The 72,089-nt window shown below is 37.6% G+C and overlaps 1 protein-coding gene and 1 pseudogene across 3 annotated transcripts; one reads left to right on the top strand and one right to left on the bottom strand.

Annotated features, from left to right (window-relative positions):
* Positions 1-28,583: 28,583 nt before the first annotated feature.
* PAPOLG (poly(A) polymerase gamma) lies at positions 28,584-62,924 on the bottom strand. Of its 3 annotated transcripts, none has more exons than XM_077134298.1 (22): positions 62,685-62,924; positions 59,595-59,756; positions 56,949-57,015; positions 54,147-54,228; positions 53,796-53,905; positions 52,659-52,712; positions 50,758-50,869; positions 48,531-48,620; positions 45,525-45,663; positions 44,830-44,902; positions 43,971-44,091; positions 43,530-43,614; positions 43,074-43,127; positions 41,180-41,299; positions 40,525-40,634; positions 38,431-38,552; positions 38,014-38,189; positions 37,480-37,577; positions 36,413-36,633; positions 35,802-35,867; positions 34,495-34,551; positions 28,584-32,606 (listed from the first exon to the last, which is right to left on the bottom strand). In XM_077134298.1, exons 1-22 carry the CDS (start codon positions 62,699-62,701, stop codon positions 32,508-32,510), a joined length of 2,235 nt encoding a protein of 744 aa, XP_076990413.1. In that variant the 5' UTR covers positions 62,702-62,924; the 3' UTR covers positions 28,584-32,507. The 3 variants fall into 3 exon arrangements, with proteins under 3 accessions (XP_076990413.1, XP_076990414.1, XP_076990415.1); XM_077134299.1 differs by having other exon boundaries at positions 37,480-37,565; XM_077134300.1 differs by lacking the exons at positions 56,949-57,015; positions 59,595-59,756; positions 62,685-62,924 and adding an exon at positions 55,551-56,249.
* On the top strand, positions 47,044-47,647 carry LOC143661669 (rRNA-processing protein FCF1 homolog pseudogene; annotated as a pseudogene).
* Positions 62,925-72,089: the final 9,165 nt, after the last annotated feature.

The raw sequence follows: 72,089 nt of genomic DNA, 5'->3' as shown, positions 1-72,089 counted from the left end.
GGAAATCCCCAGGCCGCGGAGAATGGTGACGGGTGGGGGAGGCCCCTTCCAAACCCGTGACTCCCCGGGAACGTGCACTCTCCCGGGCGGGCCGCTGCTGCTGGCGCCCTCCCGCCACGCTTGTCGCCCGGGTGACTAGGAAATTCGGACGGGCGCTTTCCCGGGCTGCGGCGGCCAGCAACCCTCCCCGCATTCGGACCCCGGGCCGGCTCGAACCCTTCCAAGCTGCTTCGGCTAGCGAACCTCCCGGACGGCGAGAGTTTTCCAAAGTTAAAGGTCCCACAGCACCTTTTACTGGTGGGACCCGCAGACAAACGTGTGCCACGAGCGCCACCTACTGGGCAGGATAAGAAAAACAGAACCCAGAGATTTCACAGAAAAATCTTCCAAACTTTTGGATCCAATACCCAGGGAAATCTGTCTAAACGCGCAGATGCCAACAGAAGATAACGGATCACGCTCAAATAATTGAAAATATGGCCCAGTCAAAGGAACAAACCAATAGTTCAAATGAGATACAGGAGCTGAGACAACTAATGCTGAATATACGAACAGAAATGGAAAACCTCTTCAAAAACGAAATCAATAAATTGAGGGAGGACATGAAGAAGACATGGGCTGAACATAAAGAAGAAATAGAAAAACTGAAAAAACAAATCACAGAACTTATGGAAGTGAAGGACAAAGTAGAAAAGATAGAAAAAACAATGGATACCTACAATGATAGATTCAAAGAGACAGAAGATAGAATTAGTGATTTGGAGGATGGAGCATCTGAATTCCAAAAACAAACAGAAACTATCGGGAAAAGAATGGAAAAATTTGAACAGGGTATCAGGGAACTCAAGGACAATATGAACCGCACAAATATACGTGTTGTGGGTGTCCCAGAAGGAGAAGAGAAGGGAAAAGGAGGAGAAAAACTAATGGAAGAAATTTTCACTGAAAATTTCCCAACTCTTATGAAAGACCTAAAATTACAGATCCAAGAAGTGCAGCGCACCCCAAAGAGATTAGACCCAAATAGGCGTTCTCCAGACACTTACTAGTTAGAATGTCAGAGGTCAAAGAGAAAGAGAGGATCTTGAAAGCAGCAAGAGAAAAACAATCCATCACATACAAGGGAAACCCAATAAGACTATGTGTAGATTTCTCAGCAGAAACCATGGAGGCTAGAAGACAGTGGGATGATATATTTAAATTTCTAAAAAGAAAAACTGCCAACCAAGACTCCTATATCCAGCAAAACTGTCCTTCAAAAATGAGGGAGAAATTAAAACATTCTCAGACAAAAAGTCACTGAGAGAATTTGTGACCAAGAGACCAGCTCTGCAAGAAATACTAAAGGGAGCACTAGAGTCAGAACCGAAAAGACAGAAGAGAGAGGTATGGAGAAGAGTGTAGAAAGAAGGAAAGTCAGATATGATATATATAATACAAAAGGCAAAATGGCAGAGGAAAATATTATCCAAACAGTAATAACACTAAATGTTAATGGACTGAATTCCCCAATCAAAAGACATAGAATGGCAGAATGGATTAAAAAACAGGATCCTTCTATATGCTGTCTACAGGAAACACATCTTAGACCCAAAGATAAACATAGGTTGAAAGTGAAAGGTTGGGAAAAGATATTTCATGCAAATAACAACCAGAAAATAGCAGGAGTGGCTATACTAATATCCAACAAGTTAGACTTCAAATGTAAAACAGTTAAAAGAGACAAAGAAGGACACTATATACTAATAAAAGGAACAATTAAACAAGAAGACATAACAATCATAAATATTTACGCACCGAACCAGAATGCCCCAAAATACGTGAGGAATACACTGCAAACACTGAAAAAGGAAATAGACACAAATACCATAATAGTTGGAGACTTCAATTCACCACTCTCATCAATGGACAGAACATCTAGACAGAGGATCAATAAAGAAATAGAGAATCTGAATATTACTATAAAGGAGCTAGACTTAACAGACATTTATAGGACATTAAATCCCACAACAGCAGGATACACCTTTTTCTCAAGTGCTCATGGATCATTCTCAAAGATAGACCATATGCTGGGTCACAAAGCAAGTCTTAACAAATTTAAAAAGATTGAAATCATACACAACACTTTCTCGGATCATAAAGGAATGAAGTTGGAAATCAATAATAGGTGGAATGCCAGAAAATTTACAAATACATGGAGGCTCAACAACACACTCTTAAACAACGAGTGGGTCAAAGAAGAAATTGCAAGATAAATTAGTAAATACCTCGAGGCGAATGAAAATGAAAACACAACATATCAAAACTTATGGGATGCAGCAAAGGCAGTGCTAAGAGGGAAATTTATTGCCCTAAATGCCTATATCAGAAAAGAAGAAAAGGCAAAAATGCAGGAATTAACTGTTCACTTGGAAGAACTGGAGAAAGAACAGCAAACTAATCCCAAAGCAAGCAAAAGGAAAGAAATAACAAAGATCAGAGCAGAAATAAATGAAATTGAAAACATGAAAACAATAGAGAAAATCAATAAGACCAGAAGTTGGTTCTATGAGAAAATCAATAAGATTGATGGGCCCTTATCAAGATTGACAAAAAGAAGAAGAGAGAGGATGCAAATAAATAAGATCAGAAATGGAAGAGGAGACATAACTACTGACCTCACAGAAATAAAGGAGGTAATTACAGGATACTATGAACAACTTTACGCTAATAAATACAACAATTTAGATGAAATGGACGGGTTCCTGGAAAGACATGAACAACCAACTTTGACTCAAGAAGACATAGATGACCTCAACAAACCAGTCACAAGTAAAGAAATTGAATTAGTCATTCAAAAGCTTCCTAAAAAGAAAAGTCCAGGACCAGATGGCTTCACATGTGAATTCTACCAAACGTTCCAGAAAGAATTAGTACCAATTCTTCTCAAACTCTTCAAAAAAATCGAAGTGGAGGGAAAACTACCTAATTCATTCTATGAAGCCAACATCACCCTCATACCAAAACCAGGCAAAGATATTACAAAAAAAGAAAACTACAGACCAATCTCTCTAATGAATATAGATGCAAAAATCCTCAATAAAATTCTAGCAAATCGTATCGAACAACACATTAAAAGAATTATACATCATGACCAAGTAGGATTCATCCCAGGTATGCAAGGATGGTTCAACATAAGAAAATCAATTAATGTAATACACCATATCAACAAATCAAAGCAGAAAAATCACATGATCATCTCAATTGATGCAGAGAAGGCATTTGACAAGATTCAACATCCTTTCCTGTTGAAAACACTTCAAAAGATAGGAATACAAGGGAACTTCCTTAAAATGATAGAGGGAATATATGAAAAACCCACAGCTAATATCATCCTCAATGGGGAAAAATTGAAAACTTTCCCCCTAAGATCAGGAACAAGACAAGGATGTCCACTATCACCACTATTATTCAACATTGTGTTGGAGGTTCTAGCCAGAGCAATTAGACAAGAAAAAGAAATACAAGGCATCAAAATTGGAAAGGAAGAAGTAAAACTATCACTGTTTGCAGACGATATGATACTATACGTCGAAAACCCGGAAAAATCCACAACAAAACTACTAGAGCTAATAAATGAGTACAGCAAAGTAGCAGGTTACAAGATCAACATTCAAAAATCTGTAGCATTTCTATACACTAGTAATGAACAAGCTGAGGGGGAAATCAAGAAACGAATCCCATTTACAATTGCAACTAAAAGAATAAAATACCTAGGAATAAATTTAACTAAAGAGACAAAAAACCTATATAAAGAAAACTACAAAAAACTGTTAAAAGAGATCACAGAAGACCTAAATAGATGGAAGGGCATACCGTGTTCATGGATTGGAAGACTAAATATAGTTAAGATGTCAATCCTACGTAAATTGATTTACAGATTCAATGCAATACCAATCAAAATCCCAACAACTTATTTTTCAGAAATAGAAAAACCAATAAGCAAATTTATCTGGAAGGGCAGGGTGCCCCGAATTGCTAAAAACATCTTGAGGAAAAAAAACGAAGCTGGAGGTCTAGCGATGCCGGACTTTAAGGCATATTATGAAGCCACAGTGGTCAAAACAGCATGATATTGGCATAAAGATAGATATATTGACCAATGGAATCGAATAGAGTGCTCAGATATAGACCCTCTCATCTATGGACATTTGATCTTTGATAAGGCAGTCAAGCCAACTCACCTGGGACAGAACAGTCTCTTCAATAAATGGTGCCTAGAGAACTGGATATCCATATGCAAAAGAATGAAAGAAGACCCATCTCTCACACCCTATACAAAAGTTAACTCAAAATGGATCAAAGATCTAAACATTAGGTCTAAGACCATAAAACAGTTAGAGGAAAATGTTGGGAGATATCTTATGGATCTTACAACTGGAGGCGGTTTTATGGACCTTAAACCTAAAGCAAGAACACTGAAGAAGGAAATAAATAAATGGGAGCTCCTCAAAATTAAACACTTTTGTGCATCAAAGATCTTCATCAAGAAAGTAGAAAGACAGTCTACACAATGGGAGACAATATTTGGAAATGATATATCAGATAAAGGTCTAGTATCCAGAATTTATAAAGAGATTGTTCATCTCAACAACAAAAAGACAGCCAACCCAATTACAAAATGGAAAAAGACTTGAACAGACACCTATCAGAAGAGGAAATACAAATGGCCAAAAGGCACATGAAGAGATGCTCAATGTCCCTGGCCATTAGAGAAATGCAAATCAAAACCACAATGAGATATCATCTCACACCCACCAGAATGGCCATTATCAAGAAAACAGAAAATGACAAGTGCTGGAGAGGATGCGGAGAAAGAGGCACACTTATCCACTGTTGGTGGGAATGTCAAATGGTGCAACCACTGTGGAAGGCAGTTTGGCGGTTCCTCAAAAAGCTGAATATAGAATTGCCATATGACCCAGCAATACCATTGCTGGGAATATACTCAAAGGACTTAAGGGCAAAGACACAAACGGACATTTGCACACCAATGTTTATAGCAGCGTTATTTACAATTGCAGAGAGATGGAAACAGCCAAAATGTCCATCAACAGAAGAGTGGCTAAACAAACTGTGGTATATGCATACGATGGAATACTATGCAGCTTTAAGACAGGATAAACTTATGAAGCATGTAATAACATGGATGGACCTAGAGAACATTATGCTGAGTGAGTCTAGCCAAAAACTAAAGGACAAATACTGTATGGTCCCACTGATGTGAACAGACATTCGAGAATAAATTTGGAATATGTCATTGGTAACAGAGTCCAGCAGGAGGTAGAAACAGGGTAAGATAATGGGCAATTGGAGTTGAAGGGATACAGACTGTGCAACAGGACTAGATACAAAAACTCAAAAATGGACAACACAATAATACCTAATTGTAAAGTAATCTTGTTAAAACATTGAATGAAGCTGCATCTGAGCTATAGGTTTTTGTTTTGTTTTGTTTTGTTTTGTCTTGACTTTACTATTATTACTTTTATTTTTGTCTCTATATTAACATTCTATATCTTTTTCGTATATGTTGCTAGTTTTTCTAAACCGATGCAAATGTACTAAGAAATGATGATCATGCATCTATGTGATGATGTTAAGAATTACTGATTGCATATGTAGAATGGTATGATTTCTAAATGTTGGGTTAATTTCTTTTTTTCCATTAATTAAAAAAAAAAAAAAAAGAGAAGGGGTAATTGGAGCTGAAGGTATACAGACTGCACAACGGGACTGGATATAAAAATTCAGAAATGGACAGCACAATACTACCCAATTGTAATGCAATTATGTTAAAACACTGAATGAAGCTGCATGTGAGGTATAGGTTTTTTGTTTTTTTTTTTCTTTCTATTAATGTTTTAATTCTTATTCTGTTGTCTTTTTATTTCTTTTTCTAAATCGATGCAAATGTACTAAGAAATGATGAATATGCAACTATGTGATGTTATTAAGAATTAGTGATTGTACATGTAGAATGGAATGATTTCTAATTGTTTTGTTAATTCTTTTTTTAATTAATAAAAAAATAATAATAAATAAATAAATAAATAAATAAATAAATAAATAAATATTCTTTTCACAAATGAGTCCACACCTTAACTGATAATACATCTCAAAGGGTCCTATTTATAAATGAGTTCACACATGCAAGAACACAGATTAAGAATAAGAACATGTCTTTCCTTGGGATATGTAACTCAAGGGAACTACCACACAGTGGATGGAGTTATTTTCCATACTCTTTAGGCCTTGATGTTTCTGTGATAGTAAAGTTGAAAGGGACAGAAACTCATCTCAAAATGATGTAGACAGGGCGGGCCGCGGTGGCTCAGCGGGCAAAGTGCTTGCCTGCCATGCCGGAGGACCTCGGTTCGATTCCCGGCCCCAGCCCATGTAAAAAACAAACAAACAAACAAAATACAATAAAACAAGAAAATGTTTAAAGATGTTTCCCTTTCTTCCTCCCTTCCTTCCTTCTCTCTGTCTTTCCTTCCCTTCCTCCCTCTCTCTTAAAAAAAAAAAAAAAAAAAAAAAAATGATGTAGACAAAAAAAGAAATTTATTGAAAGGCTCATGTAATGGAAGGTTTAACAACCCAATCCCAGGAAGGGTAGTGTCAGGGATAAGGGAACCAGGGAATCCAACCCTTGCCTTTCTGGCTAACTTCCATTTATCCTGCTAAAGTGAGTTCAGGGGAGCACTGGGAAGCCTTCCCTAGACCCCTGTTCTAGTCTGCTAGCTGCCGGAATGTGATATACCAGAAATAGAATGGCTTTTAAAAGGGGGAATTTATCAAGTTGCAAGTTTACAGTTCTAAGACCCTGAAAACGTCCCAACGAAAGCAAAGCTATAGAAATGTCCAATCTAAGTCATCCAGGGAAAGATACCTTGGTTCAAAAAGGCCAATGACGTTTAGGATTTCTCTCTCAATTGGAAAGGCACATGGCGAAGATGGTGGCATCTGCTCCCTTTCTTTCCAGGCTTCTTGTTTCATGAAGCTCCCCCAGGGGCATTTTCCTTCTTCATCTCCAAAGGTCTCTGGCTGCGTGGACTCTCACTGATCTTGTGGCTCTGCCACAACTCTCTTGGTCTTGCCAAAATGCTTCCCCTTTTAAAGGATTCCAGTACACCAATCTAGACCTACCTGGAATGGGTGGAGACACAACTCCATGGAATCCATCTAATCAAATGTTACCACTCACAATTGGGTAGGTCACACCTCCATGTGAATAATCAAAAGACTCCCAGCCAGCAATATTGAATGAGGATTAAAGGACATGACTTTTCTAGGATCCACCACAGATTCAAACCGGCACACCCCTTGAGCCTGAGGTAGGTACCCCCACTCTGCATATCCCTTATCACAGGGTATCCCCAGTGCCTGTCCTCCTTGGTAGAGGGCAGCCACTGTGTATTGACATCGCATTCATTCCTCTAGCTGTAGCTGCCCTGCTCAGGGCCTGGTACGAATGAAGTGCCCAATAAATATTTAATGTGTGAGTGAGAGGCCAGAGTTATTGTAAAGAGGAACTTGATGTTCAGGGGGACACACTGAGAAGAAGTGATTGAGTTTGGTCCCAGGCTGGGGGAAAAAGCAGCAGCAGCAGTGGCTTTGGGCTTCCTTTTGGGTTCCAGCTGGTGTCTTGAGTCCAAAGTCACACGTAGCAAGGTCCTTCTGAAGGCCAGACATGTGTCCAAAGTCCTTGTGTCAATTATCTCTTTTAATCCTTGCAACAACCCCATGAGGTAAATTCTATTATCCCCATTTTATAAGGGAGGAACTGAAGATCAGAGCTATTAAGTAACTTGCTGGTAACAGAGGGAGCCAGAATGGGGGCCCAAATCTCATTCTCTCGGCCTTGCATTACAGAGATCAGGTGGGGCTTGAGCAGAGGACTCAAATGCAGCAATTTAGTGCTGCGGAAAGGGTGGCTTTCTTTCTCAGTTTCTCTGCTTCCAACAGGACAGCCTTCACCCCTGGGGCCAGTTTGTCAGCATGTTGATTTGATTTAAGCTTATAGGACATTGGGGTCTCTTTCGGTTGGTCTTCACAGCTTCTTAGGGAACATTTTGTTGTATTTGTGCCATTCAAGCCAAGTTCTTTAGGCTTATGGGGCGGGAACATGGACCAAGAAGCTAATGGAGCTTGTATGCATATCCTAGGGCTGCAGTAACGAAGTTCCACAAGCTGGATGGCATAAAACAGCAGACATTTATACTCTTGGCTCTGGAGGCTAGAGGTGGGACATCCAGGTGTCAACAGGGCAATGCTTCCTCTGAAGGTCCTAGAGCAGGATCTTTCCTTGCTCTCCTTGGCTTTTTGCCAGCAATCCTTGGTGCATCTTAACCAGACACACCTGGCTAAAATTTTTTTCTTTAAAAGACCTGTTTTAAAATTTAAAGTATAATTTAAGTGCATGAATCTTAAGTTGATAGTTAGAATTTTTACATAAATAGACACATTTTTACCTAGTGTACACTTGTTTAACTACCACCCAGATCAAGATAGGGAAGAAAAGTTCTCCTCTAAGTGTTCCCAGAGGGAATTACTCTTCTGACTCAATCACCATGGATTAGTTTTGTCTGTTCTTGAACTTCACAGTCATAAATCATACAGTAGATGCAGTTGGTTGTCTATTTTCTTTCACTCACATTGTGGTTTTACAATTTATCCATGTTGTTATGTGTAGCCATAGTTGGTTCCTTTTTATTGTTGGTGATAACCCATTGTATAACTATACTGCAATTTGTTGATCTTTTCTCTTGTTGAAGATGATTTAGATTGTTTCCAGTTTTAAAAGACGCTATGAACATTCTTGTGCTGGTCCTTTGATGGACATATGAACTCATTTCTCCTGAATAAATACCTAAGGGTGAACTTGCTTCAGGTTTAAGGTTTGATTACAAGAGGTAGATGTGGGTTTATATAACCCATGATCAAGAAATGCAGGGTTTGGGCAGGATGTCAACAATCACCACCAAAAAGGAAGAAAGTATCAAGGTGGGGAGATCACTTGCTGAATCTAGCTCAAGTACACTCACTTGAGGGGGTTGCTATTGCCCCTCAAGGAGCTGAAAATTACTTCTTGGGTGTGTGTTGAAGATTAGATATTATAGTGGTTTGTGGCCCTTAGACTTGCTGATACACAATTTATCTGCGGTATTAACTGACCATGGTGGGGGGAAACGTGGAACCAACGAGGATCATCTCATTTTCTAGAAAAGACGTTTGGGAACAAGCAAATCTACCTTGATTTAGGGGGAAGGATGGAGGCTATGGAGAAAAAGAACTAAGTTCCTCAGGGCGAGGTGGGGGGGGGGGTAAGGGGGGGTTTTTAGGCACCAGGACGTGATAATATTCAGAAAGACCAAGCAAATGATCTGTAGAGATGTTGCACTAATCAACACAGGGGCTGACTGGCCCACGGGAGGAGACGATAAGCCTCTTTCATTAGCGCCTTCTGTTGAGGGAGGAAGTGATGAGTGTATCCACCAGCCCTGCTGGGCGTCCTGTCAGATCAGATCTCGCTGGGAGGAAGCTCAGAACCACAATACAGTCACCGCACTCAAGGCTTACCTGGCACCTCGGCACCCATTGTTCTCCTTCCATTCCTGCGTGATGTTTCCGCCCAGCAGGAAACTTCCCCTGTGAGCAAATGGAAAGAAGATTAAAAAAAAAAATCTGGAAGGAATGAATGGACCACACCCAGGAAAAAGAAGACAACGTGAATCAGGCTAAGGGAAGCTCGCAGGGCTGGACACCAGGCAGGAAGGCGGCTGTGAGCGGAAACCCCTGCATTTCTCCTTAGCCCATGATCTCTTAAACCTGGGTGTCACGGACCGTTCACCTCTGCGTGCTCCAGAGGGGTATGCGTTCCAACAGGAGTAGGGCCACAGGGACCGTATATCTTCGAACGTGTGGGGCCTTAGTAAGCTTTTATTTTGTATTTTTTTGGGGTGTGGGGGTGTGGGGGGTGCATGGTCCGGGAATCGAACCCGCGTCTCCTGCCTGGAAGGCGGGCATTCTACCACGGAACCACCAGTGCACCACTTAGCACATTTCTCACCTTTCCTGAACCTCCTGTGCCTTAGTCTCCTCATCTGCAAAATGGGAGTGATAATGGCACCTACCTTAGGTGTTCTGAGGATTAAATTAGGGGCTATATGTCAAGTGCTCAGAACAGAGATAGGCACATAAGCACCGCCACAGGAGTGCTGGACTTCATTATTATGAATAACTGATACCTGCCCTCAAGCTATGCACACACACAGGAGGGCACCACCTTCTAATTTCTTATTAAATTGAAAAGCTGTCGGACAAGGATAGTTTTGGTAAGTTTTGCTTGTTCTTTTCCAGACTTCAGGCAGGAATATTGCTGTCCCTGTAGAGTTGACATTTCTGGATGGTCTCACTTCTCCCTTCCCTCTTCTCTCCCACTTAGCAGCCATGCCCAGAAAGGGGAGTAGGGTTTACCTCTGCCCTTGGGGTGGGGAAGAAGGTGGGGCAGTGTAAATATGAGGAAATCTTTGATTGAGCCTCCGATGGCTCATGAGTCACTGTACATTTGGCTTTGCTGGGCAAGGTCACAGCATAGACTGGGAGCCTAAGCTCAGCACTGGTTGGCCTAGAAGTGGAACAGTTTCCACATGCACAGTGTCCTAGAGCATGATTTTGGACCATGCACACCCTTTTGCATCCTTTCCATGCTATTATTTTTAAAGGGAAGTGATGAGCTGGGGTCACGCACACACAGGTAGGATTGGTGTATCCGGTTTTGGATGATTTGACATGGGGTGTATGTCACCAGAGGGTATTTGTTCTATGTTAAATTTCCCAAGGATCCTTTGGCCTCCCTAGAAAGCCACTGAATGAATTATGCTGAGTGTTCCAGGTCCAGTTTCCTAGGAAGAAGTCTTTGTGATGGAAATTTGTGTATACGAAGTTCATTGGGGGGTGCTCTCAAGATCCACATCTTTGCTGAGGGATAAGGGAGTAGGCTGGGCAGAGGGTGAGGGTGAACCATGGTGCTGTCACAACAAAGGCCTCAGCTGATCCCTCATGGAGCTCTGGAGCCAGGACAGCAACTCTTGGAGCATGGGGCAAGGGTATAAAGACTAGACATTGGACAGTCCCGGGAAAGGTCAGTGATCTTGGGGGAGACAGCCCTCTTCAAAGCCCTGGAGAAGAAGTAGCTGTGAGCTGCTGGCCCCCCAACACTCCCAGCAGCTGGAGTAACGAGCGCCCCTGTTCTGAAGAGGAGTTCTGCAGCGTCCCCACCACCGAGCACAGGTATTAGACCTTTCTTCCTCCCACTACCTGTTCAAATCCTTCCCATTCTCTAAGATCTGTAAAGTATAGCCATGAAAAGCACAGATTTTGGAATCCAACAGGCTCACATTCAAATCTTTTTTCTGCCATTCAGTAGACAGTAGCTATAGAGTATCTTTGTATAGTCAAGGCACGGGGTACAGCAGTGAACAAAAGAGAGAACCCCCTGCCTCTGGAGCTGACATTTCAGTGGGTGTCAGGGGAAACAATTAAGGAGAAAATATGTAATATATGGTAATTAGTTCCATGGAAAAAATTCAGTGGGGTGGGGATGGGGGTGGATGGGTGGATGGTGGGAGTGTTGTTTTGTTTAGGTAGGTCGGGGAAGGCTTTCCTGAGAGAATGGCATCTAGCAGAGACCAGAAGAGGAGAGGGAGTGGACATGCAGATACCTGGGGAGAACACGGTTCAGGTAAGGGAACAATTGGTTCAAAGGCCCTGAGGCAGGAGTGTTCAGGGGACACCTCATAGGTGTGTGAGGGGAGGAGGGTGGAAGGGGAGAAGGGTGTTTCAGGAGACGTCTATATGAACCCTCCAGAATAGATAAATCTATATAGGCAAAAAACAGATGAGTGGTTGCCTAAGGCTGAGGGGGATGGGGAATTGGGGGAGTGATGGCTAAGGAGTGCCAGTTTCTTTTTGGGGTAATGAAGATGTTCTAAAATTGACCGTGGTGATGGATGCTCAACTCTGTGAACATACTAAAAGTCACTGAATTGTGCATTTTATAGGGTGAATTCTATAGCATGTGAATTATATTTTACCAAAGCTGTTTTTAAAAAATCAGAGTAGCAACAGGGAGGAGGCCACTGCAGGGCCTGGTCAGCCATCACAAGCCTTTATGCTTTGCTGTGAGTGCAGTGGTAGTTATTGGAAGGTTTTAACCAAAGAGTGAAATGATTGGATTTCCATTTTGAAACAATCTTTCTGGTTGCTGTGTTGAGAACAGGCTGAAGAGGACGTGGGTACAAGCAGGAAGACTAGTCGGGAGCATGTGGCAATGATCCAGGTAAGAGACCAGGTGATGGTAGCAGGGGAGTAAGTGGTTGAATTTAGACATTCTTTGATGGCAAAACTGACAGTATGTGTTGATAGGGTGACTGGGTGAGGGTGTGTGAAAAAGAGAGGATTCAGTTTCTTTAGTCCTAACTGGTGGAGTACAGTGACCAGTTACCAAGATGGAGACGATGTGGGAGCAACATGTTTTGGGGCGGAATTGTGACTTTGGTTTTGGCTATGTGAAACTTGAGAAGCCTATAAAAGGTGCCCCACATAGGCATTAGGAATTGTGTCCAGGGAGCAGTCTAGGGAAGAGCTGACATCTGAGAGTCATCAACATCTCCGTGGAATTTAATCTTGAGGCTGGATGAAACCCTAAGGAAGAGTTTAGATCAGATAACAGCCAAGTGTCTGAATCTTTGCACCTTAGTTTTTCAAAACTATAGAAGATCTGTCTTGGATGGTTGCTGTGAATGTTGGCAAAGAACAGAAGTGCTTTGCGTCGGCAGGTCTCTTCCATTGCGTTTCACTTCTCAAAATTCCTTGGGCACCAGTCTTGGGGTTTGTTCATATGAAACTTAACCCCACAAAGGATAGGTCAAGTCTACTTAAAATTTAGACCTAAGAGTCACCCCCAAGAGAGCCTCTTTTGTTGCTCAGATGTGGCCTCTCTCTCCAGCCAAAACAACAGACTCACCACCCTCCCCCTGTCTACGTGGGACATGACTCCCAGGGGTGTGGACCTTCCTGGCAATGTGGGACAGAAATCCTAGAGTGAGCTGAGACTTAGCATCAAGGGATTGAGAAAAACCCTAGAATGAGCTGAGACTTAGCATCAAGGAATTGAGAAAACCTTCTCCACCAAAAGGGGGAAGAGTGAAATGAGACAAAGTGTCAATGGCTGAGAGATTCCAAACAAAGTCGAGAGGTTGTCCTGGAGGTTATTCTTATGCATTAAGTAGATATCATCTTGTTATTCAAGATGTAATGGAGAGGCTGGAGGAAACTACCTGAAAATGTAGAGCTGTGTTCCAGTAGCCATGTTTCTTGAGGATGATTGAATAACGATATAGCTGTCACAATGTGACTGTGTGATTGTGAAAACCTTGTGTCTGATGCTCCTTTTATCTACCTTGTCAAGAAACGAGTAGAACATATGGAATAAAAATAAATAATAGGGGGAACAAATGTTAAAATAAATTTAGTTTAAAATGCTAGTAATAAGTGAAAGTGAGGGGTAAGGGATATGGTATGTATAATCCTTTTTTTTCTGTTATTGTTTTATTTCTTTTTCTGTTGTCTTTCTATTTCTTTTTCTGAATTGATGCAAATGTTCTAAGAAATGATGAATATGCAACTATGTGATGATATTGAGAATTACTGAATATATATGTAGAACAGAATTATATGTTAATGTTTAATGTTTTTGATTGTTCTTAATTTTTTTAATTAATAAATAAATTTTAAAAAATTCCTTGGACATTATTGCTTGCTCAGGCTTACTAGTTAATGACTTTATTCAGTCCAGCACTGAGCACTGACATCAGCTACCAAAAGATCCTGACCCACATTTTCAACCCTTCAAAGAGTGCACCTTTGAATAGAGAAAACAAAATCACATCTATTTAATGATAATGTATGACAAACTACAAGGTTCTAACAGAGGTGGAAACTGGGCTGGGCATGAAAAGATGTTAATTCAGACTGGGGGCACTTGTGAGATCTCCCCAGGGAAGCAGAACATGAGCTGGAGCTTGAGAGCTGAAAAGGAAGACGATGAAGGGCAGACAGGGATGGAGGTAGAAAAGAGGGCAACCCAGGCAGATGTGACAAGAACAGAACCACAGGAATCGTTGGTGACTAAGCTTGGGGCTTCATGGTGAGGGAGCTCAGTCTAGTGTGAGTCACACAACTAAATTTGTTCCCCTCTGAACACAGGCCTGGAGTCTTTAGATTCCTCTCACTCCAAGCCTGCCACATCAACTCATCAATTTCATTGAGACTGCCATGTTCTGCCCATTTATTCACGACCCTCTCACTTCCTCTCATTCCCCTTATGTGGTTCCATCACTGTAGCCCATCTCTTGCCAACATGCTCAACTGATTTGTCTCTTTGGCTTTCTTCCTCATCATCTTATAAATTTCCCATTCTGGATCATTTTCAGTAGCTTCTTTCCCTTCTACTATTTCATGGTATTGAGGTGGCTGGAGAAAAATCACTCAATTGCATTTTGCAGTAGCTTCAATTTTGTTGTTGCCAATTTAATTGGACTTTTCAGAGTACTGGTCCTGGCAGTTCCACAGGAGGCTAAATGTAGAGTTGCCGTATGATCATACAATCTCTTTACTAGGAATATACTTGGAAGAACTGAAAGCATGGACATGAATAAAAATCTGCACACTGATGTTTATGGTGGCATTATTCACAATTGCCAATGGATGGAGGTGGCTTAAGTGTCCACTGACTGATGAGCAGGAGGGCAAACTGTGGTATATACATAAAGTAGAATATTGTGTGGCTGCAGGAAGGAATGAAGTCATGAGACATGCAAAGAGGTGAATGAACCTTGAAGACATTATGTTGAGCAAAATAAGCCAGAAACAAAAGTACATATGTTGCTTGGTCTCATTTAGAAAATGCTTATAAGATAATTAGGGCCTAGATTCTAAGCTCTTACAGAAGTTACATTTATTCCTGAGTTTTAATTGTTATTTATAAATTCTGAGATGCTGTGCTCTTTCTCTATAACTTGGTGGTTCCCTGGAACTTTGGGTACTTGTAACACCTGAGACTCAGAGTTAGAGTTCTGCAATTGTGAGGCCAGCATTACTCCATACAGCAACTATTAAAGAAGCTGAAAAAGAGATCAGACTTCAATTAAAGATATGAATGAATACAAGGTAAAGGATGATATTGTCTGTATTTAAAACTTCAACTTCAGTGTGAGACAAAAGGAAGAGATGTTTATTTTGTCCAAAATTTAAATTTTCTGTAGCACACTATCTAACTCAACCCATCAGGTGAGTTTATTTAAACAACCTAGCTACGTGGAACCTAGAATAGGAAATGAGATCTCATTATTCTGTATAAGCTAATGTAATACCCTGATTATTTGGGACAGAAAATAAAAAGAATATTTGCAAAGTTCCTTGAGGGACTGGAGAAAAAATGTAGAACTTTTAAACTTCCCCACCTAGGGAATTTTTGGTATTCTCTCAAGCATTAGGGACTCCTAATGAAATAAGCCAAGCCCTCAATCTTGAGGCTTGCCCTCATGAAACTTATTTCTGTAATAGCGAAGCTCAGCCTACTTGTAATTATGCCTATGAGTCACCCCTAGAGAACCTCTTTTGTTGCTCATACGTGGCCTCTCTCTCTCTAAGCCCAACTCTGCAAATAAATTCATTACCCTCCACCCTACATGGGACATGACATGGGATATGATTCCCAGAGTTGAGCCTGGCCCTGGCATCATGGGATTTCCAATGCCTTATTCTTTTTTTTTTTTTTAATTAAAAAAAATTTTTTTTGCACGGGCAGGCACCAGGAATTTAACCTGGGTCTCTGGCATGATAGGATAGAGTTTTGCCATTGAGCCACCATGGCCAGCCCTTTAAATATTTTTAAATTGTGGAATATAACACATATACAAAGGAAAGAAAGAAAAAGCAATAATTTTCAAAGTACACTTCAACAAGTAGTTATAGAATAGATTTCAGAGTTTTTATGGTTTACCATTCCACTATTTCAGATTTTTCTTTCTAGCTGCTCCATAACACTGGAGGCTAAAAGAAACATCACTATAGTGATTCAGCAGTTGTACTCACTTGTTAAATGCTGTTTTCTCTATTATAACTCTTCCTTCTCCTTTGATTCTTCTCCCAATCTTTAGGGATCTTTAGGCAATGCTTATTCTGATTTTACCATGTTAAGAAGGGCTATTGACACTAAAGGATAGTGTTATTTAGTTGATAATCTTGGAAAGGCTGGTCCCTCTGGGTTTCAGGATTTATATGGCCTAGGAACCCTCTGGAAATGATAGGTTCCAGGAAAGCAAACTTAGTGCATGAAATTTTTTATAAAGCCTTAGTTTGAGCCCTAGGTGTTCTTAAGTGTTAAAAGGAGTGATGTTGGTTGGGGTTTAGCAAACCATGGCTATTAGCACTATCTTACTGAAGCATGCATAACTGCAGCCTCCAGAATAGTATTTTGACTCTATTTGATTTCTCTTAACCACTGATGCCTTATTTTATCATATTTCTTTTCCCCTTTTGGTCAGGAAAGCATTGTCGATCCCAGTGCCAGGGCCAGACTCATCCCTGGGAGTCATGTCCCACCTTGTCAGGGAGACTTTCACCCTTGAATGTCTTGTCCCATACAGGGGTAGGGTAATGATTTTCCTTTGCAGAGTTTGGCTTAGAGAGAGAGAGAGAGGCCACATCTGAGCAACAAAAGAGGTTTCCCGGAAGCAACTCTTAGGCCTCATTGACAATGCCTTCTTGACCAAAAGAGGGTAAAGAAATGAAACAAAACAAAGTTTCAGTGGCTAAGAGATTTCAAGTAGAGCTGAGAGGTCATTTTTGAGGTTACTCCTATGTTGCTTCAGCCTGATTTTGCAAATTGCCATAGTATGCCAAACCCAACTAACACTATTCCTGAAAACCCTAAGGAATACCCTGGGCTCTAAGACTCTAAAAGATTTTTACTTTGCAAATTGCCACAGTATGCCGAACCCAACTAATAGTATTCCTGAAAACCCTAAGGAATACCCTGGGTTCTAAGACTCTATAAAATTTTTACTTATTAAGTTTAGTTTTTCAGAAGCTTAAAGTTTCCATATTGTTCCTATGCCACATAAGCCCTAAAAAACCAGGGGTACCAGTCTCTCCAAGAATAACAACCAGCTTCATTCCTCTACTCAACGATGCTGACACCCCTTTTCAGCATGAAAAAGTTAGAATGGTCATTGCCCAGATATCCCTGAAGATTGAGAGACTGATGAAATAAGAGGGGGAAGTAGTAACTGACAAGTTAGGATTTAGCAAATGATTATGACTACTGAATCATTATTTGGATATTTCTTTTTAGTTTCTTGTGTATTAGAACAGCCAGGAGGAAATATCTGAAATTATTGAACTGTAACCCAGTAGCCTTGATCTTTGATAACGAATGTATAACTATATAGCTTTTATTTTGTGACCATGTGATTGTAAAAATCTTGCAAGTGACACACCCTTTATCCAGTGTATGGTTAATGAGCAATAAAATAAAGACATACATGGAAAAAAGAGAGCGAAGGGAATGGACAAATAGTGTATTCTATACAAAGGAATACTACTCTGCAATGGAAATAAATGAACAGATACATGCAATAGCATGAATGAATTGAAAGATAATTATGCTCAGTGAAAGAAATCAGACAAAAGTATCATCCCACTTAAATAAAATTCTAGAAAATACAGACTATATAACAGAAAGTAAATCAGTGGTTGCCCTGGGCACTTGGGGTGAGGAATGTGGAGCCACAATTTGAGGGTCATGAATATGTACATTACTTTACGGTGATGGTTTCACAGGTATATATATATATATACATATATATGTCAAAATCTATCAAATTGCATACTTTAAATATGTGTATTTCAGTGTATGTCACTTAAACCTCTCAATAAAAATTTTTCTTTACAAATAAAAAGTAAAAAAGTACTGTTCCATTCATTTGTACATCCTTAGCCAGCTTACCTTCCCATCTTTCATGGTGTCCTTGCCAAACTTTTGACCCTCTTCTTAACTTGCCTTTCAGCCAATAACTTTTCTCCCACTTCAGAGAAAACTAGAAGGCTTTAGAGCACATTTCCTCAAACCTCTGCCTTCCCTGCATACAAACTCATTTACTTCCATATTGCTTATCATAATAAGTTATCCCAATACTTAACAGCTTATTTAACAAACACTTGTTATCTTAGTTTCTGTGGGTCACAAATCTAAGTGTGGTCACAAATCTGAGTGTGGTTCAGGCCTCTACTTCAAGGTCTCTCATAAGATTGCAGTCAAGCTACTGGCTGGATCTGCAATCAACTCAAAGCTCAGCGGGTGCTGACAGATGCTCCTTTAAAGCTCACTCACAGGGTCTCTACATTGAGCTGCCTCATGGCACATTTCCTGACTTCCCCGAGGCTGGGTCTTTCTCAGAAGAGCAGGACAGAGGTCTCAAGACAGAAGCTACAGTGTTTTTGTAGCCTAACATCAGAAGTGACATACCATCACTTCTGCAGTCTTCTGTTCATTAGCAGCAAATCAGTAAGTCTGACCTACACTCAAGGGAAGGTCATTGTGTGAGGGAGTGAATACCAAAAGGCAGGGATCACTGGGGGCTGTCTTAGAGGCTGCCCATCACAATTTTCCCCCTCCTTTCCATTTTCCTACTCACCTCTGGGTCTTGTTCCTCAACATGCTTCCTATCTTCTGGATCTACTGTTATACCCATCCTTGCTCCATCGGACCCTTTTTCTTAACATTATGGCACCTTCAGAAATCTCCCAAATTAAAAAGAACCCCTCCCTCTACCTTGTCCCTTTATCCAGGACCCCTGACTCTCCTTCCCTTCTCTGTTACTCTTCTTGAGAACGTGACCTTTATTCTCCACATTCACTTTCACCTTCACAGCTCTGGTAAGGTTATCAGTGACCTCCTAGATGGCAGATCACATGGCTACCTTTCAACCCTTATTTTAATTGAACTCTGCAGCATTTAATGCTGTTGACACTTTTCATCTTGAAACTCTCCTCTTCGACTTCTCTTGCCTTGATGACGTCACTCTTAGATCCCTCTTTGTTCACTTACCTCTAAATTTGAAATTGTCCACAACTTGCCCACACTCCTTGAGTTCATGCCCTCTGAATCCCCACGTTTAGTGCTCCTAGCTCCTCTGTTAGCTACTGCTCCAGATGTGAATCTCAGTCTTCTAACTGTGACATGAAGAAAACACACACTTCTTAATTTTGCTTAAGTCAACTTAAATCCAACATTGGGCCCTCATTCTACCAAGCTGTCAAGAAAATTAACCGCAGCAGTTATTGAATGTTCCCTCTTCCACTCAGAGCTGTGACAGGATCAAAGTTCCCGGAGGACCTTCTAGGCAAAGCCATTGGTCTTTGGTGCATGCTGGTTACAGCTGAAAGGCTCATCCAGCCACGTGGTTCTTTTCAGGTCTGATACCTCTGATGCTTGGGCCAAAGGAATTTTTGGCAACATGGGTGTCCAGGGCCTGGGGTTCACCCCTCTAGGTGCTGATCTCCCATCCTCTTTGCGGACTTGTCACTTCCCCAGCGAGCAATGAACAGTGCTCAGACCTCTGTTTCTCCCAGATATGCAGATATTTACCTTCTTCCCACCCCCAGGGGGACCCTTACCCTTTCTTCTTCCCTCTCTCTAAGCCCACATTTGCAATCCAGGATACCAAGTATTGACAACCAGTGTCTGCTTATTCCACCCTGCGAAATCATCTGAGGAAAGGAATTTCCACCAGCCTGGTGACCTGTCTTTGCAGAGGAAGTTAAAGTACAGCAAACAACACAAATTAATATTGTTGGAAGTTTGGCAATGGGTTTGTTTCAGTGAAAAACACTTTGTTTTCTCCCTCGTAAGTTTGTAGGGGAGAGGCCAACGGAGAACAGAACATGTGCTTAATTACCGATAAAAGCCGACTGGAGGCCGTGGCTTCGGGTCTGCCCCAAGGCGACTGCTCTCCAGAGCAGCTCTGGGCAGTCCGCCCAGCACTGCCACCCGGCGCACCCGGAGGAGCTACACCGAGTGGCTCCCAAGCGGCGGGACGGCGCATGCCCAGTCCCTCTCCAAACCGGCCAATCAGAGAGGCCGCTCCTTTCCCAACAGCAGAAAGGAAAGCAGGAGGGGAGGCCGGAAGTGTTCATCAGGCCGGAGAACTCTTCTCTTGAGACGCGGGACTGACTCTCCTTCCTTAACAAATGTCTTTCAGGATGCCCTTGTCACAATGTGAAGTCTGGACATCCAGCCAAGGCCTCCCTTCGAGGCTCCAGCCCAGTATTCCTCTGTGAACGGCACACCTCTCGTGGGTGACCCTCAGGTAGCTCAAAGTCATTTCCAACAAACCACCTCGTGACTCTCCCCAGAGTTTCTCCCCGTATGACTAGAAGTGATCGACAGTGCATTCTGCCCTCCAAACCCAAGCCAAGTGACAACTAGGGTCCACTCTTACCCTAATCCAGTTGGCTAGCAGATCGTCCATTTCGCTTTAGAAAGCTCTCCAAACGGGTACCCTCTCTGGTGCCTTGAGATTCCCCACTCTGCCCCCTTAGCTGGAGCCACCTCACCATCTCACTACTTCTGTCTTTCTCTGTCCTACCCATTGGAAATAGGACTCTCTACCTACATTTCCTGCTTCTTTTCATACCTTTTCCCCAAATGCATCCGGTGCTCCTTCCTCACAGCCCATTTTCCAGAACCATCATCCTTTGCACATGCGGTTTCCTCTCTCCCTAGTGCCTTCCATCATCCTTCCTTCCACCTCCCTGAACCGTTTGTCTGTCTGGAAAACTCCTGACTGCCCTGCAACATTTAACTTTGGGGTTCCTCTTCCCTAACACCTTCTCTGACCAAGGGAGAATGAAAGGGTCCCTCTGCTGTACTCCCCGCAGCACATGTAACCTAAATGTTTTTTAGCCAAAGTCCCAGCATTCTGAGGGGTTCTTCAGTGTACGGGCAAATTAAATTCTGGTTTGCATTCTGGGTACCTAGCTTGATGCCCGGTGATGTAAGGGGCTCAATAAATATTTACTGAATCACCCACCTGATAGCTGCCACCTCCCACTGGCCACATCAACTAACTTGGCCTTGTCAAACCGATCTCATCCCTGCTCCCCTCCTTCACACATTCCCCACCCCCTTTCACCTGGTGACCTTGGTGCAGCTCATTGGCTGGAGAGCTCACAGGGAATTTAGCGGTGCTTTCCCTCCTGCTCAGCTGGAGGCAGGCAAAGTGGACCTTTCCGCAGGCGGGTTAGTGGGTCTTGCTGGAGGAGTGGCTGCTTTGTGCAATCTAAGGGCCTCCTGCAAAGCAGACTCGATCTCCTTCACTTCCTGTGCTCAAGGAGATTAGATACTGCCTAATCAATGCTGATATAAATATTTTTCTTAATATTTGAAACTACCAAGTACTAGTTGCCATCCTGGTGGGTGGCTCTCAGAAATCCCCTCTTCTGGTATTTGACTTCTCGTGAGTTTCAAGAAACCAAAGTATTTGGAAAGAACCTGCAATTAGAAATTCTTTGAACTGCTGTGAAGCCCTGGCAGGAAGTTGACTTGGGATCTGGGTTAGAGTGTCTTGCCTCACTCCCAAGAGAGGTGGGAGTCGTGAGGTATAGGTGACCGGGGGTAGCTTTAGATCATTCCTGCGGCCATTTCTCCACATGTGGTCATTTTTACAGATCCACTTTAATCTGAAAGTAGAGGGTGCCTGTTTAAGCTGTATGGCATCCATTATACCTTGTTTGAGCACCTGCTCTGTAGCAGGCTCTCTGTGAGTTCTAGGTTGGGGAGACAGTTGTATAGGCTTTCTCATTCATCAAAGTGCTGGTTCTCAACCTGCCCTATTAGAACATCTTGAATTAAACTGAAGAACAACCCAATGAAACCCTTTAAGAATGAAATGAATCCTACATACTTTTCCAGATAAAACAACTGTCCTGAGAAGTATGTTCGGAGAGGGGCTTGGTGACAGGGTAAGGCTGCGTATCTCCTCACCATTGCATGGGAGGTGGAGATTTGTTTCTTCAGTCTGGATGGGGATACTGACACTGGGCTTCTTCTCTGATTGTGCTAATGTATTTTTAAGAGAAGAGGAGGCCCATGTGGGTCAAGTACCATACATAGAGAATGACATGTTATATCATGTAACCTTCCTATTGCCTTATAGTTACTTATTAAACCCATTATGTGCCCGGAACTGTTGGATTTTCTTTTTTAATTCTTGTAGCACATCTTTGAAGTACATCCTATTATCCTTTGAAATACATCCTATTATTAAAATCATCATTTTTCAGAAGAGAAAACTGAGGCACAGAGAGATTAATTAAATTGCACAGTTTTCCACAGTCTGTAGGTAAGTGCCAGAGCTGGAATCTGAGTCTAACTGCAGAGCATCTCAAACACTTTCCTATATTTCTCCTATGAACTAGGAATTGATATTTCCTATTTACAGATTATTAAACTGGAACTCAAAGTGGTTAAGTAACTTACCCAAGGTCATGTAAGCAGTAAGAGATTTAGGTGTGGATCCACCTATTTACCCTAACGTCTGCAGCATTCTCTTACCCCATAATGGTTAGTTAGATAGTAGATATACAGATTTAAAAGTTACATAGTTCTACGAAGTTTATTTTTTTAAAAAGTCATCTCCTTTATTCTCTCTTCACATTCCTGATTTCTGATCCATAGAGGCAACCATTTCCAACTTTTTCAGACTTTTCTCCTATAATTTACTTGCATATTTCTAAATAAAATGCTTATACTATTCTAGATTTTTCACTTTTAGATATTTTTAAATTACTGTCACTAAAGATAAGAATATCACCCTCTTATACCATGTCTTCCCTCATTTCTTCTTCCCCCACCTTCCCAATATAGTCACAATTTGGTGCTAGTTAATATTCTCTGCTTACATTATTATGACTATGTGAATATTCACAGTTGAGCCATGTAATACACTTTAGTTACATATCCTTTTTATTTCCCTGAAATTAATACGTGTCATTTAAAAAGTTTTACTTGGTTGTTTTCCAACTCTCTGACATAGATGTTAATATCCTCTATGTTCGAGCATATCAAGTAAACCTTCATTTCATGTTTTTTAAGAGCCATTCCTCTTGAATCCCTTTGACTTCCTGCGCCATTCTGGACTGATTGCTAAATCTAGCTATGTGGCTGTTATACTGGGAGATTAACTGTCTATCTGTCCATCTATCTAAATTTTTGAAGCCCTGCCAACCTTTTGAAATACTTATTTGAAAGGCAAGTGTTTCAGACGGGAGAAAAAAAAAAGCACAGGAGGTTAAATGCTTGTTGAGGGCACACAGATATAAGCGGCAGAGCTGGGATGGAACTGACATCTCCTCACGCTCAGCTTTGGGCTCTGCAGCAGGACAGAGTGCCCCCTGCAGCCTGGCATGAATGTTCATCATTGCTGCTGCCTAGGCTGCCCTCAAAAGTTCCAGACCCCACAGAAGAGTGCAGGGTGGCAGGGATTTGATGCACAGCCTCTATCTGACTTCATTTCTAAATGGGAGTGATGGTTGAGCATTTGGACTTTGAAACAGACTTTCTGAGTCTGCCACTTAATTGTCAGGCAATTTGGAACTGGTCACCTGCCCTCTTTAAGCCACAATTTCCTCATTTGTAAAAGCAGAATAATAGTAGTGCCTCATAGGGTCTTTGTAAAGACCAAGTACTGTAATGTTTTAAAGAGCATATCAAAATGCTTAGTAAATGTTAAATGCTTTTATAATTATGGTCTAAAACTTCCCAGAAGGTAGTGACACTCTTACTATTGGATTCCTATTGTCTAGTATCATTGAATTCCTAGACTATGTTGGGATGTTATATAAGAAGGCTGTGCAGATTAGAATTTTCTAAATTGGTGATTTTTGAATCTTGAGCTAATCTGGGTTAATAAGATACCCCTGTCACTCTTCAGTTTCACCCCCACCTCCCCCCAGCCTACCATCCAGGGATTACTGACAGGCCTTGGCCAGCCTAGGTCAACTGTCCAATACTGAAATGAATACCATCCATACGTTCCAGTTCTTGTTTTTTGCTAATTTTTGGCTTTTACATTTTTTCCCCTTTATTGTTGATTGGTGCAAAGATACTAAGTTTTTTGGGCAGGAATTTTTTCCTTGGGAGGAAAGAGTATCTGTACTTCATCTACTCCCACACACTTCATACTACTGTCATTTCCTATACTATTTGCTGTAACACTTTGCATTATAGAAAGACAGCCTGAATAAATAAAGATGACTCAAGTTTAAGAGATGGAATTTTTCAGGGAAAAGCCTCTAATGTAGTGTATTTCAAACTGTAGGTCATGACTGAGAAGTTGTGCAATCACTTTAGTGGTACACAACTAACACTTAATATGTATATATATACATATATAAAATAAAACAGAAAATGTCAGCCTGTATCACATCTTGTAAAGAAAGTATTGTTTTGAGAAACTTGTTTAAATTATATGCACACACATATTCATGTTTATATGTATGTATGTGCTGGCTTGCAATATAAAATGAATTTCTTACTAAGAATTGCAGTTGAAAAACACAGGTCTTAATAGTCTTTGCTAAGTTTTGCTTGCCTTCTGAATATTTTAGCTCCCTCATCATGCTTCTCTTTTCCTAAATAATCCTATTCAAATGTAAAAAACTGGGGCTCATGTTTTCTTCTTCAACATTTTCTAGGCACTCACTACATAAAGAGGTCACTACTCTCAAACCTACAGTCTTATTAGGGGAAACTGTAGGTTTCCCTACAGTTATAATAACATATAATAATATAATAATAACATACAAACTGAATATTATACAAGTAAGTATAATTTAAATGTTAAAGTATACAAGTTACATATTTTGGGAAGGTAAAAGAAAGAGTGATTCATTCATCATGGAAGGCTGTATGCAGTATTAGGCCAAAAATTTCAATAACCAGAGATTGGCAAAGAGGGTCTTGGAAGTATGTCTTTTTAAGGATCAATATGTAAAATAGTTTGGTTAGATCATATGGTTTGAAAGATGTTCTTCAGAATGTGTGCTTTAAAAGCAATAAATTCTATTTTGCCCCTTATTAATACCTTAATTCATTTGTGTCCACAAATAATTTATTATATTAATTTGCTTTATTATTTTTTCTTGCTTAATTTACTTTAAAATATTTCAGCACAGTGTGTTGTTGTGTTAAAGTTATATCCTAGGAGCAGTCAATTGTCCAAATTAGAAAGTCATACTCCAGGGATGACCAGTTAGCAATCTAATCAGGAAGCCCAGACTCCAGAAGTGATCCTTCTGCTATTCACAGTTCAGTCAGTACAGGAGTCTTTACTAATTAGCTTAATAAATGTCAAATGTGTTTTCACTGAAGGAAGTGAGTGGCTTGCTAATCTTCTTAATGGAAATAGAAACAGACTCTCATTTGTGAAATTAGTACTAGTATTAAAAGATGTGTGAATTCGCTAAAAAGCTAGACAACTGTCCATTCTGACAAGAGGCATAAGAATGTAACAATCCAGTAACCTATACAGACATATCTCATTTTATCAAGCTTTGCAGATTTTTTTTTTTAACAAATTGAAGATTCGTGGCAGAAGTGTCGAGCACAAGTCTATTGGTACAATTTTCCCAATAGCATGTGCTCACTTTGTGTCTCTGCGTCATATTTTGGTAATTCTCATATTTCAAATGTTTTTCATTATTACATCTCTTATGGTGGTCTGGGATCTTTCATGTTTTGATTGTAATTGTTTTGGAGCACCAAGAACCATGCCCATGTGATGAACTTAATTAATAAATGTTATATGTTCTGACTGCTCCACCAACTGGTTATTTCCTGTCTCACCCCCTTTTTCTTAGATCTCTCTATTCCCTGAGACACAACAATATTGATATTAGGACAATAACCCTACAATGGCCTCTAAGTGTTCAAGTGAAAAGAAGAGTTACATGTCTTTCACTTTAAATCAAAAGCTAGAAATGATTAAGCTTAGTGAGGAAGACATCGAAATTTGAGACAGACTGAAAACTAGGTCTCTTGTGCCAGTTAGCCAAGTTGTGAAAGCAAAGAAATTTTTGAAGGAAATTTTAAGTGCTACTCCAGTGAACACATAAATGAAAGTTATTATCAGCCTTATTGCTGGTAAAGAGAAAGTTCTAATGGTCTGGATAGAAGATCAAACCAGCCATAACATTTCCTTAAGCCAAAGCTTAATCCAGAGCAAGGCCCTAATTCTTCAACTCTCTGAAGGTTGAGAGAGGTGAGGAAGCTTCAGAAGATAAGTTTGAAGCTAGCAGAGGTTAGTTCATGAGGTTTAAGGAGAGAAGCCATCACCATAACATAAAAGTGCAAAGGTGAATCAGAAAAGTGCTGATGTAGAAGCTGCAGTAGGTTAAACCAGATCTAGCTAAGTTCATTGATGAAGGTGACTTCACTAAACAATAAATTTTCAGTGTAAACGAAACAGCCTCCTACTGGAAGAAGGTGCCATCTAAGACTTTCTTAGTTGGAGAGGTCAATGCTTGACTTCAAAGCTTCAAAAGAGAGGCTGACTCTTGTTTGGGGCTAATTCAACTGGTGATTTTAGGTTGAAACCAATGCTCAGTTACCATTCTTAAAACCCTAGGGCCTTAAGAATTAGGCTAAATCTACTCTGCCTGTGCTGTATAAATGGAACAACAAAGTCAGGATGATAGCACATCTCGTTACAACCTGGTTAACTTGAATACTTTCATCCCATTATTGAGACCTACTGCTCTGAAAAAAAGATTCCTTTCAAAGTATTATTACTCACTGCCAATGTACCTGGTCACCCAAGAGGTCTGATAGAGATGTAACGAGATTAATGATGTTTTCATGCCTGCTAACACAACATCCATTCTGAGGCCCATGGACCAAGGAGTCATTATACTTTTAGGCCTAACTATTTAAGAACATTTTGTAAGGCTACAAAATGCCATAGGTAGTGACTCCTCTGATAGATATGGGCCAAGTAAATTGAAAACCTCCTGAAAAGGATTCATCATTTTAGGTGCCATTAAGAACATTCATGATTCATGGAAGGAGGTCAAAATACAATAACAATGATTTGGAAGAAGTTTATCCCAACCCTCATAGATAACTTTGAGGCTTTCAAGACTTCAGTGGAAAATGCAGCTGCATATACGGTGGAAATAGCAAAAGAACTAGAATTAGAAGTGGAGCTGAAGATGTGACTGAATTGCTTCAATCTCATGATAAAACTTGAACAGATGAGGGGTTGCTTCTTATGATTGAACAAAAAAGAGCTTTCTTGAGATGAAATCTACTCCTGGTGAAGATGCTGTGAACATTGTTGGAATGACAACAAAGGATTCAGAATATTCCATAAACTTAGTTGACAAAGCAGCAGCAGGGTTTGAGATGGTTGACTCAAATATTGAAAAGTTCTACTGTAGGTAAAATGCTGTCAAACATTATTGCATGCTAGAGTTGCCATGTGCCTTTTAGCTGAGAAACTCTGAACACCACTGGCTTTCTTGAGCCAAGGTATCTTTCCCTGCATGCCTTAATTTGGACATTTTCATGGCCTTAGAACTGGTATCCTTGCAACTTAATAAATTCCCTTTTTAAAAGCCAAAATCAAACAATCAAAAACCCCATATTATTGCATGCTACAAAGAAATCTTTCATGAAAGGAAGAATTGACATGGCAGATTTCATTGTCTTATTTTAAGAAATTGCCACAACCACCCCAACCTTCAGCAACCACCACCCTGATCAGTCAGTAGCCATCAACACTGAGGTAAGACATACCACCAGCAGAAAGATTACGCCTCACTGAAGGCTTAGCACTTGTTAGTAATAAAGTATTTTTGAATTAAAACATGTACTTTTTTTTAAAGACATAACACTATCGCACACTTAATAAACTATAGTATAGTGTAGATGTAACTTTTATACTACAGGAAAACCAAAATATTCATGTGACTTGCTTTATTGTGATATTTGTTTTATTCTGGTGGTCTGGAACTACACCCACAAAATCTCTTAAGGTATGCCTGTACTTCTATGGATAGTACCAAAGACTTAATTGCTTAACATATGTGTCCAGTTATTAGTACAGAGGATTCTGGTTGTCTGACACTGACCTCAAGGGCGACAGAATTTTGCCCTAGAATACTGACTGCCTCAAACGACCCTTTCATTGCAAGTGCTTGCTAATAATGTTTAATGATTCTGTATGAGACAAATCTGAGATGAGCTTTGCTTTCACTGTGGGTGAGTAGGTAACCCTCACCAACTTCTTTTAGTGGATAATATCCGCCAAAGAGTCTGCGTGGTAAATAACAAAATTGGCTGTCAGTTTTAAAAAATAACTAAATAAGGGTTTCTGGTACTTCTGAGTTCCTCCCAAATGATATCACTCAATCATCAACATCTATTTATCAAAGCGAGTTTATTTATTTATTCCAGACAAATAATGAGGTTCATGTTTACAACTAAGAAATAAGACAATCCAAATAAACACAGGAAAAATTAATATGCGCTACACAGACAGCTATCTAGAAAGGAACAGTAGCTGCATTCATTTTACATAATACTGTGGAGTGACATAGCACCATTTATGTCAAAGATATCCTAAATACTTCATAAGTTAATTGTGTGGGGCTTTGCTAAGATGCTGCAGTAACTTAAAAATTATCGCAAGCTTGATGGTAATTTTATGTTCAACTAATTTTAAATATAAATATGCCAGAAAAATTATTTCAGGAAAAAAACCAGGGAATCTGAGAACGATGTGACCTTGTACAATTCTTCTTAAAAATCTTAAGGAAATTACCGTTATTGAGACATGTTTGTTTCCATCTTCTGCACTATTTTTTGTTACTATCATCATGACCTAGATTCTAAACTCTGGGAGATTCAATAGTTATTTATTTAAACACAGTTTTATTTATACAAACTTTTTTTTTTAAACCAAAGCTCTTCTATTTATTGGTCTGTTCAGTCTGTTCTGGCCTGAACCACAACTGTAGAGGAATAAGAGATCTTTAATGCTACTGACCTCAAAGAATCATCTTTAATTCTACCATTTCTAATGTTAGTTCTAAACTATTCTACTCAGGTGGAATTTGTTGACGTAAAGTTTGACTGTTTAATGAATCTAAGTTAACATGAGAATATCTGTAAATTCAGCAGTAAGCATTATCTAAATTCTGACGAAATTTCACTTCTGAAGTTTAGATTTTAAAGAACCTTAGAGAGAAATTCAGTGTTCAGAACCCTCCATTAGCCTATTTCACTAGTTAAAAGCCACACTATATTTTCAGAAAAATCATAGAGAGAAAATTCTCAACAATCCATTATTATTGAATCCTGGAAAGCTGTGGTTCCTAGTCTTTTTTTAGGGATATGAATTACTCTGATAAGTTGATGAAAGCTATGAACTTTTCCCCTAGAAAAATGCATTTATACAAAAACGTTTCTGATACAATTGCAAACGATTCCTTAAGGGCCCAGGATCCTCTGAGTTAGGAATTCCTATTTCAAAGCTGTGGGACAGTGGAAAATAAGCTTAGCTCATTTCAACATTGCTCATCTTTACTTCATTGCTATTAAGCATTTTAGTAATGTTACTAAATTGCTGACAAGACAAAGTTATTTTTAAGCACCCACATTGTTTTTTAAATTAATTCTCTTGCCCCAATTTTATAAGGTTTTAATTTCAAATTGGGTCTCTAAGAGTTAAACTAGCAGATAATACTAATTTGATATATACTATTCTTCAGAGCTAGTCACTGAGTAATGAGCAGATACAAATTTAACACCCTTGAAAAAATGAACATGTGACTCTACATTTTGAAGAACAGGTTAATTGGCCTTTATAGAAAATATGTTTAGGTACAGCTTCACACTTGAAAACAAACACACGTGCTTAATGCCTCTGAACATAACAATCCCAAATCACACTGTCCCCTTTCACCTACTTGGAGCCGGTACAAACGGAGGTCTCCTAATATGGTAACAAAATGGAGGGAAAGTTCTACATACTGTTCAGGATAGAAAATACGTCCTTTCTTACCAATCCACCATTGTATAGCATCTAATCAACTGCCCAGTTATCAGACAGGTTAAAAAATGACAACTTGGAGGATTCTAACATTGAACAACTGACCATGTCTTAACCCCATGTTAAAATGGACCCGTAAATGGAGAGAAACAAGGGTTAAGCTTGTTTCTTTATAACTCTAATAGTCACTCCAAAGAATCTGTTTTATAATGGGGCAAACATGGATCTATTGGGGATTCTTAAAGACTCTCTGAAGACTGCTTTAAAAGCAGGGATATTAGCTAAAAATTAAATACAGAAATGCAAACACATCAAATATATAAAATTTAACCAAACAATTTAGTAAATAATTTATCAAAGTTTAAAGTCAGGTGACATTTATTCAATCCATTCATAATCATTTTTGCTCAAACAGAGCATTTGGAGAACAAATTCCAAATTATTTGAATAAGAGTTTCAGCTAGAACAACTTTGAGAAGTTCAATACAACTTGGTTATAGGATTTCATTCTTGCCTTATACCAGGTAAAAAGTGAATAACAGAACAACGATCATTTTCCTTTGCCCTTCTTTACTTCTGAGAAGTTTTTTCATGTTTTCCTTTGTGTAAGTTAAACCACTAGAATTTCCATTTCAGAGACACAGAGGTCAGGGAATAGGGGTGGAAGAGGGAGGATACTTTTCTCTGACAATCAGAATTCAGGTATTTCAACTCATTGGCAAGGGGCTTGCAAGAGACTATGGACTGCAATTACTCCACCACTCAGGTAGATGGTGTCCCATATTCCCCCCAACTAATCCAAAGTGTCATTTTGTGTTTTTACAACTGGACTACTAAATGCTGAGTGAAAACTGGAGAAGATAATACACGCTTGGCATTCTGGGTTGTGCAATCTGTACATTTCCATTTTAAGAATAATTCAAGCATAATCCATATTTAAAAATTAGACTAAAGAGAGACGGTAAAGGTTTTAAAGTTTTCTCTTTGAAAAGGTGGTATCTTACAGTACATACAAAAATACTCTGAAAATACATATGACTTCATTTACAAAACACTGAATCAAACATATTACAAGAATTACATGGTTATGGATTTTAATAAACTGAGCATGCATTCATAAAACTTAAAAAATATTAAGAAATGCATTGAAAAAAGCAGTGTAAAAAAAGACAACTTATACAGTTAAATAAAAATTACAAAGGTCCTGAGCCAATTAATGGTTCGTAACAATGTCATTCAAAAATGCCTTTAGGTTTCAATAAAACCCACTGCTTATTTCTGCATGCCTAGCCTGTGAAGAATCTGTTTGAAGTTGTGGGGTAAGTGATGGTAAGGAAATATCATGCCAGGTTAATTTTTACACCTCAAAAATACAAGTTTCTTATACTTAAAGGTATCTTATTGATGATGCTGGAATGAGTTGCTCCTCAGTAAAAAAATACCAGACAATTAACAAGAATGGCATGAGACGGGATATGTAATAATTTCACCATTCATATACTGACTTTCAGTATCCTGGTTATATTTTGATTTTTAAATAAAGATGCATTTCAAAGGCCTCCACAGGAGGCAAAATATAGAGAATTCATGGTGCCCAACTCTTGTATGTAATCACTGGACTAATAATCCTCCCTGTTAACTATGCAACATTTGGACAGAAAGGCACAAAAAAAATAAAAGTTTAAATATTCCATGTGCCAATCTGGAAAAAAAATAATTTAAATCAACAGGACAGACAGTAAGTACATCTACACAAATGAGGAAGGCAGAAATGATACCTCACATTCATTTATCGCAGGTTTCACAAAGTGGCTTCAATGCTTAAGTAAATGTGTTAACATCTGGAAAATTACAGGACAATTTTTTTGTTTGTTTTCAATTTTTTCAGCTCTATACAATGATTACAACATAAGACTTAAAAAAAAAAAAAAAAAACGAGTTCAGGACTTGTTTTATCAGTGTCCAAGTGGCCAAGAACTGGTTCCCATAACAGAGAAACAAGCATTGAAAGTTAAGGCAGTAAAACCTCCAAACACAAAGCCATAATACTGTGGATGACAACTTGACAGCAGGTGATCCTCAGAGAAGTGTATGTAGCAATCAATGAGAATGCTACAGCATCTCAGGTCAAAGTGTTAGAGTTCAAAATTCACTTCAAGATCGTGAGGCCAATGACTGTAACTTTCACTGTATTTTATGTATGACAGCCACTTCTATTTTAAAAAGAGTAGCTGCTTCTACATCACTAAATGATTGCATATTCACTTAAGTGAGGAGGCACTGCTTTTACCGATTAAGGGTCAGTCGAATGGAATTTTTTATGACCCGGATGTTATTTGTTGGAACTGGAGATGATGAATCTGGTAGTTCTTTACTGGGTAGTCTCTATTAGAAAAAAACAGAAATGAAGAAGGAAAAGCATATATAGTTATTATCAAGGCCCAATTATTGAATCAGTCACAAAACTATTTTTTTGGAGTTTTTCTCCAAACTCCTTAAGCTCTAAATACACAAGTGTGTATTGAATACCTTCCTCTAAGTGTTCACAGGCATTTATTGTTTTTGGAACTTTTTTTTTTTTAAAAGGCAGGAGAGAAAGGCAGAGAAGGATGGGAAAAAGGGTAGAAACGGGAAAAGTGTAGGTATATACAGGGAAAGTGGACTATTAATTTGATCACCATTTTTGGACTGTGAAATGCATAAAGTACACAGACCTCCTCAAAGTCAGGAATAAAACAAGAAATAGGAATAGCGTAGTTGCTAAACATGAAATTAATGTGTGTGGGGGTAAGTGATTGTATGTGAGTTATGGAGAGAAATTTGACATCTGATAGTTACATCTATCAGTTTCTGTAATGTTCTGTAATATATTCACAGAGAAGAATACTGTAACCCGACTGGTGAGACAGGTTTTCAGGAAAACTGAACCTTGTGGTCAGGTTAGATAACTTTAATAATGGCAAAATTCAGGGACACATGTGTGAGGGATTCTGAGGAAACCAAAGATTACGGTATGATGAAGGTAAACTCTAAAACAATGAGAAGCAAATACAGACCTCTGAAATACAGACAGTTGTGTGATGGAAACAGTATGTCAGATTCTCCTTAGGTGTTAACATGGCTAAACAATTATCTGTATCATACCCACACCCATTTGAAGAAATTATGAAAAATTTCAGATATATACAAAAATAGAGAATAGGACAATGAAGGCTTAGATGCCATAACCAAGGTTCAGTCATTATTAAAGTTTTGCCTCATTTGTTTTAGTTTATCCCCTCACCCTTCATCCATGAAATATTTTAAAGCAAAACCAGACATCATACCATTTCATTCTTTCAAATTTTAATATGCATCTCAAAAATTTTTTTCTTTCATTATCACATCTAATATAACTATTCAGCTGTATTTTTTGCAACTCTTCAGTTAGAACAGAGGAATTTTACAAATTCTACAATTCACAGCCTCTGAGGATACTTTCTATTTTGCTTTAGAATAGCCAATGCACCCTGAGGAACCTGGCAGGATGACAGGTGGTTGCAGTAAGTACTTTCTGTTTTTACAATGGTGAAAATAAGCCATTGTGTTTACTGTAAATTCTCAGGGGGACTTTCTCAGACTTACACAAAGTTGATTTTCGAGCATCTGCCAAAGACAAACATTTATTATCTAATTTTCAAAATCAAATTTATTACCTTTAAATTTTGTGCTTATGAGCTCACAGTTAATACTATATATTATTAGTTTCAATGACAATTCTTTGAAGAATAAATTTTTAAATTGAGGTTTAGAGGTTCTGTAGCTCATGTTTTTAAAAGTACTTACTATATATACGGCTACATTTGGTTCTTCCAAAATATGAACACGTATGGTTCCCATTGATCAGATCTAAATTTGTGACAGTAAGCAATGGTGTATAACAAAAAATACATAGTCAGAGATTGACTGGTAAGAAATTCCTGTTTTGAGTACTCAAATGATTCTTAAAAAGTAAATAAAAAACAAAGGGTGAAAATAATCTAAATAACTCATGAAATCTTCTGAAATCACTTCTTCTTTTACAGACTTCTGAGGTATGCACATTTAGGACCATACACTCTGTTTGCTATCTCCATCCTATCTCCAATCATATTTGGCAGGAGGGGGATCAGGGGCTTGAGAACAAGGACAAAATCTTACTCTTTTTTTCAGCCAGTGCTAGGTTCTTAATATGCTTTTTGTATCTGTAGATTACAAGTACACAGTATTTTACCTACGAATAAGACTTTTTTACCTTTTTGCGTGATGTGTCAATAGTAGGAATAGGCATAGATTCTCCTCCAATGGCATCCTAAAAACAGAAGAATGATATATGTGAGAACTTTTGTTCTAATATACCAATACCTGTGGATATAACTCAATTTCTACATAAAATAAAACATAACCAAAACTTGAGAGTAGATCTAATCTGAACTTTATTATATAGTATTTTTCCTGATAAATGGCTTTTTAAAAATTTTTATTGACAAAACATAACAACAAACATTCTTAAGATATGAACATTCCATTCTTGGTATATAATCAATGATGCACAGTATCATTACAGCTGTGTATCCATCACCATGATCATTTCTTAGAACATTTGCATCACTCCAGAAAAAGAAATAAAAAGAAAAAACTCATACATACCATACCCCTTATCCCTCCCTCTCACTGACCTCTAGTACTTCCATTTACCCAATATATTTTAACCCTTGTTCCCCCTATTTTTTTTTTCTATACCCCTTACCATTCCCTTTCATTGATCACTGGTATTTCAATCTACTCAATTTATTTTAACATTTGTTCCCCTACTATTTATTTATTTTTAATCCATATGTTTTACTTATCTGTCCACACCATAGATAAAAGGAGCATCAGACACAAGGTTTTCATAATCACAGTCACTTTGTGAAAGCTGTATCTTTATACCTTCATCTTCAAGAAACATGGCTACTGGAACACAGCTCTACAGTTTCAGGCACTTCCCTCTAACCTCTCTCTTACACCTTAAACTAAAAAGGGGATATCTCTATAATGCGTAAGAATAACCTCCAGGATAACCTTTCGACTCTGTTTAAAATCTCTCAGCCACTGACACTTTATCTTGTCCCATTTCTCTCTTCCCCCTTTTGGTCGAGTAGGTTTTCCCAATTCCCTGATGCTGAGTCCCAGTTCATTCTAGGATTTCTGTCCCATGTTGCCAGGGAGGTTTACACCCGTGGGAGGCGTATCCATGTAGAGAGGGGGAGGGCAGTGAGTTTGCTTGCCATGTTGACTAAGAGAGAGGCCACATCTGAGCAACAAAGGAGGTTCTCTGGGGGTGACTCTTACGCTTAATTTTAAGTAGGCTCAACCTATCCTTTGTGGGGATATGTTTCATATGAACAAACCCCAAGATTGAGGGCTTGGACTATTAGTTTGGTTGTCCCCACTGCTTGCAAGAATAACAGGAATTCTCCAAATGGGGAAGGCTGAATTTTCTTCCTTTCTCACCATTCCAGATAAATGGCTTTTTAAATGTTAATAAATATTTTGAAACACACTATTTAGTATATTTACCACTGATATTCTCTTTCTGTCTTCAGTAGCACGTGAGTCCTTAAATGTTGATTCAAGTCGAATAAACTAAAATATAAACATTAAAATGAATTACTATTAAAATGGATAAACAAAACCCATACAAATCTGTATGAATTGGGAGACTCATTAGTGATTAGGCTATATCAACAAACTACTGAAACATGGATTGGTAGAGGAACAGAATTTAAATTAGATCAAATTCAATTGCCACTCTTTATTTTTACAGTTTGAGCGATATTTCTGGTTAAATCAACTCAAACTCTAACAAATAAGACATAGTTTTATCACCATCTACTGGAGGCAAAGGATATCAATGTTATAAACAAAGTAAGTATCATAATTTAGTAATCAATATGACTTCTATGTAAGTCAACGAGAAACTTAGATCAATTGTTCAAGTTTTCAGACCCATTAGGTAATTTGAATGTAAGGTTAACATTTAGTATTTTCTTTAAGTGTTTGGGTAAATATTCTTTTTATATCTGCAAGCCCTAATGGAAGAGTAGGGATAGCTACAGAGAAATTTGAGTTTCTTAACTTTAAAAAAAATCAACTGCTAAATGACCACTAAAGCTAAATGACCACTTTACCTTTTCTATGTCTTTCAACCTCTTAGAGGACCCATCTATAGATGGTGAATGGGATCTCTTGGGTGTAACATTTTTAGTTATATTTGACATTCCGTTTAGGTGTGGTTGCCCCTGGGCAGGGTTGTGGGGTGTCGTAATTCTAGGAATAACATTTCGTCCTACTACAGTGGGAATGGTGCACACAGCTGGAGGTGATACAGCTTTCACTGTAGAGTCAACTTCTAAAAATGGGGAAAAAAAAAGATTTCAGTAATTAAATACATATGTGGTGTATCTTAGAGCAGCTAGAAGTAAAAACCTAAAATTCTGGAATTGTAACCCATACCAAATTCTGAAATCTATTCCACAACTAATTGTTGCGATGTGCTTTGAAATGTATTGCTTTTTTTGTATATATGTTATTTTTCACAAAAAAGAATTGTGTTTTGTAGACTGTTGGCTTGAAGACCGATTTCAAGATCATTTTTTTGGTAATTTAAATATGTGAAGTGTGCAGAGAGTGTTTTTATTAAGGAAAAAGAGAGTACTTTTCCCCCTAAAGTAAAATAACTGTTGCAGAATGAGAAACAGGAATGTATAGAACAAAATGGATGGATGGATACAGAAAGTTGTAGAAGTGTTTTTGGAAATGAATTTTATTGGTTGTGGTTAAGGATGGCTAAGATTTTATAGTTTTATAAGATTTTTTAAAGTTTTCTTAAAAGATATATCTTCACGAAAACAAGAATTTGGTTTTCACTCTGTTAAAATGACAATGTTTTCTTGGATTATTTGTTTGCACTTAACGAGAAGCTATAAAAAGTTTTTAATCATCTGAGCAATCTGCCTAGATGATTAAGATTCTATGTCTTATAAGACTGATAAACTTATTGGTATGTATGTGGACCATCTCCTTCCTTATTGTGTTAGACAGTGCCTCCTCACTTTAAAATATTTATGTCTTTTTAAAATCATGTTTACTTCCCCATTTACTTTCAAACTTTTATGTCACCTTGATTAAATAAAGAACCAAAAAAAAATGTACATATAGTAACAGATTAAAAATAAAATAAAAGTTCGATACCTACTTGCACCAATGACTGGAATAGATAGTCCTTGTGCTGGTAGAACACTCAGTGGCTTCTCCACAATTACAGCAGGTTCCTCACTGTTCCTATTAAAAGTGCTAAAAGTTATTAACACTTATTAAATTAAAACTGTTATTTATTTATTAAATTAAAAGTGTTATTGTCATTAAATTATTTAAAATATTGCTTATTTAAAACATTCTTATTTTAACATTTAATATTATTTCTTTAAAGCACTGCTATTTTAATAGTCCACCAAAGAGAAAAGAGAAAAAAGCAAAAGACCCATTGAGAGTTAAGAAAAAAATAAAAGCAGAAAGGCTGTGCATTTCTTGTACTTCTCTAGTATTTTCATAAATCTATCCTGTCTCTCAAGATTATCACAAATTGTCAAACATTTCTAAAAAAGAAACTGACTAGCAGCTGGTAAAATCTTTTATAAATTGAAAAAGGTATTTAGTAAAGAAATAGAAAATTTCACATTATTCTCAAACACTTAACAGAAGACTGAAAGAACAATTTTGAAAAAGAGACCTTTCTGTTTCTCCCACAGGAGGACTATCAGGCTTGGAAGGTTTGTTTGTAGACACTGGAGAGTTAAAAGGTGTTCCATTATCAGTGTCTCTGGAGCTATCCAAACAATTGCTATCCAGAGAAGATCTTTTGGATTGAAGTCCACCCAAACTTCGATTGACATCAGAAAGACTTTGCTGAAAGAGGGGAAAGCTTTTAGGACTTCAAAAGGCAAATGAGAATATAAACATTATTTTCAGTTCTGAAGTATATATAGGAAAATGATCTTTTGTTTTAATGAAGGTGAGATTTTAGTCCTAGACTGAATTTTCTGTACCTTCTCCCCCACTTTCCTAATGGGTTTGGGACCTGTAATACAAATTTGACCCCAGAATTATCTGAGAGAACTCTATTAGAGGGTAAGAATTACAAACTGACCTTTTTCTTTTTTTGAAGAATCTCTGCTGGAAGATAGTGATGAAGCTGTTTCTTCTTTACATGAGTTGCTTCAATTTTCATTCCCTCCTTTAGCATGTTTATATTGTTTGCCTGTCTGTACACTGTAACAATGTCAGTATGTTAAATGGGAAACTTCTTCCTGAACCAAGGGCTCTGTTATTTTTGAAATACATATTCCTTCAAATTTCCCCACCACTACACAAATACACACATCTTTACAGAAATATTTCTAACACATTTCCACATGTCACAATTCTATTCAAGGATCAACTAGATTTTCCATGTCCATCTACTTGGCTTCTGAGACTCTCCCATAATCAAATCTCACTAATAAAATAAATGTATGAAGAAAAGGATTTTTTTCAAATCTTTTTTCCTGCTATGTTCCCAGAAGGGAACCTCCTTATAATTACTTGCTCAAGTCTAAGTTAATTCTTTTTTTTTTTTTTTTTTAAAGGAAAGACAGAGAGAAGGAAGGAAGGAAGGAAGAAAGGGAAACATTTTTAAACATTTTCTTGTTTTATTGTATTCAGTTTCTCCGTTTTTGTTACATGGGCTGGGGCCGGGAATCGAACCGAGGTCCTCCGGCATAGCAGGCAAGCACCTTGCCCGCTGAGCCACCGCGGCCCGCCCTCAAGTCTAAGTTAATTCTTATACCAAGTTCCAAGATGCAATTTAAACTCTACTTCTTCAACGAAGCTGCTTCAACTATTATAGCCCACACTGATCACAGAATGTAAGACTTCAGAAACCATCTAGAAGTACAACCTTATTGAATAAGTGAGGAAATTAAGGCTCAACATCCTTGAATGCCTTGACAGGATCAGAATATACAGAGTCCTAGATTTCCATTCTAGAGCCTTTTACAGTTTATATGAAAACCGGTTTTATTAACTACTTAATGAATTTTAACTGTGAACACCCAAGTGGAAATGGGAAACTTCTTTTACACAGCAGGGGAAATGGGAGACTTCTTTTACACAGCAATGACTGTGAAATTTGATGTTATTTAATCTCTTAAGGTGTCAGCTACCCAATCCATAAAGGAACATTTTATGAATCTATAATAAACAGAATTTCCCACCCTCCTTCTTGAAAAATTGAGCCCATCTATATATTTAGATATATATTTATTTATATCTAAAATATGGATAGAAAACTCTATGTATATTTTCATCCCAGATTACTTAGAATCGCGTGGAGTGCTTGTTCAAGTTGCAGATAACCTCATTCTACCCCTAAAGAGTGTGATTCAGTAGTTCTAAGGTAAAGCCGAAGAATCTTCATTTTCATGATAAATGTGAGGGCTAGCTCAAAAGAATTCAGAAAACACAGATGAGCCAAACGAAGAATATAAATAGAATGAATGTGCTCAATTCTAGATTATTAAAAAACCTTAAATTTATAATGTATATTGAGATATTCCAGCTGTATCAGGTAGTTATTGTGAAGGACACCTTTCTCACTATTGCTGAAACATGTTCAAAAAGCCTATATCAACTATGGTATTTATTCCACATTAAAAACATAAAAATCAAGTCATCTGTGATTACAAACCCTCGCTGTTCACGTACAGAATCACCTGCGGAGCTTGCTTAGCTTGCTTTCTTTTTGTTTTAAAAGATAATAAATTCGTTTGGTACAAAATCTTGGGGTTTGAAAGTATTCAGTGAAGTTTTCTCCCCCTTATCTCGTAGACACCTGATTCCCTGATTCAGAAGCAACCAGTTTTGCTAGTTTTTTTTCTCTTTTCTTTCTTTAACTTATATTTCCTTCTGGAGCTATGCTATCCATTTATAAGCAAAAACGCATATTTTCTTCTTTATTTAGTTATATAAATGGCAGCACACTTTATATACTGCTCTGCCATTCACCCCCCAGCCCCCAATATGTCTTGGAAACTGCTTCCTCATACTTCTTTTTAAAATGGCAGCAGAGTATTCCACAATATGGAGTTACCATATTCATTCAACCAACTGAGGAATCTTAAAAAATATAACCAGCCAGATCTAAGCAAATGATACTGAGGTAGTCAAGGCTGAGAACCACAGTTCTATGATAAGAAAGTCTTACCTGTATCAGTAAATGACTGTATATCATATGTCAAGTCTATGTTAACACTTTCTGCATTTTCTACTCTCCGAAAAATTATTCCAAGGAACCACATGGATACATAATTATTGCTAGGAGATAAAATTTAAGAATTTCCATTAATTTTTACAATTTTATAAAACTTATTTGATAATTCAACTTGATCTTTACATAAGCATAGATTTCAGTGGTTTGGCCAAACTCTTTTTTTTTTTTGGCCAACTTCTTAAAAGTGAAATCCATAGCACTGGTAAAATATCCTGGGTTGTTCTAAAGAGGATTAAGGGGCTTAGAAAATGACTTACTGAAATACGTACTCAAAGATGCCTCAAACATTGTGATGGGATTTTTTTTTTTTTTTTAACATGGGCAGGCACTGGGAATCAAACCCAGGTCTCCAGAATGGCAGCCGAGAATTCTGCCACTGAGACACCATCACACCACCTGATGGGAGTTTTTGCTGTTTGTGGGCTACCAACACAGTGTGTATTTAGTTTTAATGCATGGCCACTCATATCAAACATTATATGTATCACCTCCCATCAATGCCTGTTATAAAAGGACAATCTCACAACTGGCCCTAAACAATGCATATGTGGAATAACCTTATTTAAAAAATATAACATTAATAACTTACTCTTTATGGTGCTCCTTATTCCCTGGGAACGACTGGGGATTTACATGGGCAAGAGTAATAAATTCATTCCGTTCTAAGTTTCCAACAAGTACACGGATTTTGGATTCTACTAATCCAACCCTAAAATAAAAGAATAGAACAACATTTTTCTTATTTATGTCCATATTAAATTTGGAGGCAACACTTAGTAAACCAACTAGACTATTAGTCATGATGCTAAAATGTTCATTTTAAGAATTCAGTCCTACATATGCTATCAGTCAATATATTCAGTTTTACCATTCAGGTAAATGTCAAATTAATGAATTTTTATGTGTTTTCTTTAATTTTTTTAAAGATGAACGTTCTGATTAATGCATTCCTGAATCTAAGATGCCGTGTTGGTTAAAACCATAAAATAGCCATGAGTTCTTTAATCCGATCCTAAATCTTTTTCCATTTTCAAATCTTATACTGAACTCTGAGGCTAACATACATTTTTTCTTGTTTGATCCCATTATTGCACCACTATTGTTGAATTTTTGCTTTCCCTGTTTTGTTTTGTTTTTTAGAAAGTGCATGGGCTAGGAATCGAATCCAGGACTCCTGCAAGGCAGGCAGGAATTCTACCACTGAACTACCCTTGCACTCCCTGAGGCTAACACACACATAAACAGTGTGAATAAAAAAGCTAATAGTGTGATTTATGAAATAAACATGCTCTGATCTTCAAAAAATACTAGACCTTTTATTTAAAAAAGAATTCACTAAAATCAGAATAAAGACTATTAAAATATACAAAGTTTCATCAGATTTCTGCAACCCTATTGTCTACCTCACTTAAAAAATGTGACTACTCTCAGCTATCATATGTTAATTACTGACTTTATGAATTAGAAAGAATTACAAGAACATTTTATTATACATTTCTCATACCCTTGAAGAAGCTTATACATTATAATTATGTGTGCTTCAACAGCAGATATGCAAAAAGCTGAATTTCATAGTAGTCTCTAAATTGGGGGTTGGCAAACTTTTTTTGTAAAAGGCCAGTTAGTAATCATTTTAGGCTTTGTGAGCCACATAATTTCTGCTGCAACTATCTTACTCTGCTGTAGAGCATGAAAACAGTCAGACACAATATATAAATGAATGAGCATGGCAGCACTCAATAAAGCTTTACAAAGGTGGCAACTGGATTTGGCCAGGATTAATTTGCCAACCCCTGGTCTAGATGACAAATGAAATACTTTGTTTTAGTGAAAGAATTCATTTCAGGGTCCCTTTAATTATAACTGAAACAATCTTCAACCCTTGGAGCAAAAATAAGGCACTTTTTCCACTTTTCTAGACATCAGATATGAAGAAAGCAAAAACATCTGTGGTGCCTAACAACTTCTTCCTAATGCAGCAGTAGATGTGAATACACTGGAAGCCAAGCGAGTGAATTTAGATACATTAGAAAGAATTCACTGCTCCTTGACCAAAAATACCTATTACTAAAAGCATAAAATTCTGAAAACTTTCATGCCACCATCCCTAAATTAAAAGGACATATAAAATGCCCTTCCCTCCAAATTTTAATGGGAGAAAACAGTGAGCAAGGAAAGGATGATGACAGGGATGGAGAACTTAATAAGGACCAGATATCAGAATCATTCAAGCTGCTAAAATCCGACTCTCTGAAGTGACAAAAATAAAGATCTGTATATATATCCTATGTCATTCTTGATTCTGAAACATTAATTTGATGGCATTTCTTAAATACTGATGCTCCCTGGTCATGTACAAAAGTCACCAATATAATCTAATAATTTTGAAAATCAAGTGAGAATAAGTGTTTTATAAACAGTACATTATATAAATATGCTGTATCACCACACAGTAGGTAAAGAACTCAAAACTGAAATCTTACCACTCTAGATGGTTTTCTTCTGTTGATGCACTGGCAGTCAATACTATATAATGTCTACGAAGAATTTTCACCAACAATCAGAAAAAAAGGCAGAAACTTCATTAGGGTCTACTTTTCCATCATTACTTTTTCTTTCTTCCCTCCCAATAAACAAAAGAACTAATATAGACATACAGTTTATAGAATACACGTGCTCTAATTTTCTTAAAATTAATTCTAGAGCCTATGATTAAAAAATAATTCACTAAAAGAAGAAGAAAAAAGTCACGAACACTGGAGTTAGATACCACTAGAATACAGAAAGTCTCTTATCACTTAAAATTTCTTTAAAATTTATTCTCTACTTCGCTCGAGAAATATAAGTGGTAATAGTCACCTACCATATTGACTTTAAAAATTTAACATTTTTCTTTTTTAAAAATACACAGACGCACACATATATAAAATTTCAAATACCTATATTTTTGAAAAAAATTTGGTGGCTCAAGTAGTTTGGACCAATCTGATTTTCCTTGAAGAATTTCATCTGTGACTGCGAAGCCTAAATAAAAAGAGAGATTGACATTCTGAAAACTGACCTGCACATTATTAGCTCCTCTAACACCCTACTCACAAATCTCTAACCCCAACAAGCTTTTGAGTAAAAAATTTATTATGTTGTCTCTCTGAATATAAAAATCAATTTCAACCAGACTGGGCAGGCTGTTTTTGGCCTTAATATTATATACCTTGGAAAACTAATTGCTGGAAAAATCAATTCACATTTGAAAAGAATTTTTAGAAATAACAGGCTGTTATATACACTCTAACTGCCAAACCATATTTGAAATAGAGAATAAAATTGTAAACTATAAACTTGTAGGAATATGTAAAGGGCAATAAGGCCAACATGTTTACCTTGTTTAAATTCTTCTACCATTACTGTTCGAGTTGATGTGGACACATTATACGTAGAATTCTGTTGTGGGTAGGCAGGGGTGATTATGGGCATGAGATGATACCTATCTGATGGATTTACCTGTGAAATTAGAAGCAGAATAATTGATCTATTCTCCTATTTCAGTTGTCCTCACTTCATTTCCCCAAAAGTCTGAAGAATATGAAATATAAATTTAATACTACATTTCCTTACTTTTGGATATACATTTCCCCTCCCAAACTAAATATATTTCTGAAATTAGATGTGTCTGATACTTAACAGAAACCGTAGAAGTTTATTTTCCCCCTGAAAAACTGTTAAAGTGATGATGTGTTTTATAAACAATAACATTTTAGAATCAAAGAAGCACAGTATCATAGCTGCAAAAAAACATTATTTGGTCCAATGGTTCTCAGTCCTTTTTCTGCACCCACTCAATGGATGGCTTCTACAAGCAAATAAAAATGCAAAGTGAGTGACAGTCATGCTCTCATCGAACTATGAATCTGCTTTAAACTGTGTTGCAAAGCAGTTTTTTATATACTTCAGTACCTTAACAATTAGTGCTAATTACTTGTGAGACAGTTTCTCACAATGGATTAAGACGTTTTGGTTGATACCCATGTATCTATCTAGTCTAACCTGGGTGATTTTTAATGATAAAATATTTGGCTTAGCATTGGAGATCCAAATCATCTTCACCAAGATGCAGAAGGGGGAAAGGACTACAAAGATACAGAAAGAAGATGAGCAGGGATAGGAGGAATGATCTTTAATAGACCGTAATTTAGAGAAACATTCTTCACCTAAAAGGTTTAAATTATATAAGTCACATACCCGAGGATCCCAGACTGGCAAATTCAAATTGCTTTCCTCTGGTTGTTTCAGCAGCACAGGATTTGGCCATTCCCTAATATGAATGAGAAAAATTAACTTACATAGGAACCTTACTTCAGACACTTCATGAAATTTTAAAATCATTAAGACTCTATTCCAGTCTTATGAGGGCAAATGTTTTGGGTATTTGGTACTTGAAAAAAAAAGAAATTGGGAGGGAAGAAGTACAAAGGGAAAAAATAGTTTATTTTAAAGCAGTGTTCTCTGAAAGGGCAAATACTGCTTTGCCCATTACCCATTCATGATTTACATCTGACTCTTTACCTTTCTTCTCATTTACTTTCACGGATTAATCTCTCAATTTAATAACAGCAGCAACAGCTAACATAAACTGAAAATACTAAAAACAAATCCACGTGGTAGTTATGATTATCATCCCCGTTTTACAAATGAAAAGTTAAACACCTTATCTACTGACTGCACAGCTAGTAATTGGCAGAGGAAAATCTGTTGTGACCATTCTCCCAAGCCAAAGGCCCATATCTACAGATCCCTGGAAGAAAGCTCCAAGCAGATGTCTCTCCATTGCCTCAACTTTGGATCACAGAAAAAGCCTATGCATAACTCTTAAATCTCCTAACAAGACATTTAGGCAAAAGTTAGTGAATAGTGAAAGTATACAGATGAATACTTACCACTTAGAAAAAACTAAAAAGAACTTATGAACTAAAGTAGAAGCTGCTGCATTTGGATATAATTGACAAGTTCTTGCAACTAGCATTGCCCAGGAGACACCACCAAGGAATCCCAGCATATTGGAATAAATACCACGCCCTAGAAAAATGAAAATATTTGTTAATTATTGTTAAGCCCTCCCAACTATGACAATCAATCATAAGGAACAGGAAAACTTCATTAAGATTGCTGCTTGGAACTCTTTTCCCTAAGGAAACAATATTAAAATCGATAGGCAGAGTTTCATAGTTAATCCACAGTTCATTAGTTAAGTCATACACTGCCTATCTTACCCCCTTACCTTGCTCTTTAATACAGTCAACTCAATTCCCTGGGTCTGTTCTAACAATCCAAATGAGCTCTGCAACTACTACTCTGAAACTTCCCACCTTTCAATATCTAGGACTGAGAAAGAAATGAAAAGAAGGAGAAAAATTATTTGGGTGGTCTAAAAGTAGGAAAGAATAAAAATTTAATTAGTAATCATACTCTTGGCTATTTTTAAATCATGTGTAAAGTTGGGGAATAACTTCAGTATCTCACAAAATTTGGATACCTCATCATCAAATAGAATACACCACTGATATTACTCATATCTCATATGACTATTTCTTGTAGCAATCTATTTTAAAAAGTATTACCATATTTCATCAAACCAAAGATGCCCTCAATTATAATACAGCATTATTTTATTACCACTAAGAGAAAAAAAAGTAAAAATACCAATTTCAGAGATGTTAAATGTAAAAAATATGCATATAAGAATTGGCAATACATGGTTTTTAATGTGTAAAGAAAGACAAATTGTTCATGTTATCCTTTCACTGCAAACTACTTGAGCTCAAGGAATTTTTAGATATGCAATGCACGATATGGTAGCCATAAGCTACATGTGGGTGGCTATTTAATTATTTTGGTAATAGCTTTACTGAGGTATGATTCACATTCAGTAGTTTTTAGTATATTCACAGAGTTGTACAAGCATCACCATAATCAATTTTAGAACATTTTAATCATTCCCTAAAGAAACCCCTTTGGCAGTTCCCCCAATCTCCCCAGGCCTAGGGAACCACCAACTTACTGTCTCTACAGATTTACCTATTTTGAATATTTCATATAAACAGAATCACATAATATGTGGTTTTTATGACTGGCTTTTTTCACTTAGCATAATGGTTTCCAGGCTTATCCATGTTGTAATATGAATCAGTACTTCATCCCTTTCTATGGCTAAATAATATCCCATTGTATGGATATACCACATTTGTCTACTCATCAGCTGATAGGCATTTGGACTGTTTACACTTTTTGGTTATTAAGAATAATGGTATGGAGGGTGGGCCACGGTGGCTCAGCAGGTAAGAATGCTTGCCTGCCAAGCCCGAGGACCCAGGTTCGATTCCCGGTGCCTGCCCATGTGAAAAAAAAAAAAGAATAATGGTATGGAGAGTGCAGCATGAAAATGCGGAAGTAAAGAAAACAAGGAAGTATGCCACCATGAAGTGAATGCTTAGTCTGAGATCTGAGGCTTAAAGAAAAGGACAGATTAAAACCTAAAAAGAAAAGAAAGAAAGATCCCAGTGCACTCAAGGAAACAGAAATGCTCCAACACCCTCCCTGCTAATTCTTCCAATTCAATATACAGATGGGTCCACCTGACCACATCCTTGCCGATACCAACTTTATCAACTTCTCCATTAAAGCCAAACTGGATTTAGTGCAATGATGGACTGTATGCCAAGTGTATTCCTTGTATAACTGACTGTGTAATGGGTGAAACTGAGAAATTGGGACACAAGTATCAAGTGGCTCCAAGGATCATTAAGGAGTCAAGATTTGAACAGCTACCATGCACACACAAAGGAAACTACCCAGATGACTGCTTAGTACAGAGAATAAATCAGCACAACTGTTATATTGTGGCCACGGTTTTGACCAAGACCTCAAGTGAAGAATCTGAAAGACCCCTGGAGTTCCTATCACGTACTTTTCTAACCATAGGTACAACATCAAATGGATGCCAGATGATCATGGGCCCGTTGATTCTAGTCCTTACAAGACAAAATTTCTCTGCCTGCCTTAGACTGACTTTCTCTGTTACTAGTTCATCACACATACTGTTATGAGCCAAGAAAAAAAAAAAGAATAATACTGCTATAAACATTTGTGTACAAGCTTTTGCGTGTATATATGTTTTCATTTATCTTGGGTACTATTTAATTATCAATTTAAATTAAAAATTCAATCCCTTGGTTGCATATTTCAAGTGCTTAGCAGCTACATGTGGTTAGTAATATGTATTGGAGAGTGTAGCTACAAAATATTTCCATCATCACAGGAAGTTTTATTGGACAGTGCTGTTTCAGACTAAGTAAAACCTGGGGCCAGAAGTGCAGCATTACTTAAATACATTTAGAAATAATAGAAAATGTGCTATACCAGGTCAGGACTAGGCCACCGGCTTTTTATGAACCTAACCCTAGAGATCTGAACTAGTGAAGCTCCAGGCTTTATGAGAAGAACATATTACAAGATAAAATCAAAACAAAAAGTTAAAACTAGCACTGTAGGCTCTTCACTTAATAAATTTATTGAACACCACTATAAGCCAGACTCTCTGCTGGTGATGGGGTTACAGAAACAAGTAAAATGGTCCTGCAATGAGGGAGCTCAAAGATTAGTAAGGGTTTCACTTTTCCAAGTTCTGAGTCATTCTGACTGCTGGGCTGAACAACATGATGAAAAGAAGGGACTTTTCAATTTCACCCAAGGTAGGAGTGAGAGTCACATACCAGAACACCATAACCCTCACAATTGAAAAAGAAACAGCTTCTCCAAAGTTTATTGGACCTTAATTTCCAACAATATGATTAGACTTGGGAGTTTCCACGTTTGCTCCTGTCACTGGCAACTGTAAATTATAACTTTATATTGTAAACATAAAATAAAAGACTTGGGATACTTACTTTTTGCCCATAATTTGACTGCTCTCAGGGTGAGTCTAAAAGTTTCTTTATTTGGCACTAAATGCAAAATTTCATCAGTAACTCTACATCCTGAAAAAGAAAAGCATTCATTCATTTTTCATTATGTAACAAAACCCAGTTAATTCACATGCCCTACTAACTTTCATAGCCTCAAATGGTAAAAATATTAAAATGTCAGAGTTTATTTTCTCTTATTTATTTAAAACTTAGTATTATATATGAGAAGTCACTTTGCTTTTGAAGAATTAAAAAGTACATGATAATGTAATCAATATTAAAATAAGAGATGGGACTGAATATCTTTTTATTGAGCTTTCTTCTATATGTAACTTTACTGTTAATCAAACACCTCCAAGTTTTAAAACTGTTAGTGCCTCAATGTAAATCTTATGCAAATAGTATTGTATTCTGGAAATACAACAAAGGGCAATGATTAAGTTAAACAAAAGTTTGGTTCTCAAAGTACAGTGTGGAGATTCTTGGGAATCTGTGAGGTCAAACTTGTTTATATAATAATACTATGGCTTCCTTTGCCTTTTCCTTATGTTGACATTTGCACTGATGGTACAATAGCAATAGTGGGTAATTTATGCTGATTTGTGGCAACAAACTGTCACATACTTGCAGCTAAAGAAAAAAATTATCTTTTTAATATTCTACTATGTGCTGAAGTACCATGGTTATCTTAAGGAAAAAAACTTCTACAACTGTTTGACTTATAAGCTGAACTAGCTGTTTCTTCCCAAAGAACTTCAGTTTAGTTAAAAGAATAATTAACATACTCTTGGTTATTCCTACTTGGGTATTTACCAGACATTTTCTAAAAATAAAAAAAACATACAAAGTGAGCCTCTCACTTCAAGGAAAACAAATGACAGAATTTGCTGCCAATAACTAAATTCAAACTTTCAAGTGAAAATTAGAATGCGGACAGCTTATAACAGCCACTGTGAGCTGACAGCTTCCCAGTACTTAGAGATTTTTTTGTTGTGATAGCTGAGGATAAGAATGGCTTTTTTAAAAATATATTTTATATTGAAATGTGTTAACATACGAAGATGTAAATAATTTAGTAAACTAATATTTTCAAGTGACTTAGACATGGTAGCATAAAATCATGCGTGGGTAAATGATCCATTCAAAAAATAAGGTAGGCCACTGGATTTTAAAGTAACAGAGTAAAAAAAATTCATTGCTGTAGTTTAAGATTCTATATTTTAATTAACTAAGATACTATAGTTTTATCCAGTAAATAAAAGGAACAAACTGTGCTATGCTATAAACATGGATGAACTTCACGAAAATTATGCTAGGTGAAGGAAACCTGACACAAAAGACTACGTATTATATGATTCCATTTATATAAAGTATCTAGACATGGCAAATTTATAGAGACAGAAAGATTAGTGGTTGCTTGGAATCAGGAGTTGGAAGCGATTATGACTGCAAATGGGGATGAGGGATCTTTTAAGGGTGATGAAAATGTTCTAATATTCAACTGTGGTGATGGCTACACAACTCTATGAATATATTAATATACAATGAATGGTATACTTTTATGAATTTTATGGTATAGAATTATATCTCAATGAAGCTGTTAAAAAGAAATTGTCACTGGTCAAGTTTTGATACAGTATCAAAGAATATCCACAAATATCCATAAAAAGGCTTTTAAAATATTCCTCTTTTCCAACTACAAACCTTTAAGAGGCCAGATTTTCTTCTTAGAACAGATAGACTGAAGATGTAGATATGAAAATTCAATTGCCTTCTCTTAAGTCAAACATTAGAGATTTGAAAAATGAAAAAAAAAAAGCCTTTCTTCTCACCCAAAAACTTATATTAATTAAAATGGGCATAGCATGTTTATTCCTAAATGAACCACCAAACACTTCTAAAATATCTTAGTTTTTATCTCTAATGTGGTAAATTCTGAAAGATACAACCCATATAACCAAAAGCTCTCTGAGGCCCTCAATAATTTTTAAGAGTATAAAGGGGTCCTGAAACAAATAACTTTGAGAACCACTACTACATATATATAAAAAAAAAACTTTCAAAAAACCTGTGGTTTTTAAGATGCTTAAATGTGGTCAGATTAATTGTATAAAGAAGATGACAAAATCATTTTAAATTGAGTTAAAAATGCAAATAGTTCTCTACTTCTCTGGTTTAAGCAGGTATTTGAGATTTTTTAGAAGCTTACCATTTAAGCTGCGAATACATCTTATATCAAGGCTTCTCAGGCGAGAGTCATCTCTTAGATCTAAATTATCTGATATGGTTTGTATTGCCAGCCTTGCAAAGACTAGATCAATCTTTAGAAAGATATTAAAAAAGAGAGAACACATATTACTATTTTCCTTCTACTCTATGCCCTACCCCAACTCAAAAATATAAAAAGTTTAAATTACTAGTTCGGTAAGAAAAACCAAACCTCAAAATGCCTAGATAGGCAATCTCTCATAGGAAAACACCAAAAATTTCTGTTAAGATAATTAACTTTTTGAATTAAGAGAAAACATTTTAATTTTAGCGTATATGCAATTATAGGGGGAAAAAAACCACCAAAACCTTGTGGGGAGATTTTTAGACGATAATAGCAGAGTCAACACACATTTATATTCACTCCCCCCTGAAACCCCACTAAAATACCAGTAAATTTTTATTTTGTTTAGTTTTTTTTTTAAAGGCACAGCCCATTAGGACAAAGAAAATAAAAAGAGACAACAGCTAAAACATGAAAGCTGGGAGATAGATGGACAATTGGTTACAGATTCAGCAGATCTAAGAAAGCAGAAATAAATGTTGCATCCAGGAAATAAGGGCAAATGGCTATAAATGCATACATACATAAATAAAAAGAAACAATTAGAGAATAAAAAAAGTATTCTTAGAAATTTAAAAATATGACAGCAGAAATGAAAAACAACAAAGTTTGGAAGATGAAAAAAAATCCAAAAAGCAGAATAGATGAAGATATGGTTAAGTGGAAAAAAAACAGAAGGCTAGCTCTAGAGGTCTAGTCTAAAATCCAAATGTTAGGAGTTCCAGAAAGAAAAGAGAAAATAAAGGCAGAAAATCAAATAGAATTCAATTAAATTTCTATTTCTGAAGGATATGAATTCCAGAGAAAGAGGTGTTGAGTACCTAGTACATTAGTTGAAAAGATCCACAGAGCAAAGTATAACATCATGAATTAACTATGAAGACAAAAAAAAAAAAAAAAAAAAATCCTATAAGCTTTCAGAGAGATGAAACAAATCACATAAGGACGTGAACTCAAAATGGCATCACATTTCTCAATACAACATGGAGGCTGGACAGAAGAAAGGACTTCAAAATTCTGAGGGAAAAATGATTTCCTACTTAGAACTCTACTCAAACTATCAATTTACTGTGAGGACAGTGAAGGGTATTTTTAAACATTCAAAAATTTAAAAATGTACCCTTTCTCAGGAAGCTATTGAATAAGCTCCACTAAAATCAAAAGTAAATCAAGAAAAAAAATGTCTAGAGGGAAGCAAAAGGAAATTCAAGGATGATAGCAAAGGAAGATGCCAGGATGACAGCTGTACACCAGTTATGGAGAATAATCAGCCTGGACAGGAATAGGTGAGAAGACTCAGTGAGTATTTTTTTCAAGATCATAAGGACAGGATACTTGATGGTTTTAAACCTATTTAGAAGAGATTTAGACAGTTAGCAGAGACTGGATTTGAATTACTTCAAAAGCATGAAAAGCAAACAAACAAAAACCCCAAAGAATTATTAACTCTCAAGACAGCAAAATGTCACACAGCATACAATCTAGTAAATTTTGTGCTCAGCTTTGAATGCTGTTTGTAAGATCATAACAATGTAAATAGTTTATTATAATTATTTTTGGAGATTATGGGAATGAGAAAGGTATATTAAATGAGGACAGGCATGGAGGGTAGTTCATTTTCCATGGAGATAATTCAATAGATACAGGAGAGAGGAAAGTGAGAGACTATCTGAATAGTATTTGATTCTTTAAACCATGTGCCTATTTAAGTTTGATTTAAAAAATTATATGGGCTAAAGAGTTCAATTGTAGAGTCAGGAAAATATTAACACACTTACCTCAATACCATCAAATTCAAATTTTATAACTGGTACAAAGGCATCTTCTACAGCCTACAAAAGAGGAAAACAATTGTAACACATAAGGTGCAATCTTTTCTCCGCCCCTCCTAGCCACCAATAATGTGAATACTTTTGCTCCCAGTTTGTATTTTAACTCAATATAAAAAACTGAAAATGTCCTTCATCTTACATCCTATGTAAGCATCTCTAATCTGTGTCCTGAATTATTTAAGATACATAAATGCCTATGATATTGGTTATTTAATTATCCTCTTAAAAATATTCATCAGAAACCGGAAGGCTTTCATTTTGGATACTTACTATTTCTTGAGCCTAAAGTGAAAACTGATTAGTTAGAAAGAGTACTGGTGTTAGAAATTTTAAAAACAAATAGGAGCTCATAAACTAACCTATCAAAAATAATGTAATAATACAGTCAATATATTTGGATTAGTTTCTCAGTAAAAATGATGTCTTTCTGAGCTTTTCTTACTCTTCTAACAAAGTCTTAACCTCCTTTGAAAGTGTTCCCAGACTCCAAATAGTGTAGAGATTGTTTTCAAGGCTTCACCTCATCCTAGCACTTCAGACTACATTAAAACTGTGTTTATTTAGTACCCCCCAGCTCCCCAGACCCCACACATATAATGTCTTGTTCACTATTGTATTTACGAGACTAAGGACATATTTGTTGAATTACTGGTGCCCAAATTTTATTTGCTGAATAAATGGCTAGATATATATATTTAAACAGTTACTAACTGAACCTTACATATATTAGCTGTCACCATTTGATATGCATCAGCCATTTATCAGATATTACAGTAAATGTCTTATGGAAATTATCTCATCAATCCTCAAGAAAAACCTAATAAAGAAGTTACCATCATCTTCATTTTACAGATGAGGTAATAGGTTCAAAGAAACTAGGTAATTTGACCAAGGTTAAAGAGCTAATGTTGTGGATTCTAGATTCAAACCCAGGTTTGTATAACTATGAAGCCCATCTTCTTAATTACTACATTATTTTAATGAGACATAGCAATTTCTTAAAAGATATTTCAATAATCATAAACCCCACCTTTTATAGCTATGTTACTGAGTTCAAAATATTAAATATTAGAGGATACATACCCTTAAGTTTCTAATGCCATCCTGATGTTTCAATTTTTCAAAGAAAGATTGAAAAAAATCAGATCTCTCCACATGTCTTGGGGCTACACAAAGTGCATCAATGTCAGCTCCTGAAAATCAATGTATTTCTAATCAAAAAGAGTATATTAAATATGTATTGATTTTTGTTAAAGTATACAAACATATATACAAAAGAGTGTATATAAGGTGAGTACAGGAAGATGTTAAGAATGATTAGCTCTAAGGAGTGCGATTAAGGGAATGTTTTTCTGCTGCATTTTCTAACTATAAATAAGAAATAAGAATCTGTTACTGAAAGTTCTTATCACTAGAACACAGAAAAGCACTTACCTTTGGTGTGTACTCCAAGCCTATAGGATCCAAATGTGAAAATTTTACCACCAACAGTAGCCACAACAGAAGGTGGAAGATTCTAAAATAAAATTAATCAAAAGACATTTAATCAAATGGATGAGAAACTATCTCAAGTAACTACACTGAAGGAGGTAAGATATCACAGTTGTCAAAATTAATGCAAAACAGGCAGGGAAATCCAGGGAGAATTTAAAAAACTAAAAACCTAAAAGAATGAAAATAAAACATTAAAAAAAAAAGACATTTAATCATTCAAATGATTTATATAAAAAAATCACCTACATATGTACTGCCATTTATTGGGCAAGTGATACATTTGTCAACCTTGGTAAATGATGAGAAGATATTTTATAAAAGTACTTCAGGGCCCATTTGGTTGCAACTTGAAGTAATGAGGCTGTTTGCAGAGGGAAGACAAAATAAATTTATGCCCACTATGCATGAATACATCTCTATCTTAAGAAAAACATTTTTTCACTTGACCCTACTTGTCCCCTCTAATCGCCTGTCTTTGGCTCCATCATTTTCAGTAATCACCAAAGAATTCTTAACTATCAAACTAATGCACTTTCAGCTCTCCAAGCATGATACTCTTGACCAATCCCATCTCCTCTTTTGATCTTGTGACTGATATGCTTACTTTCTTGATTCTAGTAGCTCTGTAACCTTTCTCAGGTACAACTGCATAGTCACCCTAAATGGGTCTTTATGACAGCTAATTTAACAACTCTGAGTAATATATTTTTTGATTTTCCATAATTATAATGCTACTTTTCACCTCTCTCTAGAGCCAATTCTAACTGTCCATCAGGTATTTTTACTTAATACCCACGCCTGAAACAAGCCAAAAACTCTTCCTATGATTAAAACCAGGTATCCCTCCTATTTCGCTAGTTCTGCTTATTTTCCTTACATGCCAGACTTAGAGTAATTATTATTATTCCTGGCTTACCAATTATTAGTTTTATCCCTCACATTTCCCTCCTTTTTATTCAACTACCACCTCCTTAATTCTAGACTGACTTAATAGTATGCTAAGCTGCCTTCTTGTCCTTAGTCTTTCTTATCTTTTAATCCATTCTGTACAGTTCACTGACTAATGTTCTTAAATTTATTCTATAATTCTTTTGCTCTAAACTTGCCAATGTTGTCTTCTCTGACTTCTGAGGTCAGGATCTGTGGGCCTTCTATTGAACAGCTTCACAATATGCTCCCATAGGACTCTTTCTTGCTTATCTCCCTACCTTCCCATTTGATACTCTAGTGGCCAACATGTTTCATAATCCAATCTCTTTTCCACTACCCCTGCCTGGAATGCTTGCTCCTTCTCTCTGGCTATCTCAATACCATCCATTTTACAAGGTTCATTTCAAATTTTACCTCTCCTGTGGAGACTTCCCTGATCATTCTCACTCCACAAGCTCTTTTTTCCTCTGTACTCTTCTTGATGAACTTTAAACTCTCTTATACTGTCTTTGTTGCCTTTTTTTTTTGGCATATGAGTCTTATCTCTTCAACTATAAATTCCTCAAGGGCGAGAACTATATCTACTCTTTCTGTCACCATAAGTCCCAGTGCATTAGTTAAACTTTGCTGAATAACTTGAGTAACAGTATCCAGATAACCAGGTATTTATTTCCTAAGTTAACTGAATATTAATGCTTCACAAGTGTGCTGGTTTGAGACTGTTGTAAACCACAGAAAAGCCATATTCTTTTGGGGGTAGACCTTGTTGAGTCTATACTTGTGGGGGCAGACCTATTGTTTAGGGTGGGATCTTTTTTGATTAAGTTGTTTCCATGGCGATGTGACCAACCCAACTATGGGTGGAACCTTTTGATTAGGTGGTTTCCATGGAGATATGTCTCCACCCATTCAAGGTGGGCCTTAATCCGCTTATTGGAGTCCTTAGGAAGGAACCACTTCGGCAAAAAGCTTCAGATAGATACAATAACAGCTGTGAGATGTTAACTTTCAACTGTCTGCTATTAAAGGAAAGACAGAAAAACTATAAAAAACAAAAACTTAATAGACAGCAGTTTGGGCCACTTAGTGAAGAGGCAAACTGCATCACCCAGTTGAATATATATATAACTCTAGTACAGCCAGTAAAATAATATTCACAGTGATGATTCTGAGACAATAATGAAAATTCAATTATACTCAAAATACTCTAAACAAGCAGGAAAAATGTAATTGATCTTAGAGAAAAATAATTAAGCTATAGGAGGAGACAAGTTCTGTAGGTAATATCAAGGCTTGCAAACTTGTATGTCTTGGGGGAAAGTTGGGTATGCAAATGAAAGCACAGAGACTGATAAGTGACAGTGGGGCTGTGTCCGAGAGGACAGGGAATGACTGTACCTCACAGGGGGTTGGGGGGTACTGGACAGCAGGAGCCCATCCCTTTACAGAAAGGCATGCCCCACACTGCCAGATCTTATATTTCATAAACAAGTTAAAAAATTGGCTTTTAAGTAAAAACAAACAATCAAATGACCCTACCTCACACACCCAAACACTCTGATATTTAAAATTTGGGCTTACATATAAGGTAAATAAGACATATTTTTGTGGGCTTGCAGCTAGTTATTGGCTACCTCTGGAGTAAATCTTCATCTTTTTGGAAACACAAATGTCTAAACAATTCATTCCCAAGTATACAAGAGAGCTAAGTTTTAATGTATTTCAGATTATTCTCAACTCCCTTTCATTTTATTACCAGGAATAATTGCCAGGACAAAATGAACCTAAGAATTCCAAGTGGTTGAGTCTTACCTTACTTTCACTGACACTGGAAATCCATTCTTTTACTAAATTGTTCAATTTACCAAGAACAACCAGCCTATATATATAAAAAAAAATGCTTCAGATTAAAACTAAAAACAAAACAAAACCAACAGTATTAACAAATATTAAACACAGGCAGTTCAGTACTACTTTGTTGGTTCTAGGGTGAAAACATATTATACACATTTAATGCTGTCATTATCTAGTGATACAGGGCACATCTCTCTGGCATTCTTGGGTTCTGAAGAGTGCCAAAGAAATGGTAAGTGTGATGACAGTATTTCGGGTCTTTGAGCTATTTTCAAAATTCAAAGTCGTATAAAAATCATAAAATTACCTACAATGAGGTTGTAGACAAACAAATTGCCAATTTTCTTGACTTAACTAAGAAATTAAATAAATTTAATCTTGTAATAGAGGTTAGTATTGTCTCACTGTCAGCCATAGGCTTCTCGATAATTAAAATAAGTAAATTATTACCTAATTTGTATTCAATAATATTACTTACTAAAAGCCATTTGGTATTAAAACAAACAAATCTGCACTTAATGGCATATCAAATCCCGATTAAAAAAAAAAATCCATGTTAAAAGAAAAAAAAGGTCTCCCTGCTTCTGACCTTACATCCATCTTTGGACTATTCTCAACACAGTAGTCAAAGTGACTGTTAAAAATATGAGTCAGATTATGTCAATCCTCTGCCTGAAACCCTTTAATACCTCTCCATTTCACTAAGAGTAAAAGCCAAAACTTTTATGATGCTTACAAGGTCCTAAGTGGCCTTGCCCTCCAAGTCCCTTTCTATCTCACTTTCTTTAAGCTCATATCTCCCTCTCCCCCCACTCACTCTGCTCCAAATGTCCAGGCTACTTTACTATGTATTCTTTAAACATACCAAATACATTCCCATCTTAGGCCCTCTGCCTAGAAGTCCATTTCTTCAAATATCTACATCAAATATCCTTCCCTCAACTTGAAATCTTCCCTCAAATGTCACTGGTGAGGTCTTTTCTGACAACTCCCACTGTGCTGGTTTGAAAGGATGTACGGACCCTAGAAAAGCCATGTTTTAATCAAAATCCCATTTCATAAAGGCAGAATAATCCCTATTCAATACTGTATGTTTGAAACTGTAATCAGATCATCTCCCTGGAGATGTGATTTAATCAAGAATGGTTGTTAAACTGGATTAGGTGATGACATGTCTCTACCCATTTGGGTGGGTCTTGATAAGTTTCTGGAGTCCTATAAAAGAGGAAACATTTTGGAGAATGAAGGAAATTCGGGGAGAGCACAGAATGCTGCAGCACCATGAAGCAGAGAGTCACGAGCCAGCGACCTTTGGAGATGAAGAAGGAAAATGCCTACCAGGGAGCTTCATGAAACCGGAAGCCAGGAGAGAAAGCTAGCAGATGATCCCATGTTTGCCATGTGCCCTTCCAGTTGAGAGACAAGCCCTGACTATGTTCGCCATGTGCCTTCTCACTTGAGAGAGAAACCCTGAACTTCATCGGCCTTCTTGAACCAAGGTATCTTTCCCTGGATGGATACCTTTGATTGGACATTTCTATAGACTTGTTTTAATTGGGACATTTTCTTGGCCTTAGAACTGTAAACTAGCAACTTATTAAATTCCCCTTTTTAAAAGCCATTCCGTTTCTGGTGGTCCAGAGGGTGGAATGTGCTACTTTGAAAGGATGTATGGACCCTAGAAAAGTCATGTTTTAATCAAAATCCCATTTCGTAAATGGCAGAAAAGTCCTTATTCAATACTGTACGTTTGAGTTTGTAGTTAGATCATCTCCCTGGAGGTGTCACGCAATCAAGAGTAGTTGTTAAACTGGATTAGGGGAGATGTGTCTCCACCCATTTGGGTGGGTCTTGATTGGTTTACTGGAGTTTATAAAAGAGGAAACATTTTGGAGAATGAGAGAGATTCAGAGAGAGCAGAGAATGCTGCAGCACCACGAAGCAGAGAGTCCACGAGCCAGCAACCTTTGGAGATGAAGAAGGAAAATGCCTCCTGGAAATCTTCAGGAAACAGGAAGCCAGGAGAAGAACTAGCAAATGACGCCATGCTTGCCATGTGCCCTTCCAGATGAGAAAGGAACCCTGAGCGTGTTCAGCATGTGCTTTTCCAGATGAGAGAGAAAATCCATGTGCCTTCTCACTTGAAAGAGAAACTCTGAACTTCATCGGCCTTCTTGAACCAAGGTATCTTTCCCTGGATGCCTTAGATTGGATATCTCTACAGACTTGTTTTAATTGCGACATTTTCTCGGCCTTGGAACTGTCAACTAGCATCTGATTAAATTTTCCTTTTTAAAAGCCATTCTGTTTCTGGTATATTGCATTCCGGCAGCTAGCAAACTAGAACCCCCACTCCTGGCTTTATTTTTCTTAGCAGCATACTTCTATCACTGTCTTTACTTATTTATCTGGCTTACTACTAATCTCCAATGCCAAACCCCAACTATAATGTAAGCTCCATGAAGGCCAAACATTTTCTTTTTGGTCAGTTCTGTAACCTTAGCACCTAACAGGGCAGGCATATAGTTAGTACTTGATATATATTTGTAAAATTAATGATTAAGTAACGTACTGTAAATTATTTTATAAATTTAAATTATATACCTGTGATTCAGTTCCTCTTCGTCTTCAAAAACTCCAAATGGTTTCATAGCATCAATTAATTTCTGTGTGTAAATATGATCAATTTCTTTAGGACATGCCAAACTAATTGGAGAGGTAATTCCATAATGCTTTTGTTGACGCTGGCTGTCCAGCACTGTGTTTCTGTAGAAGAAAAATGTAACAGAAAAATTTAGAAGTATCATATCATATTGATACACTCAATCCCTCAATTTACTGACTTTAATTTAGCTATCTTAAAAGTTTGCTTAGTACTAATAGTCAGGGTTAAGCATTTTTTTTAAAAAAGGAAGAACGAGTATTTTGCATTTGTGTTTATGAAAGACTATATACTGCATTCATCTTTCATGGTTAGGATGTTTTTTCAAGCCCAAAGCAGCAAGCGTTGGCTTCAGGGCAACTGTTTAATCAACACCACTTAGCTAAAATACAAAAAGAGCCTGAATGGAAGCTGTGCAGGGCCACTTCCACTACATCCTGCAAGGGTCTGTCAAGTACCATACAGATTCTAGAATCTTTTAAAACAGTCACCCCTTTGAAAGAAAGCTCTACATAAAAAAAATGTTTTCCCCACCCCCAAGAAAGAAACAAAAACATCCCCAAAGAAGGTCCTTGTGAAATAGTCTGGCTTTTAAAAATAAATCACTTACATTTGCCCTTGAGAAACCTCCTTTAACATCCTTTGTTTGAATCAACAGTTTATAGTCCTAAGGTTTTGAGCAACTATAGCTACTTGTTCTTTCATTTAGACTGGTACCCAGGCCAAATGTAAATTTTTCACATGCAATAACCAAATTCTTTACAGTAAATGGCAATCTTTTATAGAATACAAAACAAGCCCACCCCCAAAGACCCTACCCATTAGGAAATTACAGATTTCAATAAAGTACAACACAATTTTTGAGGCTTGGGTTTCCACAAACCAATAAACTTCAAAAAATTTTTTGGGATCAAAATGGTTGTTAAAACTTATGTTAAGAAAGGAAAATAAAAACAAACTAACCAACCCTGCCATCTATCCTCATCATCCTTTTATGAAGGGGCATTAACACCAATAGAGTGAATGCAATCTCAAAATAAAGATACACTAGTGATGGTTTAATTGTTTCTTACTTTTAACTCATAAGAGGGGCTTATTACTAAGTCCACACAGTAAGGCACATATACTTTTTGGCTACAGATCTTAGTATAGGTAAAGAGGGAGACTCAAATGGAAGACAACCTATATATATTCAAAAATGACTCAATGACTCAAAGAAACAAAAGGGAAACATTAATTCTAGTGATGTTAATTTCTCCCTGGCATTTATTGTGCTGATGAACAAACACTTAACTTCAATTAGTTATTTCAAGTGGTAACTACTTTTTTTTTTAATGGACAAGCACCGGGAATTGAAACTGGGTCTCTGGCATGGCAGGCAAGAAACTCTGCCTGCTGAGCCACCGGCCACCGTGGCCCACCCAGTAACTACTTTTTAAAAACACTTGGCTCTTTACCTCTGAGGGACTTAGAATGGTGTTTTGATGTCGTGTGTGTTCACACATGTATGATAAATAGATGGAGAAGCCTAATTCTTTATTTATGATAATTTGTTTAATCTCAACAATAACCTTGAGCTATAGGTATTGAATAAATGCCATTTTACAAATAAACACCTGAGGTTCAAAGATGGAGGAAGAGCCAGAATCTGAAAACCAAACCCCAAAATCTTTCCACCACTCCACTGTCCCGTCCACAACTAATTCTGCTCTGGAAGTAACTGTATAATCCTGGGTCTCACATGTCTCACCTTTATGTTGAAAAATTGGTTACTTAGGTCCCTAATAGGCAGACAATTCCAAATCTAGGTTCTGAACCTCTTTCATCTAGCTGGGGGGAAAAAAGGAAACAACAAAATCCCACATTTCCTTCAATTTCACTTACAGGTAACTGCCTTAGAGGAATTTTAGCACTTGTGTTCAAGGAGACAAGAATGTTCACTGCCACACTGTAATATTAAAAATTTAGAAACAACCTTAACTAATACCGATAGGAAAAGGGCTAAACTAGGGTGTATCCCTAAAATGGAATACAATAGTTAAAATGAATTAATTAGAGCTGAAAATATTATCATGTTCAAAGCTGAAAGATATGTCGGGCCAAAGAAGCAATTGCAGAATGACAAACATAATTATTAGTTATATAAAGTTTAAAAACAAGTAAAACAACGCCGACGTTATTTATGGACATATGCACATGTAGTAAAACGTAACAAGACAAGCAGCAATGATAACCATCAAGTTCAGGATTGCGGACTCCTCTAGGGAGGGACGTCAATGGGACCAGAGGAGGTACGAAAGGGTCCTTCAGATGTTCTTTGGAGTGCTTGATTTTTTAAAACACACACACACCACATATATATAGAAAGCTATGCTTTGAGAGAGATGGGTGGTGGCTACACGAAGGATGCTTATGCTATTTTCTGCATTTTAATTTCTTATAAAACAAAACGTAAGACGCTACAACAAAATCTTGCAAAGCATGGAACATGTTTCTGATTTATCAAACTATGAGCAGGAGGTATAGATCAGTTGATATTGAGGGGAGGTGGGGCCGTGGGAGGCGGGGGCGAGGGGAGGGCGGCGAAAAGGCAATAGGTTTTACTAAAGAGAAGCCCACAGGCTGGGCTAGGTCATTCACTCCAGAAGACCCGCAGACAGCCGGTCAGGAAGGGAGGAGGGGGAGGTAGGGGGATGGTATTTGCGCCAATGCAGACAGGAGCGGAGACCGGCTCAGGCAGTGTTGGGGGCAGGAGGGTGACCGACAATTTCTCCCTCCGCAACCTCTTCTGGGGGCGTCCTCAGAGGTGGGACAGCGGAGACAGATGAGTACTCCCGGAGTCCCCAAATCCAGACAGGGGTGGCCAGGTGAGCCGCCGGCTGCAGGGAGGTGCCCTTGCCGACCGGCCGGGAGATCACCGGAGCGAGCTCCGGGAAAGGTGCGAGGGGTAGGGAACCTAAACAGGGCTCCGGGCCGACGACCCAGCCCACCCCTGTCCACCTTGCCCCCAACCGCCGCCCCCCACCACTTACGCAGACATCTCTTTCATCGCTTCCTGCGTTTCCCCCTCCGGCAAGTGTCTTTCCCGCTGGAGTCCTGTCCTTGCTCCTCCCTTCTCCTGTCCACTTTCCTCCTCTTGCTTGTAGCTCGCTTGCTCGCTCACTTTCCCACTACAGCCGGGGCATCCAACTGAGTACTGAAAACACCACAAAACCGGCTCTATTTATGACAATACAGCGCGGCCGACGCCAATATGGCGCCGCTTCCCAGCCTGCCCCTCGCCCTCTGCGGCCCCGCCCCCGGAGGTCTGGGTCCGCCCCCGCCCCGCCCCCTCCGCCTCTGGGGGCTCCGGTGACCCCGCCTCAGAGGCTTTGGTTCTCGCTGCACGCGCCGGTGGAGAGGAGCGTTTAGTTCCCTCTTTTGTCGGTGGGACTATAAATCCAGGTCAACCGCTTGGAGGACAATTGGGAAATATACCTACCTTGTTTCTCTTATAAGAGCTGAAATTATATATGTATTTTAAATATCACACCCTTGCCTAACTAATACTGTTTTTTAACTCTTTCATTATCCCACATCTTAATTAGTCATTGTCATATAATCCGCCTGAGAGATTTTGTTGTGAAAGTCATCACTGGGATAATTGTGACTTTTGCACAGTTATCCCAGGGAAAAGCAAGCTTGTAAATTGGAGGCTAACTGTTCGCTTCACCTCTAAGTTCCACTCGGTGATTGCTAATGTTCTGGCACTTAGCGGAGGAGATGGAAAGTCATCGCTCACACTCACAAGGAGAGGATAAAAGGGATTTGGAGGCTCCACTACACAAATCCAAGGCTGAATAAAAATCTTCAGACTTTCAAATAATAGAATCATGTTCCATATGAGTGTGAGAATAAAACGGGAAAATAATGAAGAATTTTTAAATGTTAAAGGATAGAAATAATTTAAAATAATTACTCAGTACAAGCCAAAGAATGCTGATAAACCGCTTACTCTTGGAATGTGACTCAGATTCACAGTAAATAAAGGAGATTATTTACTCAGTTTTCATTCATTCATTCAAAAATATTCACCGTAAACCTAATATATGCCAGGCTCTGTGTTACACACCAGTCAGTGATTTAATAGTGCTGAAACCATATGTATACCTTTTTTTAAGTGAGAAATCTTCAAACAGCATGTATGCTGACCTTACGAAGTTCAGAGTTCAGTGGCGAGAAAATCAAATATAAGTCATATCCTGTTGTAGAACTAAAGCACTTATTATGTGTTAGACACTACAAGGCACTGGAGGGACTTAATTTCTGCCTTAAAAAGAGCTCGCAATCGGGCGGGCTACGGTGGCTCAGCAGGCAGAGTTCTCGCCTGCCATGCCAGAGACCCGGGTTCGATTCCCGGTGCCTATCCATGCAAAAAAAAAAAAAAAAAAAAAAAAAGAGTTCACAGTCTAGTATAGTGTAGAAGAGCAGATATGTGCATAGTTCACTGCAGTACAGTGCGGTCTACAATACAGGATTGGCTCAGGGTATCATGAGCCCAGAAAAGGGCTACCTAAACTTGTATGAGGTGGGAGTGGGGCTTAACAGCAGCTTTCCAGAAGAGGGGATGCTGCGGAAATTAGCAAGACTTGGGAGTAGGATTTGGGTGCAGAGGGTGAGGAGAAGGCATAGCCTATTCAGGCAGCATGAATAGTAGCTAGCATGGGTTTTTGGTCTTTGGTGCAAGGTAGTCCTAAATATGAGTTCAGGTTATGCTATTTTCTAGTTTTATGACCTCAGGAAAATTGACTTTTAAGAGCTTTTTGTAAAATGTAAAATGAAGGTAATAGAAGAATTATGTAGAATTAAATAAGAAGAGTATGAATTTCAGTCTTTTAGACATGCAAGAAATATCACTTTATTTTCTCAAACTTAGCTTGATATTTTACTCTGAGCCCCTCATTCTTCTGAGCTGGAAGACAAAGACTTGGTCATCCTGGGTGTGTCCTGCCCCCCACCCGCCCTTCTTTGGAGACATGGAGGAGTGTGTGTACATTTGGTCCTGGGCCCTAGTAAATCCACTTTCCTGTTATCTTGGCCCCTGCATCTGAAGGTTCTTTCCTGCCTCCAGACCATATCTGGGGCTCAGAAATCTTTTGCCCAGAGGCACCTCGTTCTCCCCACCTCTCTCAGTCTGCCCTGTAGCCTAGGGAATCTTGTTAGTCTAGGAGAGATGGAAATGCCTCCTTTCCTCAAGATTAAAAAAAAAAAAAATTATTGTGAAACATTAACATATACAAAAGGTAAAAAATAATGACAAAAAAAGGAGCGATAATTTTCAGAGTACATTTTATCAAGTAGTTTCAGAATGGGTTTCAAAATTTGGGATGGGTTAACATTCCACAGCTTCAGGTTCCACCGTCTAGCTGTCCTAGAACACTGGAGGCCAAAAGAAACATCAGTATAGTGATTCAGCAGTCGTACTCGCCTGTCAAATGCTATCGTCTCTATCACAACTCCTCCTTCTCCTTTGGTCCTACTCCCAATCTACAGGGGTCTTTAGAGTATGCTCATTCTAAGTTTTTCACGTTGAAATGCAGTATCAGCAATATAGGATAGGAGGGTGGAATTAGTTGATATTCTTGGAGAGGCTGGCCCCTCTAAGTTTCAAGGCTTATCTGTCCTAGGAATTCTCTGAAGTTTATAAGTTTCAAGAAAGGAAACTGAGTGCACGAAACTTTTTTAAAGTCTCAGTTAGAGCCCTAGGGGTTCTTTAGGGTTAATAGGAATGATGTTTTTCTGGGTTTGGCAAAGCACCACAGTCAGCAATATCTAGCTGAAAGCTGCATAACAGCAGCCTCCAGAATAGCTTCTTGGTGCCACCTGAACTCTCAGCCACTGATACCTTATTTTGTTATATTTATTTCCATCCTTTTGGTTGGTCCAGTAGGCATTGTTGATCCCATGGTGCCAGGGACAGGCTCATCCCTGGGAATCATGTCTCACGTTATCAGGGAGACTTCAACCCCTGGTTGTCCTGCACCACTCAGAGGGGAGGGCAATAGCCTTCCCTGAAGAGCTAGGGTTAGGGAGAGGCCACATCTGAGCAAAGAAAGTGGCCCCAGAAGCAACTCTCAGGCACAACCACAGTAGTCTTAGCTTCTCTGTCACAGAAAAGAGCTTCCTATGGGCAATCCTCAAAATCAAGGGCCTGGCCCATTTTCTCAGGAGCCCAAGAGAGCACCAGGGGTTCCCCAGATAGGGAAAGCCAAAAGTTCCATATCTCCCCTCCAGACCCACAAGGGACTGTAACAATACTTTTTTATTATCAGCCCACCATAGTCTGGGACATATGTGGGTATTACATTAAGCCATACAGAATTACAAGGCCTCATTCTCATTCTGGGTTCCATGAGTTGAGTATTGGTGCCACAGAGGAATCCAAAGTTCCAGGGATATACTAGCCCATACTCATATAGCGCAGCATCTCAGAATCTAGAAATACACTTACAATTCCAGACTAAGTGTAACTGCTAAAAAACCCACAATCCAGGCTCCAGTTTTCCCATAAGTATTTTCTAAAGCGACCATATTATATATATATATATATATATATTGTTGTTGTTTCCAGCTTATTTTGTACAACACAGTATCCCCAAGTTTCATCCACTTTGTTGTGTACCTCATGATTTCATTCCTTTTTATAGTTACACAATATTCCATCATATGTATATGTCACAGTTTGCCATTCTGCTTCTCAGTCATTGTGCCCTTCGGCCCCCTCCATCTATTGGGCATCATGGATAATGTCCAAAATACACAATCCATGTCTCTCACAGTGTCCTGACTCAGTTGTACATTCATCAGCACCCTCAACTCTACATAGTTTTCACTGGTCCAAAGAGACAAAAAAACTGATAAAAGTGACCTCACAAAGTATCTAATCTAAGCTCCTGTGCTGGTTTGAAAGGATGTATGTCCCCTAGAAAAATCCATGTTTTAATCTAAATTCCATTTCATGAAGGCAGAATAATCCCTATTCAATACTGTATGTTTGAAACTGTAATCAGATCATCTCCCTGGAGATGTGATTTAATCAAGAGCGGTTGTTAAACTGGATTAGGTGACGACATGTTTCCACCCATTTGAGTGGGTCTTGATGAGTTTCTGGAGTCCTATAAAAGAGGAAACATTTTGGAGAATGAAGGAAATTCGAAGAGAGCAGAGAATGTTGCAGCACCATGAAGCAGAAAGTTTACAAGCCAGCGACCTTTGGAGATAAAGAAGGAAAACGCCTACCAGGGAGCTTCATGAAACCGGAAGCCAGGAGAGAAAGCTAGCAGATGACGCTGTGTTCTCCATGTGCCCTTCCAGCCGAGAGAGAAGCCCTGACTGAGTTCACCATGTGCTTTCTCACTTGAGAGAGAAACCCTGAACTTCATCGGCCTTCTTGAACCAAGGTATCTTTCCCTGGATGGATGCCTTTGATTGGACAATTCTATAGACTTGTTTTAACTGGAACATTTTCTCGGCCTTAGAACTGTAAACTAGCAACTTATTAAATTTCCCTTTTTAAAAGCCATTCCGTTTCTGGTATATTGCATTCCGGCAGCTAGCAAACTAGAACAACCCCCCATCTCTTGTCCCTGCCCCCCAATAATTAGCCCCTTATATTGCTCTGGTACTGTTGATGTATTCCTGCTAACTATAGGCCATAGAATGCAGTATTAATTTTTCCCCTATACCACTCTATTATTGACTCTTTGTACAAGATCAAACCTTGTACATGAAAGAATTTATAATTGTAGAGTTAATCGGTGGGATACATGACTCTGTACTTGACTATATTTCAGTCATAGTCGCCTTCAATATGGCAATGTTACTTATTACCCCACTAATGAACTACCATCACTTCTATCTTTTCCCTTACATTTAAGTTCAACCTCACTGGGTAACCATTCACCCATCTCTAGCTTCTGTGTATCTCTAAGTACCCTATAATCTACTTTGTGAGCCTCTGAGTTTACCTTTACCAGAGTTGTAATAGCGAGACCATACAGTAACTATCCTTTTGTGTCTGGCTTATTTTACTCAGCGTTGTCCTCGAGGATCATCCATGTTGTCATATGCTGTTGGACCTCATTACATCTTACTGTTGTGTAATATCCCACTGTATGTATATATTTTTTTATCCACTTGTCTGTTGATGGGCACTTGGATTGTTTCCATCTCTTGGCAATTGTGAATAGTGCTGCTATGAAGATTGGTGTGCAAATGTCTGTTCATGTCACTGCCCTCAGCTCTTCTGGGTATATGCTGGGTATTGGAATTGCTGGGTCATAGGGCAACTTGATATTTAGTTTCTGAGGAACTACCAAACTGTCTTCCACAGTGACTGTACCATTATATATTCCCACCATCAGTGAATGAGTGTTCCAATTTCTCCATATCCTCTCCAACATCTGTAGTTTTCTGTTTAATAGCAGCTATTCTTATAGGTGTGAGATGGTATCTCATTGCAGTCTTGATTTGTGTTTCCTTTATAGCTAATGAAGATGAACATGTCTTCATGTGCTTTTTAGCCATTTGTATTTGCACTTTGGAGAAATGTCTATTCGTATCTTTTTATTTTTTTTCTATTCATATCTTTATCCCATTTTATAATTGGGTTGTTTGTTCTTTTGTTATTGAGTTGTATAATTTTTTATGTACTTTATTTCAAACCTTTATCTGAAATGTGGTTTCCAAATATTTTCTCCCATTAAGTTGGCTTTCTCTTCATCTTTTTGACAAGGTCCTTTGAGGTACAGAAGCTTTTGATTTTAAGGAGTTCCCATTGATCTATTTTTTTCTTTCATTTTTTGTGCTTTGGGTGTAAAGTTTAAGAAGCTATGCCTACTACTAGATCTTGAAGCTGTTTTCCTTTATCTTTTAGGAGTTTTATGGTACTGGTTGGGTCTTTGACCCATTTTGAATGAATTTTTGTGTAGGTTGTAAGGTAGGGTTTCTCTTTCATCCTTTTGGCTATTGATATTCACTTCTCCTCGGCCCATTTATTGAAAAGACTATTCTGTCCCAGTTCAGTGGATTTGGGGGCCTTGTTGAAAATCAATTGACCATAGATTTAATGGTCAATCTCTACAGTTTCCATTTGGTTCCATTGATCAATATTTCTTTGTACTAATACCAGGCTGTTTTGACTACTGTGGCTTTATAATAAGTTCTAAAGTCAGGAAATGTTAGACCTCGCACTTTGCTCTTCTTTTTTTCAGGATATTGTTAGCTATTCAAGGTCTCTTTCCTTTTCAAATAAATTTTATAACAAGCTTTTCCAAGTCTTCAAAGTAGGTTTTGGGCTTTTGATTCATATTGCATTGAATCTGTAGATCAATTTTGGTAGAATTGACATCTTGACGACATTCAACCTTCCTATCCATGAGCACAGAATGTCTTTCCATCTATTTAGATCTTCTTTTAGCAATGTTTTGTAGATTTCCAATATACAGGTCCCTAACATCTCTGGTAAAGTTTATTCCTAGATATTTGGTTCTTTTACTTACTATTTTAAATGGAATTCTTTCCTTATTTATATCCTCAGTAGGTCATTACTTATGTATAGAAACATTGCTGATTTTTGTACATTAATCTTGTATCCTGCCACTTAGCTGAATTTATTAGCTCAAATAGCTTTGTCATATATTTCTCAGGATTTTCCAAGTATCCATCATGTCATCTGCAAATAATGAAAATTTTGCTTCTTCCTTTCCTATTTGGATGTCTTTTATTCCTTCCTGCTGCCTGATCACTCTAGCTAAAACTTTTAGTACAATGTTAAATAATAGTGGTGACAATAGACATCCTGGTCTCACTCATCTTAAGGGGAATGCTTGCAATCTCTCACTGTTGAGTATGATGCTGGCTATGGATTTTTCATATATGTCCTTTATAGTATTGAGGGAGATTCCTTCAATTCCTATCTTTTGATGTGTTTTTTCTAATCAGAAAATGATGCTGAATTTTGTCAAATGCTTTTTCAGCATTAATTGATATGATCATTTGATTTTTCCCTTTCAATCTGTTGATGTATTACATTTATTGATTTTCTTATGTTGCACCACCCTTGCATTCCTGATATAAACCCCATTTGGTCATGATGTATAATTCTTTTAATGTATCATTGGATTGGATTTGCTAGTATTTTGTTGAAAATTTTTGTGTCTATTTTCAGTGGGGAGATTGGTCTATAGTTTTCCTTTCTTATAGTGTCTTTATCTGGTTTTGGTATTAGAGTGATACTAGCTTCATAAAATGAGTTAGGTTGCTTTATTATTTCCTTGGTTTTTTTGGAAGTGTTTGAGCAGGATTGGTGTTAGCTCTTTTTGAAACATTTCATAAAATTCCCCTGTGATGCTGTCTGGCCCTGGGCTTTTCTTTGCAGGAAGACTTTTGATGACTGATTGGATCTCTTTACTTTTAATTGGTTTGTTGAGAGCTTCTATTTCCTTTCGAGTCAGTATAGGTAGTTTGTATGTGTTTCTAGGAATTTGTCCATTTCATCTAAGTTGTCTAGTTTGTTGGTGTATAGTTTTTAATAGTATCCTCTTAAGATTTTTAAAATTTCTTCAGGATCCATGGTAATGACCGCTCCTCTCATTTCCAATTTTGTTTATTTGTGTCCTCTCTTTTTTTTTCTTAGTCAGACTAGCTATTGGTACATCAATTTTACTGATTTTCTCAAAGAATCAACTTATGGTTTTGTTGATTCTGTTGTTTTTTATTGTTGTTGTTCTCATTTATTCATTTCAACTTTAATCTTTATTTCTCTTCTTCTATTTGCTTTGGGATTAGTTTGCTGTTCTTTCTCTAGTTCCCCCAGGTGAGCTTTTTTTTTTTATTTTTGCTTTTTTTTTTTTTTTTTAAATACAGGCATTTAGGATAATAAATTTCCCTTTCAGCACTGCCTTTGCTGCATCCTATAAATTCTGATATGTTGTATTCTCATTTTCATTCATCTCCAGATATTTTCTTATTTCTCTAGCAATTTCTTCTTTGACCCACAGATTGTTTAATCTCCATGTATTTGTGAAAGTTCTGGTTCTTTGATGGTTTTTAATTTCCAGTATAATTCCACTGTGGTCAGAGAAAGTGCTTTGAATAATTTCAAGCTTATTAAATTTGTAAAGACCTATTTTGTGTCCCAGCATATGATTTATCCTGGAAAAATATTCTATGAGCACTAGAGAAGAATATGTATCCTGGTGTTTTGGGGTGTAGCTATCTATATATGTCTGTCAGGTCCTTCATTTATCACATTGTTTAAGTTCACTGTTTCCTTGGTGATCCTCTGTTTGGTTGTTCTGTCTATATAGGAAAATGATGTATTGAAATCTCCCACTATTATTGTTGAGACACCTATTGCTCACTTCAGTTTTGCCAATGTTTGCCTAATGTGCTTTGGAGCTCTTTGACTAGGAGCATAAACATTTATGATTGTTATTTCTTCTCAGTGAATTGAATTTTATTAATATGTAGTGTCTTTCCTTGTCGCTTATAACATTTACATTTAAAGTCTATTTTATCTGATATTAGTATAGTTACTCCTGCTTTCTTTTGGTTACAGCTTGCATAGATGATCTTTTTCTATCCTTTCACTTTCAATCTATTTATATCCTTGGGTCTAAGATGAGTCTCTTGTAAGCAGCATATAGAAGGATCATATTTTTTAACCCATTCTTCCCATCGATATCTTTTAATTAGTGAGTTTAGTCTGCTAAACTTCAAAGTTATTACTGTGAATGCAGTTCTTGAATCTACCATCTTATCCTTTTGGTTTTTATTTGTCAGATCTTAATATTCTTTTCCCTCTCTTTCTTTTTATCCTATATGTTACCCTTACTGATACTCTTCATTTCTATGCCCTCCTCCAGACATCCCTCTCCTGTCTTTTTTTTCTTTTTCAACCAACCAAACTAACTTTAGAATTTCTTGTAGGGCAGTTCTCTTGTTGACAAATTCTCTCAGCCTTTGTTTGTCTGAGAAGATTTTAATCTTTCCCTCAATTTTGAAGGACAACTTGGCCATGTAAAGAATTCTTGGCAGGAAGTCTTTCCCATTCAGGATATTAAATATATCATACCACTGTCTTCTTGCCTCCATTTTGCCTGCTGAGTAGTCTAAACTCAGTCTTATGTGGTTTCCCTTGTATGTAGTGGATTACTTTTCTCTTCCTGATTTCAGGACTTTCTGCTTCTCTTCAACATTTGACAGTCTGATTAGTATGTGTCTTAAGTATGTCTATTTGGATTTATTCTATTTGAGGTTCTTTGGGCTTCTTTGATTTGTGTATTTATGTCTTTTATAAGATTTGGGGAGTTTTCCCTCATTATCTCTTCGACTAACCTTCTTAGCCCTTTATTCTTCTTTTCTCCTTCTGGCACACTGATGATTATTATATTTGT

Source organism: Tamandua tetradactyla, chromosome 17 (assembly GCF_023851605.1).
Source record: "Tamandua tetradactyla isolate mTamTet1 chromosome 17, mTamTet1.pri, whole genome shotgun sequence".
Taxonomy (NCBI): Eukaryota; Metazoa; Chordata; class Mammalia; order Pilosa; family Myrmecophagidae; genus Tamandua; species Tamandua tetradactyla.
Note: the sequence above shows the minus strand (reverse complement) of the source record. Positions and strands in the feature narration are given on the sequence as shown.

Coding starts and splice junctions, on each gene's coding strand:
- PAPOLG (XM_077134298.1), bottom strand. Junction 45,664..48,530: donor AGTCAAATTATGGGCAAAAA/GTAAGTATCCCA, acceptor TCATTTTTCTAG/GGCGTGGTATTTATTCCAAT. Junction 34,552..35,801: donor ACAGAAAGAGAATATCAGTG/GTAAATATACTA, acceptor TTCTGTTTTTAG/GATGCCATTGGAGGAGAATC.